General features: G+C 40.3%; 5 protein-coding genes across 6 annotated transcripts in view; 3 read left to right on the top strand and 2 right to left on the bottom strand.

Moving 5' to 3' along the window:
• Positions 1 to 21,644: 21,644 nt before the first annotated feature.
• LOC102294740 (potassium voltage-gated channel subfamily H member 6) lies at positions 21,645 to 32,150 on the bottom strand. The gene is made up of 12 exons (XM_005947430.3): positions 29,852 to 32,150; positions 29,268 to 29,425; positions 27,763 to 28,188; positions 27,207 to 27,600; positions 26,880 to 27,079; positions 26,542 to 26,794; positions 26,259 to 26,452; positions 26,046 to 26,154; positions 25,477 to 25,740; positions 25,161 to 25,341; positions 23,240 to 23,444; positions 21,645 to 23,112 (listed from the first exon to the last, which is right to left on the bottom strand). Exons 2-12 carry the CDS (start codon positions 29,409 to 29,411, stop codon positions 22,816 to 22,818), a joined length of 2,667 nt encoding a protein of 888 aa, XP_005947492.1. The 5' UTR covers positions 29,412 to 29,425; positions 29,852 to 32,150; the 3' UTR covers positions 21,645 to 22,815.
• Positions 32,151 to 32,202: 52 nt separating this feature from the next.
• LOC102294441 (translational activator of cytochrome c oxidase 1) lies at positions 32,203 to 35,277 on the bottom strand. The gene is made up of 6 exons (XM_005947428.2): positions 35,191 to 35,277; positions 34,747 to 35,026; positions 34,546 to 34,652; positions 33,659 to 33,792; positions 32,883 to 33,045; positions 32,203 to 32,563 (listed from the first exon to the last, which is right to left on the bottom strand). Exons 2-6 carry the CDS (start codon positions 35,021 to 35,023, stop codon positions 32,354 to 32,356), a joined length of 891 nt encoding a protein of 296 aa, XP_005947490.1. The 5' UTR covers positions 35,024 to 35,026; positions 35,191 to 35,277; the 3' UTR covers positions 32,203 to 32,353.
• Positions 35,278 to 36,765: 1,488 nt separating this feature from the next.
• Positions 36,766 to 48,709, top strand: pth3r (parathyroid hormone 3 receptor). Of its 2 annotated transcripts, none has more exons than XM_005947459.2 (13): positions 36,766 to 37,081; positions 40,260 to 40,365; positions 41,792 to 41,902; positions 42,076 to 42,200; positions 42,736 to 42,827; positions 42,931 to 43,084; positions 44,752 to 44,905; positions 44,979 to 45,039; positions 45,125 to 45,191; positions 45,284 to 45,378; positions 45,480 to 45,621; positions 45,731 to 45,772; positions 45,870 to 48,709. In XM_005947459.2, the coding sequence occupies exons 1-13, from the start codon at positions 37,016 to 37,018 to the stop codon at positions 46,338 to 46,340; spliced, it is 1,686 nt and encodes a 561-aa protein (XP_005947521.1). In that variant the 5' UTR covers positions 36,766 to 37,015; the 3' UTR covers positions 46,341 to 48,709. The 2 variants fall into 2 exon arrangements, with proteins under 2 accessions (XP_005947521.1, XP_042070155.1); XM_042214221.1 differs by having other exon boundaries at positions 42,733 to 42,827.
• A 486-nt stretch (positions 48,710 to 49,195) lies between these two features.
• rundc3ab (RUN domain containing 3Ab) lies at positions 49,196 to 61,558 on the top strand. The gene is made up of 11 exons (XM_005947427.2): positions 49,196 to 49,580; positions 56,088 to 56,203; positions 56,380 to 56,507; positions 56,636 to 56,721; positions 56,806 to 56,895; positions 56,991 to 57,071; positions 57,180 to 57,345; positions 57,589 to 57,746; positions 57,906 to 58,025; positions 59,381 to 59,481; positions 59,566 to 61,558. Exons 1-11 carry the CDS (start codon positions 49,486 to 49,488, stop codon positions 59,706 to 59,708), a joined length of 1,284 nt encoding a protein of 427 aa, XP_005947489.1. The 5' UTR covers positions 49,196 to 49,485; the 3' UTR covers positions 59,709 to 61,558.
• A 4,272-nt stretch (positions 61,559 to 65,830) lies between these two features.
• Positions 65,831 to 70,883, top strand: part of LOC102293841 (protein FAM117A) — an 11,063-nt gene continuing 6,010 nt past the window's right edge. Inside the window, exons 1-5 of the mRNA XM_005947426.3 lie at positions 65,831 to 66,570; positions 67,403 to 67,548; positions 69,391 to 69,486; positions 69,838 to 69,954; positions 70,646 to 70,774. Of these exons, the coding sequence (XP_005947488.1) occupies positions 66,252 to 66,570; positions 67,403 to 67,548; positions 69,391 to 69,486; positions 69,838 to 69,954; positions 70,646 to 70,774 (807 nt within the window). The 5' untranslated portion in view covers positions 65,831 to 66,251. The remainder of the gene's footprint in view (positions 66,571 to 67,402; positions 67,549 to 69,390; positions 69,487 to 69,837; positions 69,955 to 70,645; positions 70,775 to 70,883) is intronic.

Genomic DNA, 70,883 nt, shown 5'->3' with positions numbered 1-70,883 from the left:
CACTAAAGTCTACCCTGACTGTCTGATCTATACATATGTAATTCTTCCATTTTTATTTGATTTATTTAAAAGTTTCTTGACACTAACTTTTCCTAGATTCTTAGAGCAATCTGGGAAATTGGTGGAAGCTCATTTGGCACACTGGTGATACTGACTGTAAGCTAGTTTTTGGTTCTCGTGCATCAGCAGAGGTGGGACCAAGTCATTGTTTTGCAAGTCTCAAGTAAGTCTCAAGTCTTTATCCTCAAGTCTCAAGTCAAGTCTCAAGTAATGTCAGGCAAGTCAGAGTCGAGTCTCAAGTCACTGGTGTAAAAGTCCGAGTCAAGTCACAAGTCTGAAATTTTGAATTTCAAGTCCTTTCGAGTCTTTAAAAAAAAAACGAAAAAAGCATGTTGCAGTTATATGCTAAATGTAAATATTAGACCATGTAATTTTTAAATCTGTGTTTTTCTCAACACATGACAAAATAGTGAACTTAGAAAATATACACAAATTGTGAAATTGCACCTCTTTAAAATGCAGCTCAATTAAACCTAGCTCCAAGAATAATTTTCACCGACAGTTCTGAGATAAGCTGCATGTTATTCTTGGATGCGGTTGTAGGACCGGCTTTAAAATCGCATGACAAAAATATCATACACATTAAAAAAAACTGCATCACCAACGTAGCCTGGACAACATTTGCTAGTTAGATGAAGTCAGCTATCTCATCGTAGCATATTTATATGCATATTTATAATTATACGGTTCTTGGAGTGAGTGCATACACTCATGAAGTTTAGTAACTTCAGGTCACTGCAACAAGCCCAGGTACAGTTTACCGACGGATGGGTGCAGGACCTTGAAATGCACCGTGTAGAAAGTAAAGACCATCGTACGTATCATAAGTTTACCAGTCTCACAAATCGTCGTCATAAATACGAAGTCCTCTGACTCTAACTAGGGAACCTTAAGATCTGCATAGAGGAGGACAATGGCTGCGCTCTTCTCCACTTAAGATTTCTTCCATTGTTTTCTCAGCTACCATCTTTTCTTCATAGTATGTTCAATTTCTCGTGTCTTCTGGACTCGAGTAGCATCAGTGTTTCCTTATCCTAACCCTAACCTTCCTTCTCAGCTGTTTTGTTCCAAATCCTTCCGCTCCATAGTAATAGATCGGATCACCCGTTTTCTCTAGTTTATTCTCCAGCTCCTATTTTGGATTCAGGAGACAGACACCTTCTCTACTTTTAAGATTAGGCTTAAAATTTTCCTTTTTTCACACACCTAGAGTTTGGATCAGGTGTGTCCTAATCCCAGATCTTACTATATTTTTTTGGACTTGACATTCATAGTTTTGTTTGCTCAAGAAATTTGAAGATCAACAATCTTTAGTTGTTGTTATAATTCAGTCTATAATTTACCCTCTTGTAACTTTGCTTCTACTCTGTAGTGTTATATTAATACAGTACTATATTACCTGTGAACATAATCCAAGAAGTTAATCATTTCTCAGCACAAAGAAACTGGGAAGACGGTCAAGTAATATATAAACCCTAGAAGCATTGTTTTGGCTCAAAGGTAAAAGGGTTTAATGGCAGTAGTTTTATTCTCGTTGTTAAATACATAAAAATAATTTAACCTTATAAGTATAATCAGGAAGCTCTACCTAAAATGTACCATTGAGGTAGAAAGTTAAACGGCTTCGTGGTCCAACCACTTTCTGCAGGTCTTCTACCAACAGGAATCATTAAACATGGAGAAAGTAAAGTCTTTTAAAGAGAGATGTAAACATATAAAAACCTCACTGCTTTTTAAAAATAATATATTATTTCTTGTTAGATTGCCTGCTTATGTTGTACATTTGTTCTTTGTGAAAATGCTTTTAATGCTTTTATTGTGCATCAGCTTTGACTCGTTCACAGAATTATGTTTTAATCTGCTACATCTTTTCTAACTTTGATCACTCGAGAAAAGTTGATTAAGTTTGATCGACATGAGCTGTGACACTGGCACACAACGGCAAAAGTCACTGTATCCATGGACGAATAATGAAGAATAGTTATTTAAAGTAGTCTCCTAGGTAGGTCACACCCCTGACTTCTGACCTTTAACTATACCATGTGAAAGAAAGCTTTTTTTTTAAAGGTAGCCAGAGCATTTACTCTTGTTGCTGGTTAATAAATAGAAAACTCGTTCCTCTGTTAAATCTGCAGGATCTAAGATCAGATGATTAGTCACTTAAAAAAATAATAAATCAGTCCATGCCAAGCTTGAAAAATGATCCTCGCTGTCACTTGCATATTCAAATAAGCATTTTCATAGGAGAAACAAATTATGTGCATCTACACAAAATCATTCCCAATAATAAGAACGCATCGTGAAGGTAAGATGACTTTGAAACTGGAAAAGCAAGTGTCTTCAGATTTTTGTTTCCTCGGGAGAATCTCATTCATTTCTGTTTCATTTCAGGCGCAGACGATCAGTGAGAACCTCTTACTGCTTCAAAATGCTCTCTCAGAATCTAACCTTCAACTCCAGCGAGCCTTTGGAGAGCAAGTGGGGACACTGCGCAGACGTAACACCAGGTATTATAGTCTGGGTGTTTTTCAGCGCTCTCTTCTCTCTGGTTGGATTTCCTGCATGTGCTGCTGTTCTCTGGGAGCTGTTTCAGAGACACAGAGCTGGAACCTCGATCACCCCTAATGATGTTTTCATGATCAACCTCACCGTCATGGACCTGGTCTTCCTATTTTTTGTCCCACTTGGCCTGACTAACTTCCTCCTCTGGCACATCATGTCTTTCCAGAGCTTCATCAGTTTTCTCTATGCTCTAAACCTGGCTGGACGACCTCTTCTAACAGCATGCATCTGTCTAGACTGCTACATGGCTGTGTTCCATCCCATCGCCTACAGCACAAAGAAGAGTCTGACTCCCCGGGTCCTTATGGCTGCTGCTGCGTGGACTGCTACGATGGTTCAAGGGTCCATGTCCATAGTTGATCAAGAGCTAAACCACAGTGCATGGGCCACGTTTGTGTACCTCATTGCGCTCCCCATAATTGTAATCTGTGATGCTTCCATCCTCTGGACCCTGAAGAAGTCCTATCGCAGCGGGGGACACCTCCACCCCAGGAAGAAGAAGGCTCTCCAGATCATCACCAACAGCATGGTCATGACCATCACCTCATATTTCCCCCCAGTGCTGCTGTACGTCTTTGGGCATCTCATTGTCAGAGATGACAGCGAATACGAGTGCGTCTTAACAATACCTGTCTTGATCATCCCGACAGCAGGAAGTGCAATCATGCCTTTGCTGTATTTGGGCAATCTGGGGAGGTTGAATATTATTTGCTGCTAGGAAGGATTTGCATATATAAAGGTGTAGTACAGGTCTGGCACGATAAAAGCAGAACAGATTTATTTTATTTTTAATCATTTTAAAATTATTAAAGCAGAAAATAATGGATTAAAAATAGAAGTTGCTGCAAAAATGGCAGAAGAATGAAGCAGAATAGTAATTCAGCAGATAAGATATAATATGAAATATAATTTTATGCATTTGCAGTTGATTGCACAGACATTAAAAATAACTTGAGTTGTTCCATCTTAGTGCACTCAATGCATGTATCATCCAGACTGTTTCAAAGAACGAGAAAAGTTACTCCTCTCCACTGCTCACAGATGTAAAACACATATATCACATATAGCTTTTGATGCCTCTTGTTAATTTTACATTATTACTTTTCACATTGTTACAACTATATTCCATTTTTTAAAATAAATATCTATGTATGATTATATATAAACATATGGATGTACTTTGTTGTGAACTGGAGAAATGCACCTTTGGTTTCGCTCGTATATTTGAATAATGCAAATATATACAATTTTCACATTACTTAACATGTTATTGTTTCCTACGACTTCTGCACTGAGTTATGAAAACGATGTTTGCTTATACCTGCACGCCTGTGTGAAGATGAGTGTCATGAAAGATGACCTGCCTGCCTTCAACATTTACATTTGTAACGTGATCATTCACCCGATGAAGCCCATGTAAATCAATCATGGAAAATAAGTTCTTGATTTCCCAAAGTTTTCCAGTGGGCTTGTAAATGAGAGGAGGACCTTTTTTCATAGTTCTTTATTGGACTTTTTCATTCAATTTATCAGATTAAAATCTGTCTGAGATTCTAGAGTTTGTTTTTCTCTGATAGTATCTGTATCTAAAAGCTAATAAAGGTTTTATGTCACCAGATTCTCTGCCGTTTTACCACCTACGACTTTGTTCTAAAGTCTTGGGTTATTATTATTATTATTCTAATTAACAATGAATACAGTATATGTGCAGTGTATTAATGGAAACGACATTCAATTAAAAGTTCAGGTTCCCAAAATGTCACTATGTAAAATGTCATTTTTTCAAGTCAAGTCTAAAGTCATAAAATTAATGACTCGAGTCTGACTCGAGTCCAAGTCATGTGACTCGAGTCCACACCTCTGCATCACAGTGTGCTAAGTAGGGTTTGACCTTTGACCTGGAGAGGGATCGATTCTTTGTTGGAGCTGAAGCTTACAGCCCTCTTAACCTTGCTGCACCACGGGGGACTATCATCCATCAGATGTTATTGGTGGTATGTCAGAAGGTACCTCACTGCTCTTTTCTTTTGTGAAAAGGCAAACCCGAGTGGGCACTGTAGATGGAGCTTCTTGCCTTCTCCTTCCTCTTGCATTATGTTCTGAGGGTTCCCTAGTCGCAAGTCCTCTGACTCTAACTAGGGAACCCTTAAGATCTGCATAGAGGAGGACAGTGGCTGCGCTCTTCTCCACTTAAGATTTCTTCCATTGTTTTCTCAGCTACCATCTTTTCTTCATAGTATGTTCAATTTCTCGTGTCTTCTGGACTCGAGTAGCATCAGTGTTTCCTTATCCTAACCCTAACCTTCCTTCTCAGCTGTTTTGTTCCAAATCCTTCCGCTCCATAGTAATAGATCGGATCACCCGTTTTCTCTAGTTTATTCTCCAGCTCCTATTTTGGATTCAGGAGACAGACACCTTCTCTACTTTTAAGATTAGGCTTAAAATTTTCCTTTTTTCACACACCTAGAGTTTGGATCAGGTGTGTCCTAATCCCAGATCTTACTATATTTTTTTGGACTTGACATTCATAGTTTTGTTTGCTCAAGAAATTTGAAGATCAACAATCTTTAGTTGTTGTTATAATTCAGTCTATAATTTACCCTCTTGTAACTTTGCTTCTACTCTGTAGTGTTATATTAATACAGTACTATATTACCTGTGAACATAATCCAAGAAGTTAATCATTTCTCAGCACAAAGAAACTGGGAAGACGGTCAAGTAATATATAAACCCTAGAAGCATTGTTTTGGCTCAAAGGTAAAAGGGTTTAATGGCAGTAGTTTTATTCTCGTTGTTAAATACATAAAAATAATTTAACCTTATAAGTATAATCAGGAAGCTCTACCTAAAATGTACCATTGAGGTAGAAAGTTAAACGGCTTCGTGGTCCAACCACTTTCTGCAGGTCTTCTACCAACAGGAATCATTAAACATGGAGAAAGTAAAGTCTTTTAAAGAGAGATGTAAACATATAAAAACCTCACTGCTTTTTAAAAATAATATATTATTTCTTGTTAGATTGCCTGCTTATGTTGTACATTTGTTCTTTGTGAAAATGCTTTTAATGCTTTTATTGTGCATCAGCTTTGACTCGTTCACAGAATTATGTTTTAATCTGCTACATCTTTTCTAACTTTGATCACTCGAGAAAAGTTGATTAAGTTTGATCGACATGAGCTGTGACACTGGCACACAACGGCAAAAGTCACTGTATCCATGGACGAATAATGAAGAATAGTTATTTAAAGTAGTCTACTAGGTAGGTCACACCCCTGACTTCTGACCTTTAACTATACCATGTGAAAGAAAGCTTTTTTTTTTAAAGGCAGCCAGAGCATTTACTCTTGTTGCTGGTTAATAAATAGAAAACTTGTTCCTCTAATAACTGTTAAATCTGCAGGATCTAAGATCAGATGATTAGTCACTTAAAAAAATAATAAATCAGTCCATGCCAAGCTTGAAAAATGATCCTCGCTGTCACTTGCATATTCAAATAAGCATTTTCATAGGAGAAACAAATTATGTGCATCTACACAAAATCATTCCCAATAATAAGAACGCATCGTGAAGGTAAGATGACTTTGAAACTGGAAAAGCAAGTGTCTTCAGATTTTTGTTTCCTCGGGAGAATCTCATTCATTTCTGTTTCATTTCAGGCGCAGACGATCCGTGAGAACCTCTTACTGCTTCAAAATGCTCTCTCAGAATCTAACCTTCAACTCCAGCGAGCCTTTGGAGAGCAAGTGGGGACACTGCGCAGACGTAACACCAGGTATTATAGTCTGGGTGTTTTTCAGCGCTCTCTTCTCTCTGGTTGGATTTCCTGCATGTGCTGCTGTTCTCTGGGAGCTGTTTCAGAGACACAGAGCTGGAACCTCGATCACCCCTAATGATGTTTTCATGATCAACCTCACCGTCATGGACCTGGTCTTCCTATTTTTTGTCCCACTTGGCCTGACTAACTTCCTCCTCTGGCACATCATGTCTTTCCAGAGCTTCATCAGTTTTCTCTATGCTCTAAACCTGGCTGGACGACCTCTTCTAACAGCATGCATCTGTCTGGACTGCTACATGGCTGTGTTCCATCCCATCGCCTACAGCACAAAGAAGAGTCTGACTCCCCGGGTCCTTATGGCTGCTGCTGCGTGGACTGCTACGATGGTTCAAGGGTCCATGTCCATAGTTGATCAAGAGCTAAACCACAGTGCATGGGCCACGTTTGTGTACCTCATTGCGCTCCCCATAATTGTAATCTGTGATGCTTCCATCCTCTGGACCCTGAAGAAGTCCTATCGCAGCGGGGGACACCTCCACCCCAGGAAGAAGAAGGCTCTCCAGATCATCACCAACAGCATGGTCATGACCATCACCTCATATTTCCCCCCAGTGCTGCTGTATGTCTTTGGGCATCTCATTGTCAGAGATGACAGCGAATACGAGTGCGTCTTAACAATACCTGTCTTGATCATCCCGACAGCAGGAAGTGCAATCATGCCTTTGCTGTATTTGGGCAATCTGGGGAGGTTGAATATTATTTGCTGCTAGGAAGGATTTGCATATATAAAGGTGTAGTACAGGTCTGGCACGATAAAAGCAGAACAGATTTATTTTATTTTTAATCATTTTAAAATTATTAAAGCAGAAAATAATGGATTAAAAATAGAAGTTGCTGCAAAAATGGCAGAAGAATGAAGCAGAATAGTAATTCAGCAGATAATATATAATATGAAATATAATTTTATGCATTTGCAGTTGATTGCACAGACATTAAAAATAACTTGAGTTGTTCCATCTTAGTGCACTCAATGCATGTATCATCCAGACTGTTTCAAAGAACGAGAAAAGTTACTCCTCTCCACTGCTCACAGATGTAAAACACATATATCACATATAGCTTTTGATGCCTCTTGTTAATTTTACATTATTACTTTTCACATTGTTACAACTATATTCCATTTTTTAAAATAAATATCTATGTATGATTATATATAAACATATGGATGTACTTTGTTGTGAACTGGAGAAATGCACCTTTGGTTTTGCTCGTATATTTGAATAATGCAAATATATACAATTTTCACATTACTTAACATGTTATTGTTTCCTACGACTTCTGCACTGAGTTATGAAAACGATGTTTGCTTATACCTGCACGCCTGTGTGAAGATGAGTGTCATGAAAGATGACCTGCCTGCCTTCAACATTTACATTTGTAACGTGATCATTCACCCGATGAAGCCCATGTAAATCAATCATGGAAAATAAGTTCTTGATTTCCCAAAGTTTTCCAGTCTATGGGCTTGTAAATGAGAGGAGGACCTTTTTTCATAGTTCTTTATTGGACTTTTTCATTCAATTTATCAGATTAAAATCTGTCTGAGATTCTAGAGTTTGTTTTTCTCTGATAGTATCTGTATCTAAAAGCTAATAAAGGTTTTATGTCACCAGATTCTCTGCCGTTTTACCACCTACGACTTTGTTCTAAAGTCTTGGGTTATTATTATTATTATTCTAATTAACAATGAATACAGTATATGTGCAGTGTATTAATGGAAACGACATTCAATTAAAAGTTCAGGTTCCCAAAATGTCACTATGTAAAATGTTGTTTAAGATCAGAATGCGATCATTTACAAATCTCATTAAACTCAATTGTATCCACAATGGAACATATGAAACATTTCAAATCTTTAACTGAGAAAATACATTGTTAAAATATCTTTTTAAACAAGCTGGAGAAACATTTTTGAAATTATTTGGTTAACTGGTAACAGGTTGGTAACATGACTGGGTTTAAAAAAGAGCATCTCAGCGAGGCAGAGCTTCTTAAAGCAAAGATGAGTAGTGGTTTGCTAGTCTACTTAAAACTATCTCTACACATTGTGGAACAAATTTGGAATAATGTTACTGAATGTAAAAGTGTGAAACTTTAATTTCTTATTAGTCACATGAGGTAATATCATCAAAAGAATCTGAGAATCTGGAGAAATCTCTGTGCGCAAAGGACAAAGCCCAAACTCTATATTAGCTGTTTGACCCTGGCAGCTGCATTAAAAACAGGCTTGATTCTGTCATTGAAATCACAGCATGGGCTCAGCAACACTTCCAGAAATCACTGGCTGTGAATACGGTTCACTGTGTTATCAGCAAGTGGAGGTTAAAGCTCTGTCATGCAAAGCAAAAGCCACATGTGAACACGATCCAGAAACCCAGCTGTCGTCTCTGAGACAAAGCTCATTTAAAATGAATTGACACAAAGTGGAAAACTCTTCTGTGCTCACACGAAGAGTGTCTGTCTTGCTTTTAGTGCTTTCAATTAATCAAAAGGTTTAAAAGCAAATCTTTCATGTGCCCTGTGTTACATGAGTTGATGCTAAAAATGGCCTCCTGTCCTAAAAATACTTCATTTTCTCAGTTTAAACAGTTGATCTGGTTTCTGTGTTCTAATGTGAATTAAGTGTGGCTTCATAAGATTTGCAAATCGTTCTTATTTACATTTTACACAGTACATCAACTTTTCCAAAAATGGGTTGTATAAGAAGATGAAAGCTTTCTTCATTTGGTTTCCATTGTTGTTTTATTTTATTTTTTACCACATAGAAGAGAAAAAAGTACATATAGACTCACAGAATCACAGAAACCCACCCAATAGAGGTGGCTTGGTCACTTTCTATGATCTAAATGTGCACAAGACAAAAAAACAAACAGTCTGAATAGGGCTTATCTGTAAACTGAGCTGTTTTTAGTTTTGACTGTTTGGGGAAAAAAACGTTTTCTTCTACAGGACTGATTTGACAAGAGAAACGTGCAGAAATGATTAGTATTGTAAATACTGAAGAGCAAACTACTGTATGTTCAATGTTTTGTTATTAACACGCTGCTGTGACTGAAAATAAAATTTATTTAAAAAAAGAAGAAATGATTAAAAGTGGCTTCAATTAGAACTTGCACCGTCCAAGCCTTAAAAAATCGAATTTCCCAATATTATACAGGTAAAGCAGAGGCATGACAGCAGATCCCCAAGAGGATGAAAGGGTAACTAGATAGTCTAAGATACATTGACGAATCGACAGCTTGGTGATCAGGTACCCCTCAACTGAAATAAGAACTACTGGAGGGAGGTAAGAGATGATGACCATGGTCAGGCTGAAGATGATAGTTTGAATGGCCCTTTTTTTCTGGGGATTGATGCTGTTTCTGCCAAAGTCAGACTTTATTAATGTATAGAAAATAAAACCATCACAGATAACAATTATGATAACAGCAATTACATATGTCACAACAGGAAGCATGCTGTTAAATAAATTTGAAGAAAGCGAGTATGCAATCCCAGAGGCGATTGTGAGAGTCCAAACAGTGCCAGCCATCACAACCCTGGGAGCCAGACCTTTCCTCTTGTGATAAGCAACTGGATGAACCACAGCCAGGTAACAGTCGAGACAGGTACAAGCCATCAGGAGCGGTCTCCCACACATATTCAAGGCATAAACACCGCACCAAACTGACATGAAGTCCCACCCCAGCCAAATGAAGTTATTTAGTATTCCAGGTGGAAGGAAGACAAAGAAGATAACATCCATGATCGAGAGGTTAAGTATGAACAACTCATTTGGTGAGAATGGATTTTTTCTCCTGTGTATTTTAAACATCTCCCAGAGGATGGCAACAGTGGAAGGAAAACCAAAAACAAAGCACAGTGCTGAGACAACATCCCAAGCATAAAAGGCCGGTTCAGTGCCATCACAGGATAAGTTAGACCTTTCAACTCCAGCCAGGGCAGAGCTGTTGGAGGGAGGCTTGTATCGAAGATGAAGTCCAAGCAGCATTATTGAACAGTGGCTAAAAGACCTGAAATATACAGTACAACAATTATTTACTATAGTTCAAATAAATAAATACAATAAAGGAAAACTTTTAAATCAGAGTATAAGCTTAAAGTTAAACTTCTCGTTCTATTGACTTCAGATAACTAGCTGAGTGTTAGTGTCGGTGTCACTACTAGTAGTGTGAGGAGATACATGGACCCTACAGAGGTTGCTCAGGTAGTCCAACCCCTCCCTGCAGAAGGTTTGCTGTGTCTCCCAGCATAGTCTCAAGAGCATAAAAAGGCTGTAAGCAAGCAACTTGGATTATAAAAAACAAAAATGTGATGTGAAGTCTTTATATAATCAAACAAATGTGCAAAAGATGCTGAGACTCGGCATCTTTGGTCAGCAAACAACGGAAAATATACATAAAAATAATCATTATTAAACAAAAACGCAAACAAATGAGAACTGTACCTTGTTTTGAGGTTTTATGAAGGTGTTTGTGCTGAGGTCTTACTGTAATGGGCTGCCTGGACGTTTCAAACTCATCTTTAAACTGCTGTCTAAACATGTGTCCTGATTTCCTGACAGTGGAAATTTTGCAAATCATATTAAAAAAAAGTGTGACGACTGAGGTCATGAGCTTTAAAGACCACAGAGAGAGACACAATGTGCCCAGCGGATCAGTGCTGGAGCAAGAGCTGAGATGTTTTTCCTGTAGGTAATGTATTAAGAAGTGAGCCGAAGTTCACACTTCATATGTGGATAGATTATTATTATTATTATATTATTATTATTATTATTATTATTATATAACATATAACATATGTATACATATAATATACATACATACATACATACATACATATAATATAACATCAATGGGCTTACTGAGTGTATCACAGACTACATAACTTTCTGCACCGACTCCATTGTTCCAGCTCAGACTGTTCATTGTTACCCAAATAACAAGCCGTGGGTGTCTAAGGACATCAAAGCCCTCCTCAACAACAAGAAGAGGGCTTTCAGAGGGGGCAACAAAGAGGAGGTGAGGAAGGTCCAGGTGTTACTAAAGGACAAGATCAGAGAGGCTAAGGACAATTACAGGAGGAAGCTGGAGTGGAAACTCCAGCAGAACAGCATGAGAGAGGTGTGGAGGGGCATGAAGACCATCACTGGATTCAGGCCAACCAACGGCAGGGGAGCTGAGGGAGGTGAGAATAGAGCCAACGAGTTGAATCTGTTTTTCAACAGATTCGACACCACAGTGTCTGCTCCCACCCCCACAACCTCACCGGTGGTCAGCCTGGAATCCAGAGCCACACCACTGTGCCAGCCTCTCTCTTCACATGGCGCTGTTGCCTCCTGTGAGATTCCTGACACCCCTCCCCCACCCATCACCTTCACTCAATACCAGGTTGAGATGCAAATGAGGAGACTTCACTCAGGCAAGTCTGCTGGACCAGACGGAGTGATCCCCGCATCCTCAAGACCTGTGCCCCACAGCCGTGTGGAGTCTTTCATAAACTGTTTATGCTGAGTCTGAGTCTGCAGAGGGTACCAGTGATGTGGAAGACATCATGCCTCGTCCCTGTATCAAAGACGCCACGTCCCAGTGGCCCCCAGGATTACAGGCCCGTGGCACTGACCTCCCACATCATGAAGACCCTGAAGAGGTTCATCCTGGACCAGCTGCGGCCCATTGTCAGACCACATCTGGATCCCCTTCATTTTGCTTACCAGCCTCGTCTCGGAGGACGCCATCATCTACCTGCTCATTCGGGTCTACACCCATCTGGACCAGCCGGCGAGCACTGTGAGGGTCATGTTTTTTGACTTTTCTCAGTGCTTTCAACACCATCAGGCCGACCCTCCTGGGTGATAAGTTAGCAGCGATGCAGGTGGATGCTTCTCTGGTGTCCTGGATTGTTGATTACCTGACAGGAAGACCACAATATGTACGTCTCCCACAGTGTGTGTCTGACAAGGTGATCAGCAACACAGGGGCACCACAGGGGACTGTCCTCTCCCCCTTCCTCTTCACCCTCTACACCACAGACTTCAGCCACTGCACAGAGACCTGCCATCTTCAGAAGTTTTCTGATGACTGCGCGGTGGTTGGATGCATCAGCATGGATGATGAGACAGAGTACTGGGCTGTGGTCGACTCCTTTGTCACGTGGTGTGAGCAGAATCATCTGCAGCTCAACGTGGCAAAGACCAAGGAACTGATCGTGGACTTCAGGAAGACCAGGAAACACTTGACCCCTGTTTCAATCCAGGGGGGCAGTGTTGACATTGTGGAGGACTATAAATACCTTGGAGTACACATTGACAATAAACTGGACTGGGCTAAAAACACCACAGCACTTTACAGGAAGGGCCAGAGTCGTCTCTATTTTTTGAGGCAACTGAGATCTTTCAACATCTGCCAGAAAGTGCTCAGGATTTTCTACGAGTCTGTTGTGGCCAGTGCGATCCTCTATGCTGTTGCATGCTGGGGGAGCAGGCTGAGGGTCGCAGATGCCGACAGACTCGATAAACGAATCCGTAAGGCCAGTAATGTTCTGGGGATGGAGCTGGACTCCCTCAAGGTGGTGTCGGAGAGGCGGATGTTGTCCAAAATAAAGACAATGTTGGATAACACCTCCCACCCACTCCATGATATGCTGGTCAGTCACAGGAGCACGTTCAGTGAGAGACTGAGATTACCGAAAAGCACCACTGAACGACACAGGAAATCTTTCCTGCCTTAACACACTGTTTACTGCAACAGCTACACCCTTCTTGCACATGTTCTTACTTTTTCAGCTATTTAATAATAAGTGACTTTAAAACTATTAAGTTTTTAATAGTCTTAAAGTTATTAAACTTTAAGACTATTAAAACACAGCAGCATAGACAGACACACTTGATTTAAAAACTGCTGTTTGCAAATAAAAAATCAGCAAAATTAAATTTCAAAACACCTTCCCTCTGCAGAATAACAGAAGAACATGCCTTGTTATTCTATCTTGTTGGTCTAATGGGAGAAAAACCTCCTGAATTGCTTAATTAGAGTCATTATTGCCCACCTATTCTCTACTGTGGAGGAACACAGCTTAAATACATAATACAGCCATTCTCATTTTATTATTAACATCTGATAAAGCACACAGGTCCCAAACACAAGTCTTAACTGTACATTATTAAATGTATAGGTTTGTTTTCCCATGGTTTTGTTATTCCAACTTTTTTTCCTATTGGCCCAAATAAAATATTAGATCAAACGTGTAACACACATACAGAATTATATAAAAGGGAAGACCTGTAAATATGAAGTTAGAGAATCTTATAAACATTCGACAACAGGAGACAGATACACAGAAATACAGCTAGTAGTTTTGACTGTTTGGGTGGAAATAAATACTGATGCTTAAATTACAACTTGCAGCATCCAACCTTTAAAAAAATCCAATTTCCCAGCATTATAAAGGTAGAGTAGGGGCATAACAACAGATCCCAAAGTGGAGGTAACTGTAATAGGAATACCAATAGTACATATGAACATCTTTTCACTGGGCATCAGAGGTCCCCCGATTAAAAAGAGAAGTATTGGAGGAAGGTAAGAGATGACTACCATGACTAGGCTGAAGATGACAGTTTGAATGGCTCTTTGCTTCTGGGGGTGGATGTTGTTTCTGCCAGGGCCAGACTTTTTCAGTGTATGGATGATGAAACTATCACAGATAACAATTATTATAAAGGCAATTAAAAATACCACAACTGGAAACATGCTGTAGTACAACTTGTAGACAAGAAAGTATGCAATCCCAGATGCGATTGTGAGAGTCCAAACAATGCCAGCCATCACAACCCTGGGAGCCAGACCTTTCCTCTTATGGTAAACGACTGGATGAACCACAGCCAGGTAACAGTCGAGACAGGTACAAGCCATCAGGAGCGGTCTTCCAGATGAATTCAAGGCATAAACACTGTTCCAAACTGCTTCAAAGTCCCAATACATCCAAATAAAATGATTCATTATTCCAGGTGGAATGAAAACCAAGAAGATAGCATCCATGGTGGAGAGGTTAAGTACGAAAAAGTCATTAGGTGATAACGATGTACTTCTCCTGCATATTTTAAACACCTCCCAGAGGACTGCAACAGTGGCAGGAAAACCAAAAACAAAGCACAGCACTGAACAAAAAGCCCAAGCATACACGTTAGATTTAACACCATCACACCAGGAAAAGTCAAACTTTTCCCACACAAATTCAGATGCAGCTGAGCTGTTGGACACACGCTTGTATTGAGGATATATATCTAGCAACATTGCTGAGCCGAGCAGTTGAGAGAAAAGATGAAAGATCAGCGAGATAGAGGTCAGAGAAGTATTTGCAGTGACGTTCTAGTGCTATGTGCTGCCTGGACAAATGCATCAAACGTTTTGGAACTGCTGCATATAAATGCGGCCAAGCATCCATCAAATTAATGATGTGGCGTTAGTGGAGGTTTTGCAAATCATCTTGGAAAAAAAAGCAAAGGTACATCACCCAGGAGATATAGACAGAAAGACAAAAGACATAGTTGGGCTGGCATAATGATTCAACAACAATACCAACAATAGAGTGAAGAATTGCTTGCGGTTTTGTGAATTTGTTGGCCTCTTTGGCACCAAAGTTCACCATGTTCGTTTAGTATAGCATGCTAACATATTACACCTTCCTGGTAGCAATTCATGATACAGTGATTTATGGTGTTTTTTGTTTATTTCATATATATTCACCACGTCGTTCTTTTGATTCAAAAACAGATTATCAGGATCTTTGAATACATACCAGAACAGCTGAGCAATGCCATAACTGGTTGTCTTAAAGGATATGAAAAACAATATACAATTAAGTGTTTTTAACTAGTGAGTACATTTAGACTGTGAGTGACTGGTGACCTATCAAGAGCATACCCCACTTTTCACCCTCTGACAGCCAGTGACTCCAACACAACCTTTACCCTGATAAGATAAGATAAGATAACCTTTATTAGTCCCACCCGTGGGAAATTTATTTTGTTACAACAGAAAGTTGACCGTGCAAAGTTACAGTAGCAAAAATTAAGAAACAATCACTGGAATAGGATAGGATAATAAGAATGAGATCCTGTACACAATAGAATAGAATAAAATACTATATACAACAGAATAAAATACAATGTTGTCAGAAAAAGGGAATCAGACTTAGTGTTATTGCTATTGCACATGTGTGGATGTGTGTGTTTGGTCAGCTGAGAAGTCCTTGTTGTGGAGTCTGACAGCAGTAGGCAGGAAAGACCTCCGTCCCACATCGTGGGTGCCGCAGCCTGCCACTGAAGGAGCTGCTCAGTGCTGTCAGAGTCTCCTGGATGGGGTGGGAGATGTTAAATTGTAAGAATACCTTTTTTCTCACAGCTCCCTTGTCCAAATCACACTGAGTTTTTCTAGTAGTACAAATGTGTATTTAATATACTACTTTCTGTTGTGTAGTGAAAGGTCGGAGAACTGTATGTTCTCTTTCATTGCAACTAATCTAATGACATGGCTAATAACAATTTTTTAAAAAGCCATATTCTATAACAGATGCCGACCAAAGGTTTTAATCAAAACTATAGGTCTACCACAGATCTATGATCAATTCCAGCCAGGAGCTGAGTAAATACTGAATGTCAAATGTATTTGGAAGTGATGCAAATATAATCCGAATTTGCACACAGTGTTTTGTAAACTCTCACAGAAGCATGCATGAGGACTGGGCAAACAAATGTTTCGGGTGTTAGCTGGAAAAAATAGCAATGCTGTCAGTGCTGACAAATAATCCTACGCATACTGTTAAGGGTCCTCCAAGTTCACTTTCAAATGATAAAATAAATTGTTGTGTTCTGGTGAAAATTACTAATGTGTTCGTGGAGGGGTAGAAACATCTGGATCTTTTAGTAGAGTAGGTATCACAACAGCAAATGGGAGATAGCTCCCTCAGGTTCATTCAAGGAACTGCTGTGTTAAGGAATTTCTTTTATTTGGGTTTTATTTGCAGCTGCTCAGGTCTGCAGTGCTACCTTCCATTGCCTCTCGTAAACTTACCACTCTAACGTCAAATAAATATTATAAAACACAAAGTAAGTTAAGAATATATATTTTTTAAGATGGACAAAAGTGGCACTTAAACACCGTAAAAAACCAAAGCAAAGACGTGAGATTGATGATTCATTTACATTTTATTACCAACTCAACTATTTTTCAGTAATGTAATGTAACACATAGTTAACAGCACTACCTGTTTAAATCGCACGAGAAGCAAAGCTTTCTTTTCTGAAACACTCCTTTCTGAGTCCTTTTGTTCTTTCCTGCAGTAATTGCAAATACCCCTGTTGGTCCTTGAAAGCAGCACTAGCCGCCGATGAGCATGACGCATGCTGGCGTCATGCTCATCATCATACTATTTTTGTCCTCCGGTTGCCGCCATTGCTGCCGTATTATGAACTAGTGATGGGATTTCCAGCTCTTTTTAGAGAACCGGCTCTTTCGGCTCCAAACCGGCTCTTCGGGTTGTTTTGTTGCTTTAATTAATTTATTATTAACAATAATATAAAATATAAAATTATGCACAAAAGGAATTACTAATGTAAAAAAAAAGGGGTTTTATTTATATATGTTTATATATAAATATATGCGGTTGCCCCTAGAGACAAAGCACGTACAAATTCCAAAACACATTTCTAGCGTTAACTTAACTTCCAAAACAGAGCTCCTTAGATCACTTAAATTACACAATTGAAAGCATATGTGTATTGTTTTTGTATTTATACACAAGCACTCATATATATTCAAATGATAAAAAAAAAATGTTCATTTACCTGTTACTACCACACATCAAATACGGTCGTTGGTACTTACTGGCTTGTGTAGCCACTAGGTAACAAAAGCTCAACACTGCGCCCAGCATCCTGGAGCACTTCTGTTGTGTTTTGTACGTGTTTTGGAGCTTTTACGTGTTTTGGAGTTTTTACGTGTTTTGAAGTTTGTACATGCTTTGTCTCTAGGGGCCACAGTAAATATACTTTTATTTATTCACTCCACATAAAATGTAATAAATAAATCATATAATACAAAAACCAACTATTCACATTTCAATATTTAAATTTTCAGCTTTTTCCTTTTAAACAAATTTAAATTGAAACAACACAAAACACTGCAAACCACAACACAATTAAATATAAATTATAATATGAAAACTAAAAGAACATGCATATTCTCTGTCATATGGACCTGCATGAATAAACTTTCTGAATCCTTTATAATCTGCAACTGAAAATAGTTGTGGATGATTACTATACCTTTCTAATGTGACGTTGTTGTCCCGGCTCTCTTTCTCTGTCTCTCCCTCCTGCTCTGTTCCTGTGCTACTGAGTGTAACTACCGCCCCTCCCCCTTTTGCCCAGCGCAAAGCACAAGGCTGCGTGCGGAGTGAAGCGGAAAAAAAGTGCGAGAGAGAGGGTGAGAGAAAGAAAAAAAAACAACCCACGGCTCGCGATAAGGAGTCGGTTCGCGTCATTCACTTCAAAGATCCGGCTCTAAGAGCCATTTCGTTCGCGACCGACACATCACTACTACAGAGGCATTATGTTTCTTATAATCTATTCAGTAATCATTACTAAGAAATTCCAGCATGACCTGAAATGAGTGTTTGAGACCATAAACTCATGGGCCGCTGCGGCCAACGTGGTTCAAAAGGCATAGTTGTTACTTTGTAGGTTTCTGATTTGGGTCGCACTTTCCACTACATCTGGGAGAGTGTGTAGGTTTTCAGTCATCCAGGTTATAGGATGACTTGAGAACCTACACCTAGTCTTAAGTGCTTAAGAAGAAGTCCAGTCGCTATTTTATCAAGCTCTTGAGACTACTGGGAGTTCGCAGAGAAGTCAGCATCTTACATGCAAATTACCATGGCAGTCTGCTGTGACAAAAGCAACTGCAAGGAGGTTTTTATCAACCAGTTGGGAAATACACATTTTTCCTAGGGATTGATTTTCCATTGACTGCCAACAACCACTTGCCAACTGGTTGGGAAATAGATATTTTTACTCACAACCAGTGGTTGCAAGTTAGTTCTAGACCAGTCTCTAGAGATGTGTGACTTGTTGTGACCCTTATTCACTTGACCATACATTGTCACACATCCAAAATGACAGATCTGAATACAACCAGAAGTTTGTTTGCACACCCACAGGTATCGCCCCCTGCTGGCCATAAAAAAGCAATGCAACTTTAAGCCCTTTCGCTTTGGCTAGACTTTTCAGACCTGGAAGCTAAGTTCATCTTTTATACTGTCTATGGTATTAGAACATGAAGTTAAATTTAGACAATGATGTTTTGTCGATTGGCAGGTGAGTGATACAGAGACCCGTCTGGAGTGTCTGCTCAACAACAACAAGAATTCAGATTTCTGTGCACCGCTCACATCCTTTGACTGGAACGAGGTGGACCCAAACTTGTTAGGTAAAAACCTCAGGGCATTTAATCGATAAACCCAAATTACAATGTTTGAAACTGAAAATAAAAAATGTTGTGAATGTAAGTTGTTGTTTTTTTCTGTGCAGGTACTTCCAGTATAGATACCACCTGTACAATCTGGGGGCTGGAGACTGGACAGGTGCTGGGGAGGGTCAACTTGGTGACGGGTCACGTCAAGACACAGCTCATAGCTCATGACAAAGAGGTAAAAGTTATGAGATGATCCATCAAACTTTATTGAAGCGCTGTCCTTTAAAACAAACATGTTAGAGTGACAGACTCATGTGGGCCACTGTCTGCTTGTATCGCAGGTGTATGACATCTCGTTTAGCCGAGCAGGCGGGGGCAGGGATATGTTTGCCTGTGTGGGTGCGGATGGCTCGGTCCGCATGTTTGACCTCCGACACCTCGAACACAGCACAATCATCTAAGAGGGCCCACAGCATCACCCATTGCTCCGACTCTGCTGGAACAAGCAGGACCCCAACTACTTAGCTACCATGGCGATGGACAGCTTGGAGGTTAGTGCTGCTCCATTTAAAGGGCTCATGCTCAGATCATCAAACTGCACAGTGGAAATGTCAATCTAACCATTTTTTCCTTTTCTTTTGTATTGAAAAGTCAATTTAAGAGAAGCTCTAAAAATGTAAAGCGTCGCTGTGTATCCTCAGGTGGTGATTTTAGACGTGCGTGTACCCTGTACTCCGGTAGCCAGACCCAACAACTGAACGGAATCGCCTGGGCGCCACATTCCTCCTGTCACATCTGTACTGCAGGTAGGCAGCTGTAGCAAAACACTTGATTGTAGTTTTTAGAGCACTGCATAAAAAATAAGGCAGCTGTAGTAGCCTTGTAGGGGATATTGTTATTTAAAGGAAACCTAGGCCTCTGGTACATTTGATTGGCCCTCCTAAGGTCAATGGGAAATTAAGATTTAGATGTAAATAATTATAAAACATGCAGTCTGTCCTACTTTAGCCACCAAACGCTCTTTGATAAACTCCCCATCAGATAATGCTTTACAGTTTTTTGCAATTTTTTTGTGGAAAATCACAATACAACTGTGTTACTTTTTATTTTGAAGGGGGTTCTTCTTTTATAAAAAATTTATTGTTAAACTTGTGTTATTTATTATGCAGCTTCACTGCAAATGAATTTTTTATATCAGCAACACAGCCCAGTTACTCACCTTTGTAGGGGGTCTAACACAAGAGTTCGAGATTACAGAGGAGCTGGCAACAATGCACTCAGTGAAAGGGACTAGAGTTACTGCACTGTTCAGATCTGACGGGAAATTGTCTGACTTTTGAAATGAAAGCAAGATAAAGTGACTAAAATGAATTCTGAAATTGGTACTTTTGCATTGTATTACAACTCAGGTGTTGTGTAAGTGAGTGCTAAAAATTAACAATGTTGCTAAAATAGTTAACTTCATCAGGGCAAGAGCACTGAATCAGAGTTTGTTGGACTTTGACTTGCAGAGCACTTCAGTCAGTATCACTGCTGGATTTTCTTTTCTTCTTTCAAACAGTCCACTATCCTTTGTCTTCAGAAAACTTAAAGATATCCAGTTGTCTTCTTTTCAAGCTTTTCATGATCCAGATGAGTGAAAACCTACACAGACATATTGATTAAATAGTGATACTGTGTTGGCCCATTTCACATTTTCATTTACTTTGACCAGTAGTTCAGCTTATTGGCGCGCCCCTCCACAATGGCCCTAGTTTCCCCTTAGCCCCTTGAAAAAAATTAATTGCCCGCCCCTGATCTGAAATGTGAATGTCACTGCAGTAACTGAGATTCAACACAAGAGGGAGCCCTTTAAGAACGAGCTGAGCAGCAAAAGTCTCAGATTTTGTATTTTATGTGAAAACATCTTCTGAATCAGAGGTTGGATTTGAGATAATGACTTTGCAGAGTGTGTGATACTTTGGGAAGAAGAAACAGATTAGTGAAGGTTTCCATCTCATTGACTAATTTCTTGTTGGAAAGAATCAAGTAAAGTCATACTGTTTTCTGGGGCAGATTTTTTTTTCCATCTTTCCTCCTGCCAAAAAAGGAAAGCCTGGTTGCAGATATTACCAGACTCAGAACAGGAATATGTTGTGTTTACTCGCATTATTTTCTCCCAGACTAAATAAGATAAATTGATTGAAATCTCATCTCCTCGTCCTCTGTGTAGCGGATGACCCCATACTGGCCTACACACCCGAGGGACAGATCAATAATGTCCAGTGGGCTTCCACTCAGCCTGACTGGATCGCTATCTTGCTACAACAAATTTTACTAGTTAATTGAAAATTAACTAATATTTTTCACTAAGTGCTAGCAACACATTTGGAAACAGCTGGGACAAGGCCATGTTTACTACTGTGTGTCATCCTGTTTGCTTTCGGCAACAGGTAACAAGAGGAAAATGGAGAGGCAGAGTTTCAGTAATCTGCAAAAACGGTATACATTTTGGAACAGTGTCCTCTATGTAAAACTCCCACTTTCAAATCACATCGTCTACAGTACAATATATCTCTAAAAGACACTGCATTAAAAACAGGTAAAAACAGGGCTCAGGAACACTTCCAGTAATCACCGCTGGTGCCATCCAAGACCCTACAATAATACCAAGAAAATCAACACCTAGTCTTTCTTACAGGGAAGTTACTGGTACAAGATCAAAGATGCTAGCTATGTCGGTAACTGCTGTTTAATTCAGCTTATCTCTATTCCCTCTTCATTATTTTCTATTGTTGCTGACATAAAATTAAAATTACTTAACACAACTTTGCGGGTTTATGCAATGCAGTGCATTATATTAAAGATACTTTATGTGAACTAAATTATCAGCCACCTCTTAATCTTTGAATTTGGATATTTTTTCAGTCTGATTGCTACAGGTGTATAAAACCAAGCCTAACCTGATTAATCTTGGCCAACATAATTCTCTAAATATTTACATTAAACATAGTGGACTCAAAGTGTCAGTATTGGGTCAGGCTAGAGTAAATGGGTCTGCAGGGAAATTCTTTAGAATTTAAAAAGATCATTATCCATACATGAACAGGATACATGAACTCACTAAGGTTGCTGAGGTGACATTTCTGGATTAGCAGTTATCTATATAAAATATAACAACCTTTCTGTTAGTTGTTCATTCAAAAGAATTAAGTGTTTTCAAGTTTATTTCTTTAGGCAAGTGTGAAGGAAGTACACCGCCCAGCCAAAGAACAAGTCACATGCTAATATTTCATTGGGCTGGCTTTAGCTTTGATGATGGCACACTTTCCCCATGGTTTTAAGAAGTGATAATTATTATTCATTTCCATCCAGAATTGCATTAATCTTTCACCAAAAAATTGTATTGATGATTGGTGATGGGGGAGTCAGACTGCTAAAGTCTTCTCCAGCACACACAAAGATTCCCACTGGGGTTAAGGTCTTGCCTCTGTGGTAGCCAATCTATCCTCCATGTTCTCTGAACCGCTCATTTTAAACCTGGTGAATCCTGGCATTGTCAGATTGGTATATTCCCGTGCCATCATCAGAGAAAAAAAATCATTCTGTATATTCAGGTAGTCAGCTGACCTCATTTTTTGGGCACATAACATTGGTGAACCTAGACCCCGAATCCAGTGGGAGGGTCTTTCGTATTTGGTTAGGTAAATCCACATGGTGACTGCTGTTTTTTGGCTGGGCAGTGTGTACAATCCTTGTTTGCAAGCACTGTCTGTGTTCAACACTGTCCAATGTCCAAAGTAATAGTAAAGTAAAAAGTGTAATTATAAATAATTCTTCAATGACAAACGGATGGACTGGTCACAGAGCTCCTTCTAAATGTCTTTAAGAAGTAGGTGACACTGACTGTCAGACGATGGGGAGGACAGGATCCGAGAGGTGTTTCTGGATCTCTGCCAATCGTGATTGTATGTCCAGGCTCTCTGGTAGTGAGGGGTAGTGGAGGTTACCACACAGCCTGGAACTGTCCATGAGGGAGGATTTGACTGATGGCTGGGGTAGCTGAGGAGTTAGCCCAGTATGTGTGTCAGTTTCAGGGGTGATAGCCATGAACATGGTGTCATCAGATGCCGCAGTCACGTGGATCCCACTGGACAGTGAGTCCTGGGATTTGCTGGTCTGCTTAAGGTCTGTCTCAGCCGAGGTCTTAGTAAATAAGCACAAAATGTTGAGATGAAAGAAGATGAAATGCGTTTCAGATATATAACAGTGTTTTTCAGATATTTGGCCTAACTGATGAATTGTCATGGTTTTTTTTGGTTTGATACCATACCTGTGTCGGTGCTAGGGTGTCCATTTGTATGGGGGAAATGGGATACATGTTATGCAGCACTGGAGTTCCAGCCCCATACAGACCAGGGGAATCAGCATGGAGAGTACTAGATGATACAGTGCTGTAAGCTGGAGGTACAGGGGCCATCTGTCTCTGGAGAAGCTGCAGAATAACACTGATGTCAGTTGTCATGCGAGTCTCCAGTCTGAGGAAATAAGAGGTACTAATTAAAAGATGGTGGAAGTATGAGAAGAATGAAGCAAAGTGATAATAAATTGCATGTCCAGACCCAAATGTTACATGCTTAAATTTACACCAGAAATAATGTCATGTTTACGTCCTGCTGATTTTGCTTGTTGACGTGTTGGTTTTAAACTTTATTCCAAATGAAAGTTTGCATAATTAGAGGCATGCCACAGACTGACAGGTGGTTGCCAATGCAGGCTGCAATAGCCTACTGGATATTCTTAAAATATGAATATACCAAAGTTACAATCCGCCCCCGTTGAATGTGTTTGTAGTGCTGATGCCTTTTAGAGCATGTAATATGGCTAGCTGTGTAGATAGTTAATGTAATTAATAACTTAACAGATCCATGATGTCTGATTCTTGTTTTGGTGAGTTCAATTTGATTATTTTCTCTATATTTTACTTAGCATTAATTTAACATATAGTCTCAAAGCTGCAATCTACTAGAGATTGCTAGCATAAACTGATAACTTAGGGCTCAAAATGTTTGTGCAAATATGATAAATTTTGACTCCAACGTAATGTAATGTAACTTATCGTACTATGAAAACTCACTGCAGGGAAAAATTATTGCCTGTGCAATATGTAACAGAAAAGCTAACAAAATGATGTTATCTGTCCAAAATGCTATGTTGCTATGCTATGCTGGCTATGTTTCAGGAAGATTTTAGCACCTTATTTTCAGTTAGCTGTAGAAAAGTTAACTACATATAGCAAGCTAGTACTGAGGTTTTGGAAACATGTAACCACTAAACATGTGACATTAACTTTTCACCATTTTGCACATGCAGTGATCAATACAGTAGAATCAAATGATTAAGATTTCAATGACACCTAGGACTAGAAACTGGTCTGCAACCATTTAGTAACCACCAGTTGTGAGAGAAAATATGTAATCCTCCACTGGTTGGCAATTGGTTGCTGGAGGCTGGTAGCAGTTGCTGGGAAATCGATTGCTAATGGCCTAGTCATATGGGCTTACAGACCAGTCCACAACCATGTGGTAACCACCTGTCACAAGGGGAAAATGTATACTCATTAACCAGTTGTTTGATTTTTGGGGGTAACAAACAAAGAGTAAGGAGGGACTTTTACATAATACAAAGTCGTTGGAGAGCCATGAATATTTTCCTCTCTGCTGTTGATTTCAATTGAGTTCTGTGCTGAACACAAGACATGAAAACTGGAATTTAATTTAACTTTTTGCATAAAGTCAGATTTCGACAAAGAAAAATTCAAAAAGTGCTCAAAGTCTTAGATGGAACTAAAAAAAGTATGGCTTGGAGTGATGCTCATATGGAAATGAATATAGTATAGATCGTTTTTGAATTTTTTGCTTGTTAAAGAAACCCTCTACAGATATGTTAATTGTTCAGGTGTAGAAATGTAATGCTCAGGGTTACGTCAGGATTCCTTCGCTAAGCCATTGGTTCTATGACTTACAGCAAGGCTCGTCACGTTGCTGATGTATACATGCAAAATGAATTTGTGCAAATTTTCAAGATTCTTGGGTGATGTAAATGTTAACTCATCACCCATTTTAAGATAAGACAGAAAATTCATTGACTGAGGGAATTTAGGCAATGCAACATTTGAGCCAAAGTCACTGTCACTCCTCGTATCTTTTTCTCAGAAGTAGCAAAGATCAAAAGGTGAACGGTAGCAAATGCACCTGTTGAGCTGTGAATGCAAAATTTCAAGGCGTGTCTCAAGTTCACTGGGCCTTTCTTCTGTGAATGGTGGTGGGTGGCATGAGTTGCGGACAGAAGGTGATCGCCAGGCTTGACTGGAAAACTGCTGTGATTGTCTGTCTGACCAGTATTGATACATCCCTGGCACATTCAGAGATGAGGCTGAGGAAAATATCAAGACAGTGTTTCAAAGTGACACATTTAAAACAACCAAAACCTTTCAAACAGGGTAACAATCAAGACTGCAGTTAAATTTATATCTTGCAATTGCATGACAAAATCAAGACTGCCATCTACCTTGGGGACCCCGGTCAAACACTGCATCCTTCCCCACTGATGTGCCACTTTGGGGGTGCAGTTGTAGTGCAGATGAAGAGTAATCCTGCCTGTCAGCTTCTGCAGAGTAATGCTCTGTTTTGGCACCATGGGCAAGAGGTTTTTCAAAGTCCTCACTTGCCTGCGAACATGGCGATCCACAGCTACAACGGTCCTCCCAGCAGGCATGAGAAAATGACTGATGGCAGGCCTGAAGGGGATACGAGTCTTCATGATCAATTCCATCTGTTCAAAGAAAAGCATTTCAGTCCTTCAGTTACAGTTTTCCCACGCATGACACCCACAGTTTGGGGTGTCAGGCAGCCAGAGATGGCTCAATTACAAGTCAAGTTGAAACACAGGTGGTGGTGGTGGTGGTGTAACACTTTTCAAATCTGTAAGGCCTGTTTTACAGGCATGTCTAAAGCATCTTTGGATTCCATGGATAATCTCAGTATGATTCCATGTCCATCCATTTAAGTCAGGATTTGAAATGGCTTTTCACATTGTTTGCTTTGTTTGCACGACTTTCTATGCATTTCATATCTCACCTGGCCTATTTCTGCAGTCCAGTGAGTGTATTTTGCATCTTGGTTTGTGGTGGTATTCACAGTCATCACCAGAATCATCATCTATTATTACTGGTGGCTCTTGATCAGCCTAAAGACGACAGAAAAAAATATTTATTATCTCACCAAAGTGACAGTATAAAATATCTGTTTTTAGCATTAGGTGAAGTGTGTTACAATAAACTGTCAATGTACATCTCTCAGGTCAAAGGTTATCTCCAGGTTCCTCCAGAAGTTGTCTGCAAAGCTTGGGTACATATCCAGGACCTCAAGAAGGTCATCCCTAAGGATGCGGTGCAGTTCACAGTAGGTGATGGTGTGTAGGTCTGAACTTGATTTCCCTGGCTCATCATAAAGGTGGATATGCTCACCAAAGATGTCATTCTTCTCTGTAAGAGGACAAAGATTTATTTGATTTGAGAAGGTCATTTTTGAGAGGACTTAAGGAGTAAAATAATGTATGGTTATATAGCTTTACCTAATATGGCCACCACTACATCATCTCTGGTGACCTGGATGGAACCATGTGAGATGAAAAAGAGAGAGTCGAGGATGTCTCCATAGTGAATCAGAGTATCTCCAGGAGGTGCATGGACTGTCTTGAATCTCACAGATAAGAGACGGAGACATGCTTGGCTGCCTCCTTGGAAAGCCTTGCAGTTCTGTAGCAGAGAGCGGTGCAAGTGCAAACAGATGTCTGCCTGCAGAGACTCTGGAAATCCCTTTAACACCTGAACAAAGAAATACGGTCAGAAGATACGTAACAATAAGAGAGATAAAGAACATCAAAGGAGCATTACCATTTTGTTTACTTACAGCATTCATGTCTATTCCGTTTGTGTATGTCCATGCATGCTGGAAATACTCCTCTAGTCGTTGGCGCAGACTACCTGGAATCTGATGGAAGCGGATAAACTCTTTGACTCTCAGCATCTGGGTGTGGTACCGGGTTGTACCAGTGTACAGCCGCTGGATTATGGCAGATACATTGCCAAATATGCTGGCATACATGAGAGCTGATACAGAAGAGAAAGAGGACAAGAAGACAAACAGGATTGGGTCATTTCAGATGTAATAATGATAAAGTTGTACCAGTACCCAACTAAAGACTTACATACAATGACCATTGGTTATTCAACTTACATCCAATGACCATGACACAGATGGAGAACATCTTCTCTGAGTTTGTGTTTGGAGACACATTACCGAACCCCACACTCGTCAAACTGCTCAGGGTGAAGTACAGAGCTGTGACGTACTTGTCTTTGACTGAAGGACCAGAGCTGGAGTCGGTTTCATTGTACGCCTTTCCAAGTTGCTCAGCCAGGTTGTCCAGCCAACCAGTCTCGGTGTACGGCCTCTCCACAAAGCCAATGGCATACCACATGCACGCTAGCCAGTGGGCGATGAGTACAAAGGTGCACATGAGCAAGAAGAGGACAGCAGCACCATATTCAGAATATCGGTCAAGCTTTCTTGCCACACGGACCAATCGCAATAGCCGAGCTGTTTTCAGGAGGCTTGTTAAGGTTGCCATCTTTGGTATCCATGAACAAGAGGGAACATGTAAGACAGGGATGGGCAGATAAAAGGTCAAACAGCTTCAATAACTTTTGAAACTCAATAGGGAACAACTTTTAAAGTTTAGACACTTAAGGATAAAAACATTTGAAGCTTTACAAAGAATCAGAATTCTTACCTCGTCCGAGCTTGATCTGAAAATGAGAAGGTCAAACGGGATTGCTGCAAACAAATCAATAGGGAACCAGCCTTTGATGTAATGCTTTGCTATCTGGCTCGGCTGCGTGACTACTTCGTCATTTTGGTCCACATAGGTCGTCCGAAGGTTGATGATTATATCCACAATAAACAGCACGTCCACCATAAGATCTGCCACATTTAGAGGGTTACATGTGTAGCCACAACTCCTTTGGCGTAAATCCCCATTTTCAGCCAACAGGAAGGCAGCTGAGTAAGGAGTAATAACAGCTGTGTAGAGGACCAGAAGGAGAATAATCCAGTCCCAAAATGCCTTAAAGGGGCTGTAGTGAAGCAAGATCCACCATGTCGTTTCTGGTACCTGGAGTTTGTATTCAGGCAGCACATCAGACTCCAAAGAGAGAACCTAAGCATATAAAGAATTCATCAGTATGCTTCTTTACCTATTTCACAGGGAAATCAAAATATTTAACGAGTGCTGTTTTAATTGATTTTGAGGAATATACTTCTTCTCCCAGAAGGTGAATAAATATCCATCATGTACCCAAATCCCTTCTTTCTTTGATGAAAAGAACACCTAATCTTTTGCATGCAAAGGAAAACAGTAAACCTAGATTTCTACAAAACAAATATTAGTGTTTCTATAAAATCTCTCTCATAAACTAACCAACAGACCTTGTTAGAGCATGTACTGTTTTGACCAGGTTCTCGTTGGAGGCTGCGTGCTTTAGTTTTGCAACCTTGTAGGTCCAACAAATCCTTGACCATCCTGTCATTAGTGACTTTCAGCAGACACAAGACTTGCAGAAAAGTTAGATCCAGATAAGGGAACCATATTCAAAATTTCACAAAACCTTAAAGATAGATAAAATAACAACATCCTGTTTATGAACAGTCTAAGAACTGAACGCAGGATGTTGGTTTGCTGGAAGGCAATAATGATGAGTTGGTCATGTGCTTTCACTGTCATTGAGTTCTGCCTATACCCTCAATATGTTATTATTTAATCTCACCAACTTTGCAAATAACTCTATGAAAAAGACAGATAAATTAGATTATTGACAGTCAGAGAGACAGGGATTACCGGGTACCCCCATGGAAGTTCACATGCCCCTTCCATTTGTTTTGAATCCATCTCACATGATCCCACAGAGCAGTGATGCAGGTCACTGAGCTTTAGGGGTCCAGCAGTGTTAACAGTAGGTGTTAATTTAACTGTGGCTCAGTTTTAGGTTCTACTTCACACCCAATGATGAATACAACCAGTCACCTGATCACCAACTGATTTTAAAAGGTTAATTAACAGAAGTCTTCCAGTGTGGAAACTTTCTAGAGCCCATCTTGTTAAACATGATTACTTTCACATCCAGTGATGGACTGAACCAGGTCAGCAGTGAATGTGATCATTAATGGCAATACATTTCAGTCATTTGGATCTCATAAATGGGACCTGCAGAGCCCATGTGAGGTTCTCAGCTGCCATACCTGTGTGACCTTCTCTGTGACATTGGGCGAGCGCTCCCCCACTTTGAAGGAGCCGCGGAACTCCATTCGAGGAGTCGGAGATGAACGGCATTCAGGGCTCCTGATGGCCGGTCCCCCACCCTTCATGAGGTCTGAGTCAGACATTGAGCTTTGCTGTCCTGTGTATGATTAGAGAAACACTCCTTTATATTTAGACTAAAGAGATCACATCCAAGCTAGTTTCAAAAATATTTTTTTGATCATTTTCTATAAAGAATTTTGACTTTTTCATAATATTACAATAGTTAGTGTATTAAGATTAGCATTATTGTAAGCCTGATGTAATTTACTTTATTGTTTATATAAAGACACTTATTGAAAACTTCTTGATACAGCTCTGTTTCCTAATACAAACTCCTCTGTACTCTAAATTTCCCAGAATGCAAGTCTAGCTGTGCCCCTCCCAAAATACTATGCCCTCACATAGTGCAAGGAGTCAATACTTTAATCCCTGCATGGCAAAGGCAGGATTTACATAGCTGAACAATCTTTCAATAGTCGATCAAATCTTCAGTCAAACATCACTAAAAGTGAACAGGACATACCTGATTTGAAACTTCAAAGTAAGATGTTCCTTTACCATATATACGCATCCAAAATATCCATCATTTCAAACACTTTTTGGACAAGTGTCTTCGAAAACATTCAGTCTCCTCTTTCATATTTGAGTAAAACAAAAGTACTCTGTGTTTCTGTTGTGGCTGCAGATGTCAGTATTGAAGCCTTCACTCTGGCACGCAGCGGAGGACTGTCCTGCTGCTCGCATGTGACTGTGCAACTTTCCCCGACACTGGAAACCAATCAATGCCACGCTATAGCTGAGAAGAACCGACTGGAAAATCGATGACGAGCATTGATAACAGAACAAATGGGATCAGAGCCATTACACTAGATCTCCTTGTTGACATCAAACTATCATTTCAGCTTTCTAATTCGGTTTAAATTAAAATTAGATTATATTTTGAGTATAGTTCAGGCTGCATGATGTCAAGTTGAAAAATTCAAACCAAAGTTGGGAATGGTGTTCACTCCATATGTTCCATTCAAACTGCTGAAGTGCAAGCTTATTGATTAAAATGTTGACACTACAGTTAATACAAGGGAGAAATGACCCATTATGACATTGTCCTTCAGCTGTAACCTTTAACATCTGTATTTCTTTTATTTGGTTCTTAAAAACGTTATATCATATTTTCCTCTTTTAAAACATTTTTGATGACAAAGGAAAATATTTAACAGTAGACAAGCGATGTATCACGCCTATACTTTACATGCCCTAACTGAAAAACTGCCAAATGTTTTCAGAGGTCAACCTAATCGATGACCCGATGGCCCAGGGCCAAGAAAAAAGTACATCAGGAAAGTTCATTGGTCAGATGAGGGTCTGTTTTGGCCAGTGATGGGGTTTCTGGCCTTTGAGGTCCCTTATGATGCAAACAGATACAATAGCTTGCAGAACCAACTTTAGCAGAAATACTAGTTATTCATTTTCTTTTTTGACTTTATCAGTCTGTCACATCATTCTTGAGAAACTTTTCTCCAGCTCTTCTTTACAGCATTGCTTCAGTTCATTGAGTTTTGCAAGTATTTGTTTTGCACAGCTCTCTTAAAGTTCCTCCACAACATTTCACTCAGACCGAGGTCTGGGCTTTGACTGGACCATTGCAGCACCTTCATTCTTTTATTTTTCAACCATTCTGTTGTAGATTTGCTGATGTGCTTTGGATCATTTTAAAGTGTGCGTGTTAGTCGTCATAGGGAAATAGTTCCTCTAATCTAACTGCCTGTTTTGGACACTTTAAAGGAAAGAGACGCTACCATCACCGGCCCTGCTGGTTTGTTTACCACAGCCTTTGTTTTTCGCAGTGAGCTGAGCTGAGTCTAAATTTATTTTAAATCTTTAGTTACTAGTTATTTTGCAGATTTGGACTAATAATTGGTTGTGATCTGTCCTAAATGCAGCTGCGTGTCTTTTAATATTTCCAGAAAGAGATCTCATATCCCCTAACTTTAATATATCTTCACTGACTCCCTGTTGACTTTCGAGTCAGTTTTAAAATGTAAATGGCAATGCACCCCGGCACATGTTAAAACTTTTACTGACCCACTCTTTCAACCCGTAGGACTTTGGAACAGACTGCTGGTGGTGTCTCATTTTAAAATGAGTGGAAACCAGGCCTTTGGGGTGGGGTGGCATGAGTTGCACTTATCTCTTTGTTTTACTGATTCAGAAGAGGCTTTTAAAAAAGGCTAGACATTCCTACTCAGACAGGCATTTGAGTAATTATATGTAAGACTTTGTGTTGTTCATGTATCTGATATACTGTATTTAATTTTTTTTCATTTGTTGCCAGGCACGTTCTGACGTTGGCCTTGAAAGATGCTTTACAAACACATTTCTCTTAATGACGAGGTATTATGGATGAAGCAGGGACTATAGGAAGCCAATCAATTAGATTTTTTTGTGGGCCAGTTAAAGTGTGACCTTCTGACCTGGAGGCCCAGAGGATAAAAACATGTTATGTCCTGTTGTTTGCATTTTTTCCACTTTTTTCAGCATGTCTATTGTGCATGTTTCTACTGTGACTATTATAGAAAACAGATTTTAGACAAAAGCATTACTCAAAGCTGTCTCTCATGTCTGGATGAGGGCTGAAGTTTTATTTTAAACTGATCCGTGCTAATCCACAAACACTTGTTCCTTCTATAAGTTCAAAGGTTAACTTTGAGGTCATGTTTGATCAAAAAGGACTCATTAAAACACCTCTTCTAATAACTTTTACAAACCTACATGAGGAATTCTTTCGTCAGTATGGAGATGCAGTTCACTTCCCACAGCACAGTGTATTTCAGGATGGCTTCCCCCCCCCCCACATACAGACCACATCCATAAGGCTAATACAGTCACACTTTCAGACTCAATTTTAATTTCAAGACTCTGTTCTTATTGATAACATGCAGTATCGGCACCCATGAGGTGTCAGCTGGCAAATCCTTTGTCTCCAATATTCCACAGTTAGTGTCCACCTAGTGTCCAGAGACTGTCCTCAGCTGTGAGCCTGGATGTTGTCCCACACTCTGACTACATCTGGACAGTCATTGAGGGCTTCTATTAGAATTGAAGCAGCATCGAGGTGATCCTCGTCCAGGGGTGCGTGTGTGCGGGGAACAAACTCCAGCCCAGAGGACAAAACCTCTATTCCTAGCTCCTTTAACAAGGCCCTCACCTTATTCAGGTCAGCCACATCACAGAGAAACTAAAGACAAAGAGGTAGATCAAGCTGTTAAATAAAATTTGTACCTATTATTATAATATTGTAATTATTTTTATTTTTTTTTAGATTTCTACATTTCAGAGACCTTGAGTATTTCTTTTTTCATTTTGTATTGAATGCACAAACTGAACTGTATTTAACCTGAGGACAGATCTGAAGGTTGTGTGTTCTACTGTACTGTATGGAAAACTGAAAAAAAAACATCTGTTTGTCGGTATCTTGAAGAATTAAATCATTCCAATCAGTTATTTAAAGGCACATATCAAAACTGAAATCATTTTCCTGGAGGTTGATGTCTGACCTGCAGCAGGGGCTTCTCCTCCTCATCCTCCGTCTCTTGGACGTCTTCGGCTCCAGCCTTGATGGCCAGCTCCAGTGCTCTCTCCGTGGTGATGTTCTGACCTGGCACGACCACCACTCCCCTCCTCTGGAAGTTATGCCGGGCTCCGTCTGACAGCATCCCCCTGAGGATGGAAGCAGAATTAAATTTTTTTATTTTTTTATTCCGAAGGCTTACAAACAGATACGTTTACTTCTTCAATAAAAGAATAAAAACAATAAGAACATGTTAGTAGTAAACAAGCAAGCTTAAATACATCTCCCTGCTGTTTTTTCATCACTTATACCAGCAATACAATCTTTAATAAAGACATACATTACAACATACTATTAAGCTTTCATCACTGCTGTTTCCTGCAACTAGAGGGACATCTACTGGCTACTTTACAACAAATCTTTTGTATAGTGTGTGTAGAAACCTGAAATTTCCTATAACAATCTGATATTCTCTGTCCATGTTCTTTGTTTTTTTTTTCCTAATCTTTAAAAATTAAAACACTGCTCCTCTGGCATGTTTTGAATATTTTATCAAGGTATTCTCAGGTAATCTCTTAAGATTTGTTAACACTGATTTTGCATACAGCTGGGATTTGTTTTGTGTGAGAGAAAATTGATGCATCTGTTAACCTTAAGTACATGTCGAGCAGGTTAACACTAAAACCATCGGCGATGGTGTGAAAACGCTCGTAAACCTGACACAGTTACAGAAAGGTGAGACTACAGGAAGCCGGGCCTGACCCATTCTTGTTAAGCAGGCGTTTGATTTCCTGGTGGGTGCGTGAGTTGTTGTCGGTTAGGACTTCGACAAGCAGCAGACACCCGCCGGGTCCCCGAGCCTCAAACATGTGCTGAGATGCTGGCTTGGCCTTTTCCTGCAGAGACAGGACACAAGACGAGAAGATGACTGCAGCACAGTATCACAAAAAATAACACATACAGTTATGTTCTTAAGTATTTGGACAATTACACTTTTTGATATTTTTGTACACCACCACATTAGATTTTCACTGACTCTTGTATTTACAGCAGGCTTTAAGATTTCTGTGCTGGGCAAACTGCGAATTAATAGTACAACACATTTAAAACAACTGTTACTGGAATCAAACTAAAAACCAGGGAAAACAGGTGAGTTCTGAGTAAGAACTCAAAGGTCTATAATGATGTTCTGGGGTAGGTGGTTCCACAGGGAAGAGCCTAAAGCTGAAAATGCCAGATGCCCGTTATTTTTTAGCCCTGTGATAAGAGCACCCAGAATCATCTGATTAGAAGACCTTAGTGCTGTAATGGAGTGTGGATGGTTAAAAGCTTAGATAAATAAGGGGGCAGGACAATTCAAACAATTAAAAACAAGCAAGAAAATCTTAAAAATTAAATCTAAAAGAGTGGATAAAACGGGGACTGTGTGTTCTCCATTGACTTGTTCTTAACTGTGTCACATTTTATTGATATATTTATAGATTTTTAATGACCCTCACCTAAGACTGCTACCCGGCTAAACAATGCATAAAAACTATTGGATGCAGGTAACCTGCAAACATGCTCTGTGCTCACACTGCGGAGGATCTGTTTGAAGTGGCACCACAGATGCTTTCTGTATCTCTGTGCCAGTAAGGTTATCAACCTACCGCACTCTTGACTGCAGCATCTATGGATGCTTTGGGCATGTTCTTGCTCCTGCACTGCTCCAGTATGTGGGCCAAATTTAGATTCAGCTCTGGGTTAGATCCACCTTCTGAGGATGACAACCAGAAGTGAAATTTTATCCAATCAGAAACCGTAAAGCAGTGAAGCTCCAATTAAACAAAACAAAACCCATTCTCACGTACCTTTGACAGCTATTCTTATCATCATACCAAACTTCATAAACATCCTCCCCCTCGCCTCATCTTTTGGTCCCTTGACGTGCTTCACCTTTGACCACTTGTTATGTCCGGCACACAAAGCGGGGCACAGCTGCAGTGTCCGGGCAGGAGGAGTCCTCCACCCTGAGGACACCACACATGAAGACGGCGGGAGAACTGGCTCCAGAGATGGGAACCTGCTGGAAGCCGCGGACACAGGGGGGCGGAGAGCTCTCAACAGCAGCAGCACCGGAGCCGCCATGCCCTTCACACACACAGACACACAACTACATGAACGCTCCTGCTGCACATGTGGAGCAAAGACTACGTTTAATGAGTGAGCTGAAAGTCTCCGTCTGAGGGAGAGAGCTCCAAACTTTGCTGTAACCACAGTAAATAATAAAAACTGTCTGAAGTTTTCCAACTTACGAGCTGACAAGTCAAGAGAGCACGCAGCTGCTTCTGCCCTTGTTGTCAGACCGGTACTTCCGGGTTGAGATGACGTCGGAATCGGACCTGTCAAAATAAAGGCTGTTAAATTATTTTAAATCATGACATTTGTGATACAGTAAATTAGTAATAGTGTGCATTACTATACATATATTTTTAAATAACTGACCACAGGAGTTACGGAAATGTTAATAGAACATTTAATGAATTAATAACTACATTCTCACTTACCAATTTTGTCTTTAGTAGTTGTAAAATGAATTAAAAAAATATTTTTATTTATTAAACGCCAAATGACAACAACAGTCGTCTCAAGGCGCTTTATGTTTTAAGGTAAAGATCCTACAATAATACAAAGAAAACCCGAACAACCAACAATAGTCAGGAAAACAAAAAGAAAGGATTACAAAACACACACAACAAACACAGAAAATATTCATTTCCATTCAGTTTTATTTATATAATCCCGAATCACAAATGTTGTCTCAAAGTACTTTATATTGTGGAGTTAAGATCCTAGAATAACATGACGCACTTTAAGCAAGAAGTTGGCAACAGGAAGAAACCTCTGGTAGAACTAGGCTCAGGGAGGAGCAGGCACCTGCAGCGACTGGTTTGGGATGAGAATAAATAAGAAATAAAAATAAGAAACAAACTGAACAAACTTCATCATTCAGACAGTTGGAAAATGTGGGCGAGCTTCTCATCACATAAACAACTCAAGTGCAGCACATATGATAAAGTCTGACATCACAAAGTGAACATCTGACATCATCATCAGGTCGCAGCACCCCCAAAACAAGATGGTACTACCTCACTAGAACAACTTCAAACCAGTAAAAAAAAAAGTAGAAAATAAAAGATGACAGAGACACCTTTATTGGAAAGTCAGAGGTATTGTTTATCTAATGCAGACTCATCTTCACTCTCCTATTTATTTATTTATTTATTTATTTATTTATTTATTTATTTATTTATTTATTTATTTATTTATCTGTTGCTTTATTGCTTTTTAAATGCACGGAACCAGGAAAACATATGATAGAGTAAAACCATGGCAATCTAAAGTGTCTCTGGGTTTTCTGATTGTGGCTGAGGACCACTGAGTACAGCAGACTATCACCATGCATACAAATATAAGTTCTTCAAAAATGCATGTCAAAACAATGCTTGTCATATAATTTGTGCATTTGTCATTCATGCATATCAGAATATATATTATGTAATATATATTACTTTAACTGGTGTGGTAAGTAGTTCTATGAGTCTGGTTTGTATCACTGCTTTCTAAAGTCTCCCAGTGCGGGATACTCATGCTGTAAACCAAGTATTAAATTATGTTACTAGTAAAAACTAAGAGTCCTATTAGTGGGAATAGAAAAGAGCAGGTTAAGGCAGACAAACAAGCCAAATGTCAAGCACAGAGAGATAATGACAGCAGAGGAGAGCAAAGAGTTAAGTGAATGGAAGCCACAGCATATCAAGGCCAACCCATCTCATCCCAACAGTCCTAAGAGCAGCGAAGGAGGTTTCCTCCTCAGTGCTCCTCTCTTCCCCAAAGAGAGATCATCCAACCACAGACAGCCCCTCAAAACTCATTAGTAATGTCAGCTGAGCTTCATGCAGAAAACTCTGGACCTCAAGAGACTCCAAAACACAGTTCCTGTTGACTAATAAAGGAGCACAGATGGGACACGAGAGAAGAACATTAACTTTAGGACAAAGTTCCTTCAGCACAACCTGAAGAGGATAAAATGATCTGAGAGTGAAAGGTGTGCTGTTCTGTTTCAGCTGGAGAGACGTCATGTTGTCTGCACAAGGAATTATTGTTTTTTACTTTTTCCACGGTGTAATAACAGCCTCAGCGCTGGTAAGTTGACTACATTCATAATATTTAAATTGTTTAATTATTGAACAGTTATTCACTGATGGGGTTTGTCAGGGGAAAATATTTTACTCCTGGTTTGCTGCTATTTCTCTGCTGCTTTACTGTTAACATAAATGAGGTCAAATAAGTGCAATTTAAACCCAGATATTGAATTTTCTTGATGATTTCTACTAATGTAAGCTTTTTCAAAGCAAACTTTACTTAAAAGGGCTAATAATGATCTTAAACGGATTGGAGCAGTAGATAAATTCTTAGTCTCACTTGCGTCTTGTGTCCTAAATTTAAACTTTTCACACAGCAGCAGCATATCTTACACTTTATTATGACCCTGAGTCAGACATGACACAGCCGCACTGCTGCAGTTTGGGCCAAAGTTAGAAAATGTCATGTATCTGTGACCCGCTTTGATGCTTTGAATTAGATTTATTTAATGCTTCAGGAAACATGCCAGACATTCAGCAGCAAGACTGAGATGACAGTGTCTTCTTAGTTAACTGATGAGGTGATAAGGAATAAGTTTTCCAGCAGTCCTGCTGAGGAAAATAAAAAGTATTCTAACCCACCTCCATTCCTCTATTTTGAGTGAATCTCGCATCAAACCACGAGACAACTGAGACAAATTATAAAAAAGCTCATAAGAAATTTCATTGAGTAGAAAAATGCTTAATTTCATATAAAAAGTGGATATATTAATATAGTTCTTCTCAAGGCTGAGAAAAAAAACTTCACATCACAGCAGCACAAGAACCATCCCTCTCCTTTATCAGAAGTCACCTGTGGTCTGCTTTACCTCACAAACCATAATCAGCTTTGACCCTTTTAACCTTTCGCTGACTGAAGCATGCTAACAGTGACCGTAAGTGCCCTTCTTCATCTCTGGATCTCCCCCGTGTCCGTCCTGAGTGTTGATCTCGGACAGGATAACAGGATCATGGAGGTGGGAGGCTAAGGCTAAAAAACAGTTTGTGTCGGGAGAAAAACAAAAAAGCTCCCCTTCTGTATTAAGAGGCCCAGATAACTTCTCTGTGAGATCCAATCCACTCAACAGTGAAGGGTTTGAACTACACAGGATGCCTGGATATGCTAAACCAGGGGTCTCAAACCTACAGCTCCCAGAGCCACACGCGGCCCTTTTATCAATCTCCAGTGGCTCCCTGTGACATAAAAACTAAATGAATATTTAAACATATAATATGTATTTTAAATATTTTAATTATTTATTTATCAAGTTTCTTCCCATTAAATGTGTTGCTTATAAGATTAACACATTTTAAAAGCCCCCTATAGTCTGTGTTGCCACCTGGTGCCTTAGCTTCTTAATGTTGCTGTTTCTTAATTTCAGTTATGTGGTTCAGAACCAAGCACTGATGAGGACACATAAGCAGCTAGTCTTGAGTTCTCCAATGCAAAAAATTAAACATAATCTTGAAAATAGAGCGATTCACAGCGTGTCAGTGCTACCGGCTCACCTGTGCGCTCGATCAGGAGCAAAAAGGCAAGAAATGAAAGTGCAGTGAAATTGTGGAAAGATATTTCTAGAAGAAGCCGGATGTTGTTGCATTTACAGGTCTGAGGGTTGATTGACTTGTGTAGCTGAACCTTTGAAATTCATTTGCACAACTACAGCTATTACCAACAATGGTATTCATAACTTTATAGTCTTTGTTTCAAAGTTGGTCCATACATGATATGATAGACCGTTTTTCCTCCACTTTACATTGTTCTGCTTAGTCATTATATTGCAAAAGTAACATCTAATAAAGTTTTATAAATCAATTTTTCTTTTTTTCCAGATCTATCATTTCCTAAAATCACTGAAATAAAATTAAAAAAACAAGTTAAAGTACCAAATCCTCAGAGTTGCACGTTGTTAAAGATTTTAATTATTTACCATTAGTATTACTTCTGTTTACCAATTATTATCTATTAGCAATGTTGATAACAGGATTTCTCACCTTTATTATAAAGCAGACATATGTTTTGCATCTTTATACACTCAAAAAATATTTATGCCCAAAATGGTAACTTTAAGTAATTAATCTTGTTACATAAGCACAATGTTTAAATGATTATTTATCTGAATAAATAAACCTCCGATTTTCTATATTTACTCAAAGGGTTGCTTGACAGTAAACATTAATCGAACCTCTACAGCGAATGATCGCTGCTCAGCGTCCAGCGTTACTAGAAACAAACATTTAGCCAGCTGCAGTTTATTTCACTGTAACGTTGTATTCATTTACCTACATGGTAATTTATAAATCAACTAAATCGTTTTCTTTAGCATGTGAGAGTCAGTACTCACCTCTTTTATTCAAGCCAAAGTCCACTGAATGACAGTAGAAATTACTTATATGTTTTTTTGTTTTTTATTTTGTAATTTCTATACTAGATTTCTTTTCTTATTTATTTTGTTTTTCAATGTTTCATTTTATTATTTTGTACTTCTTGCTGACCCCTGTGCTGCTGTAATTACGGGATTGATACAGTCTGTCCGTCTATATGACTTCCAGGCCATTTGATTCACTACAAGGCCCTTAAAGCATCAATTAAAAAAACTGAATTTTAAAGGAGAAAAAAGGACTTTCCATAATTTGAAGAGGTGGCAGTTTGCTTTGTTTGTTTCTCTTCCTTTGCAAATCTTCCGTCTGCTCCGCTCCTCCCCTCTGCCAAACCATTCTCATGCTCTGCTAGTTTTGATGCTCAGTCGTGAAATGCACCCGGGAACACAAAGCTGCTTGTGCTGACCGGCTCACACAAGCATGGCCCCCGAGGATGAGATCCCCGTGTGGCCAGCGGCAGCCCGGCTGCTGTGAATAAAGGGCCTGGCGGGCCATCATCACATACCGCACTCTCACACAACTATTTCACAACACCTGGAGGCAGCACATCAGATCTTTGGGAGAGGTTGTGGTTGATGAATCACTTCAGAGAGAGTTTCATGAGGATCATCTCAGAACGATGCATAGATGGGTTATATGGCCCTTCAGTATAAATAAATGACATGATTTATGCTGATCATTATGTATTAATCTTGTTTTCTATTGTTTACCATTGAAATGACGTATATGCAATAATGTATCTATACGTAGTATTACTGAGAACTTGGTGGGCGTGTCTTCATAATTCATGTGATGCTTTTTTGTTCCTTTTCTTACAGATTGACTCTGATGATGTCATCACACGGGATGAGCAGATCTACCTTCTGATTGGTGCTCATGCCAGATGTGAAAGGAGCATCAAGGCACAAATGCCCCTCATTAAAGGTTTGGGGATTTCTTTTTAAACACTATACAGAGTGCCTCTTCATGGAACTGGTTTCCCCCCGGTTTTGAATACTTTCTATGACTTTGTGAGCCTCCAGTTAGAAATAAAAAGCAGTCAACACTGGAAGTATGTCTGACTTTTAATATTTCAAAGAAGGTCCTGTCAAATAAGAGCCTTTTTTTAACAGGCGGTCAGTGAGTGCACGTCCAAACACACAATTAGATCAACTATTTATTGCATCACTTGTTTATTTAGGATCAGATGCAACACCCAGTCCAATATCCTGCTTTCCAATATCTCTTTTATTACACAGCGAGGCATTTTTAATTTGGAAATGCGATGGAGAAGCTGATGCTTGATAAGCTGATTCAATGCGGTATTATTAAATATTACAAATCTTCTCAGGAAATGTGACTCAAGCTTTAAGTGTTACATTTTTATTGATTTACCAATCTTGAGGAAGCATTGGAAGCAAGTATGTTTATGCATCAGCTCATTTACAATTTTAGCTCCAATATTGAAGGAAATCTATATATGGAGTGCTAAAAGTGTCATAAAAAGACAATAATAATCTTATATGACGTATTATTACAGGTAAAAGCAGCCAAATGTGATTTAAAGAAGTTTAAATTAGCTAAACTTTGTCTGGTAGCAGCATTAAAATCCTATTTAGTATTTCGGTAACTTAATGATGTAACATTATGGTCATGTAAAAAAGATTAATAGGCATATGGGTATACTTTTGTGTTTATATGTATTTTTTCTGTTTATGTTTGTTTCAAATGCACCAGTTATACTCCCCTTAACTGTGTATCACATATATACCCTTACAGTGGTATTAAATAGGGGTGGGGTGAAAAATCGACACAGCATAGTATTGTAATCTTTTGTGTGAAAATACTGCAGAGCTGTATTGAATTGTTTCACATAAAAGGGAGCTTTCCTTCCCACTGTCGCCAAGTGCTTGCTTGTAGAAGTCATGTGATTGTTGTGGTTTTCTCTGGCTTTACGTTACAATATAACGCACCTTGAGGTGACTAACTTTGAGGAAATAATTAACAGTTTAAAAAAAAAAAGGTGATGAATTGGAATATAATATATTGCAGTATATTGCAAAAAAATACAAATTGCAATACACTCATGTTGTGGGTTGTTCTGCGATTTTCACCTCTGATATTAAACATGGAGAGGTTTTAGATAATGATGGCAGCTTATGTATAAGTTATCCTTGTGAGTCAAGGAGGGGCCTGTTTCAGATAAAATATGAACTGAAGTTTAAATCACTGAGGATCACTTTAAGTTTTGAATCATGCAAAGCTACTCAAGAGCAGTCTACGAATAAAAGTACAGCGTTAGCTGGCACAATGTGTGAACTATACACAGATCTGTCAGCTTGCTAACACTTTTTTCACACCATTGTTGAAGATGGCGACTGCACCCCAGAGTGGGATGGGATCATCTGCTGGCCACAGAGCACAGCAGGTCAGCTGGTCTCAGTTCAGTGCCCGGAGTACATCTATGACTTCAACCACAGAGGTAGCAGAGCTCCAGAGATACTAGCATCTGATCATCTACACAGTATAAAAAGCATCCTTCAACCTCAATAACCAGGAAGCAGTAGTTTTGAGAAAAATGCAACTGAAAAGTATAAAATCAAAGATTTCCTTATTCAAAAAATGAATCATTATGTCCTGCCCTCCCATGGACAGGGCGAGCCTACCGTCAGTGTGATGTGTCAGGCAACTGGGAGCAGGTGGCAAGCATCAACCGCACTTGGGCAAACTACAGCGAATGCACCAGATACCTGACCTTCAATCACAGAAGCCACGAGGAGGTGTGTGCATTTGATCCAGTGCTGGGTTGAATTAATCTGTTTGTGCACGTTTATCTAACAGCAGAAAAGAGACAGAACTTCTTTAGAAGACAGTACAACAACGGCCATATTCTTTTTTTGTTTTGTTTTGTTTTTTTAGCTCTTTCAGTATTGCAACTTTATTACGCCCAGGTTACAAATGATCTTTTACAAGGTTTTATGTTACAATACATCGTATTTTTAGATTCGAAATTTTCTCTATAAGGGATAGCCACACTCCCCCTATGCTAGTCTTTGTGTCAAATCTCTATGTTTATAGCTTTGATGGTTCACTAAAGATTCTTGTGGTAATGTGTAAGTGTGCATTTGCATCTTTACATGACAGAATATGTGTAAACCGGCCATATTCTTACAAAATACTCTAGGCCTGTCTTCAAAAGACCTTTTCCCTCCAGTGTGCTAATTGTGCTGAAGATACAAAATTACCAATGTGTTCAAATCTGTTCAGTCACTTCTGTTTCCAGATATGAAAAGATGCTTTGCTGTGTTTCAGAAGGTGTTTGAGCGACTCCATCTCATGTACACCATCGGCTACTCCATTTCTCTCGCATCCCTGCTGGTGGCAGTCTTCATTCTCTGCTACTTCAAGTAAGAAGAAAACAGCTTACGAGCTTTGATCCATAAACCTGTAACCGAACAGCATCTCCGCACTTCAGTCTGTTGCATCCAAAGACGCCTTCCTCTCTTTCAGGCGTCTCCACTGCACACGCAATTACATCCACGTTCACCTCTTCGCCTCCTTCATCTGTCGAGCGGTCAGCATCTTTGTGAAGGACGCTGTGCTTTACTCCATATCTGATGGCAGTGAAGCTGAGCCCAACTTTACAGGACAGAAGCCCCATATGGTAAATTGTAACGTCGCATTATTTCTTATCACCAGTTATTCAGTTTTGTTCATTTTTTAAATACTTCATTGTGATCAAGACTATCGGCTGTATGGCAGTCAGCACGGTAGCGGTAGTTCACAATGGCATGGCCTGTTTGCAAAGCTAAACAAACCATATTTGCACATAAGCACTCAAAACACCTCATTCATATAAGAACTTTTTTTCTACACTTATCTAACATTCATACTCCGATGGATGCATCAGAGAGCACCGTGGGCTTAGTATCTTGCCTAAGCATGCTGGGTCTCTGACAGAGTGTTTTGACTTTGTTTTGGTCTTGGGATTCTTTCTTTTGGAATGAAGAGATTTTCATTAGTTTTCTGCATTAGTTACTTTTGAGTTCAGTTTTCCTAGTGCCTCTGAGTTTTTAGTATTTATACTTCCAGTTTCTTGTTTTTATCATGTGAATGCCTCTTTCCTGTCCAGTCTGTCCTAGTCTCATCTCTCATCTCTGTTTTCTTACTCTTACTCTTTCTTTCCGGTTATGTCACCGTGTTCGTCTGGTCTCTCTGTGTTTTGTCTTCATGGCTGTCTACAGTTTTTGTCTTGTCTATTTAATAACTTTGTAATCCTGTCTCTGTGTGCTCTCCATTTGTCTACCCAGCCTGTCATGTCTCCTTTTGAGTTTATCCCGAGTCCCAGTGTCAAGTTCACATGCCTTAGTCTGAGTCTCAGTGTGTGTGTGTGTGTGTGTGTGTGTGTGTGTGCGTGTTACTTCCTGTTTTATTTTGATAGTCCTCTGTCTCATATGTGTTATGTTGAGTTATGACGTCCTTGTCTTGTTAGTTATGATTCTGTTCCCATGCGTCTCCACATCCCTTAATCACACTCGTGTGTATTATTTGTCTGCATCTTCTTCTGTTCTTCATCACGTTCTCCTTCACTTTATGTGTGATCTCAATCAGTCACTTTTATCAGTTTCTACTCTGCCTAGTCATTGTTTGGCTTTTGTTTCCTCCACCTTAATAAAGTTGACATTTTGAGTTTAAATCCATCTGATCAGTCCTGCATCTGGGTCCACTCCCTGTTCGCCACACACTCATTACATGACAGTTACAGCACATTTCTCATTTCTTCATCCACAACAGGAATCCACCACCCACACCTGCTGCAATGGACTGAGATCTGGTGATTTGTGCCAAATTCTGACCCTACCACCACCTGCCCTACTTTTGTAGCAGCAGAAACCGAGACTAATCAGACCACACAACGTTTCAGCCTCAGTTTCATGTTCTTAGCTGACAGAAGTGCGGTGATCTTTTCTGGTGCCGTAGCCCAAGGTTCAACACGTGCCTTAAGAGATGCTCTTCTGCATACTTTAGTTCCCAGAGAACTGACCCTCAGTAGAAACTCAGAGATGGTAGTGTGGGAAATTCCCAGTAGATCAGCAGTTTCTGAAAAACTCAAACCAGCCTGTCTGGGACCAACAACCATGCCACATTCAGCTGCTCAATTTGAACTTCAGCAGGTCGCCTTGACCATGTCTACATCGTGCACTGAGTTCTCTCGTGAGATTGTCTGATTAGATTTTCGCATTAACAAGCAGGTGAACAGGTATACCTAACAAAGTGATCAGTGAATGTATTATCACAAGTTTTACTCATATTTTCTGTTTTTGTCATTAGGCTGGCTGTAAAGCAGCTGTTACTCTCTTCCTGTACTTCCTGGCAACAAATCATTACTGGATCCTGGTGGAGGGGTTGTACCTCCATAGTCTCATCTTCATGGCCTTCCTGTCTGACAAGAACTACCTGTGGGCCCTCACCATCACTGGCTGGGGTAAGTGACACTGGGGCAGGTGACACTTTGGACTAATGCCAGTTTTTCTAATAGTCCCATGTGCTCGTCATAGGTGTTCCAGCTGTGTTTGTGTCCATTTGGGTCAGTGCACGAGCTTCACTGGCAGACACTCAGTGAGTCATGTGATCCATTTATCTTATGTTTACGTTACACTCCTACAACAAATGCTCCCTGTAATAGATTCATTGCTCTTTCCAGATGCTGGGATCTCAGTGCCGGAAACTTGAAATGGATCTATCAGGTCCCTATTCTGGCTGCGATTGTTGTAAGAAAAGGGGATTTAAATCAGAAGAGCATTAAATACTGATATTCTGAGTATATTATTTTAAATCTGGATTTCGGTTTCTTTCCCTGCAGGTGAATTTTCTCTTGTTCATTAACATCATTCGTGTACTGGCCTCTAAACTGTGGGAAACCAACACGGGCAAACTGGACCCCCGACAGCAGTACAGGTAACCCTCCAAGGAAAATAGTGGATGTTTTTAATCTCTGGACTTTAAGCTCCCATCTGTTTGACAAGAAACATCAATGAAATAAACTCTTTGTTCTGCAGGAAGCTACTCAAGTCCACATTAGTCCTCATGCCTTTGTTTGGAGTTCACTACATGGTGTTCATGGCTCTTCCCTACACTGAGGTCACTGGGCTGCTGTGGCAGGTGCAGATGCATTACGAGATGTTCTTCAACTCTTCCCAGGTCAGGACACATTTATAAAAACAAGCTTTGCATGCAATTATATGCTGTAAGCTCAACTGCAATGATAATGAAAGCTGATTCTTTTGAATAAAATCTCATATCTTTGCAGGGGTTTTTTGTGGCGTTTATCTACTGTTTCTGCAATGGTGAGGTAATAAAGCTACAATACAGAATCGACTCATATTTATATATTTTTTTTATCTGGTATCAAAATAAAGTAACTAAAATTAAATAAATCTTGTTCCCAGGTGCAAGCCGAGGTAAAGAAGGCTTGGTTAAGACGTAGCCTGGTGCTAGACCTCAAGCAGAAAGCGAGGATCACCAGCAGCGGCGGAGGCAGCTGTTACTACGGCGGCATGATGTCACATACCACCACCCACAGCGTGTGCCTGTCTGCTGCCAATCCCAGAGCTCTGTCCTTTGCTGGAGGGGTGGTTGGCTCAGGTGGAGCCTCTGGTTCTGGGGTCAGACCCCCACTGCTACGTCAAGTTTCCACAACTCCCCCCCACCATCATACCAACCTACGTATTTACACTTCGACTGACAGCGAGGCCTCAGGCCCCCAGCAGGAGCTGGGTGTGTGGAAACCAGAAGGTGCTGAGTCAGGAGGTTTTGCCAGAAAAGCCAAAGCCAACAAAGGAGATGATGACCACAAAAGCCACAGAGAAGAAGATCTAATCAGCTCCTTATCTCCCAAAGAGCTGGAGACCATCTTGTGATTGCTGCTACTTTGAAATATCACGGCAAGCTACATGTTTTCTCATTAAGAGCACTGCTTTATGTTTTGTTATGTGTGTTTAGATGAGGATTTTGAGAAATAGGGGAATCCAAAGGCATCTTAATTTGGTGAAAGGGTGCTGAAAGACTTTAGTTACTATAGAAAAGCAAATCTGAGGACTAAGGCTGGGAAGTTTTTAATGGCTCAGAGCCACATAGAAAGAAATGCATGCATCCAATCCAATTCTGGCTTGTAATATGGCTAATCAGAGTTTGCTTGTTATATTTATAGTGGTAAGTGTCATGGTTGTGTGATAAAAAATAATGATAATAATACAATACTGGTCTCGATTTCAGGGATGCAACATCATAGTATCACATAAGCTGTCATGGTACAGTCGAGCATCCTTTCATAGGCTACCATTAGTAACTGGACCACAATTTAAGAACTCTAAATCTAAATTCTCATGTCATAAAGACAGATGTTTTTGTGTGTGGATGTGTTGTGGATTTTTCAAGCTGATGTGAACGGAGAAATCCTAAGCTAAAGAATTCAGAGAAGTCAAAGGACAGACCTGGATGTATAAATAGGGAGAATTTTTTCTCCCTCTTCTCGTCTTTCCTGTGTTGCATTTTTCACACTGACCTCCTTGTTCAAACTGCACTTCCTACAGCCCTTCCCTGCCTAAATGTACACCTCCACATATCAGCCACACATTAATGAGGGTGTGAACGCTTTTTACAATCCAAATGTCACAATGAGATTAGATTTAAAGGCACCTAGACAGCATGTCTGGACTTATTTTCATGTTTGTTGCTGTCCAGGTTTGCAGACCTATTTATCAGTCTGACAGGACCCTGAAGGCTGATGCGTGAACCTCTCGCCCCATGCAGGCAAAACTCCAACTCCTTCTTTCGTGTAACCTCTGCCCTGAACGCCCTCACAACACTGTCCAGAATTTCACACACTCCCCTCAATCTTTGACTCACAGACAGAGGCACCTGAGCCATTTGGAGACATGGAGCAGGAGTGACAAACCTCTAAGCCACAATCCACCGGCATTCGCAGAGAAACAGACAGAAAACCATACCTGTACATATTTTAGATGCCCATTAAAAGAGAATCATGTTCTGTGTTTATGATGTGTAAATTTAACACTTGTATTTTAAGAAATGTTTTGGTCTAGTTCGTTTACATAATGCCAAATCACAAATGTTGCCTCAAGATGCTTTACATTGTAGGGTTAAGACCCCCTACAATGAGATAACTCCGTTTCACCAAGCACTTGGCAACAGAGGGAAGGAAAAGCTCCCTTTTAACAGGAAGAAACTTCCAGCACAAAAATGCTGAGGGAGAGGAAGCTATCTGCCACGAGCAATTGGGGGTGAGGGGAGGGAGAGAAGACAAAAGACAAGCTGTGGTTGAAATATCTGATATGATAATAAAGCGATTATGGAGGATACTAGAATAAAGTCTCTGCTGAAAAGGTGATTTTGGGACACTGAGGGGAGTGGACAGCATGAAAAGAACATCCGACTCATTTAAGACATAAGAAATGTGCTTATTGTTTACAGTGAAACATAGCCTGCCATAGCCTTCAAGTACATTATTTCCAATATTATAAAGCTCTATTGTGTCATAAATATATATAATCCCAGTCAGTGGCATGTCCAAGATTTTTATTCCTCTGCCATACAATTTTATGGATTTAGACTTTTTACTTCAGTAAAAGTTATAAAGTCACATAGATTTATTCTGCACAAGTTGTATAATCAAAAATATATTCAGAGTAAGAGAAAATTTTCTCATGATGAACGGCATTTTTAGAATCATTATATACATGCTGCATCATTCATTTAGGCTATGCTTATGATTTTATTCATAACTAATGAATTTTAAATGAACTTTTTCACACATTTTGTGTTGTCAGACATGTGGAGCAGACACAGATCTGTGTCTTAGTCCAAGACCAAAACCTCCCAACCCCCACCCACCAACCAACCTGTGGTTGCTACCAGCTGTCGTTTCATTCGAGCAGATAGGTTTGGGGCCAACGTGTCTGCACCACTGCTGTGCTGACACTAAATCAGCTGAAAACACGAGCACTTTCCTCTAATAGCAAGAGCAGGGAAATGACGGGAGGATGTTGATTGGAAATTACGAGAGGAGGAAGTGAGCCAGCACGGTGACCGCAGTGGTGGTGATGATATCAGGTTTATTGTGCTACAAAGCTTTTACCAGGAACAGTTATTAAACAAGAAAAGAAAGAAATTTCAGTCTCAAATACATCCAAAACAATCTTTAAATAATGCAATATATAAAAGGTCCTAGCACATCTCTTATTCTATATCTATTTATAATAATATAGAAAATTATCATTTATTATTGATGCATAAATTAAACATACAGAAAAAATGAAATAAACTTTCAACGTGTATAAAATGTGTTATATGTTCAAAATACAAATTGATAAATTTAATGATTGTATTACTTTCCATACACAGTCTTAACAAATAATTATAATATTATTAATAATAATAAAAAATTTGCATTTCAATCACTATAGCAAATGAAATTTCCAAAATTGAGATAGAGCATTTGCTATCTTAAAGAGATAAAAATGATGAGGATTTTGAACAATAGGCTACATATATTGCAAATATAAATATTAAATATTAAATGTCTATTTTAGGGTTTTTTTGTAAAATATAAATTTGTAAGCACAAAACCAAACAAACAAACAAATAAATAATCCCTGGTCTTTATATATTATATTAAGCTCTCAAAGAAACTGCGTGTCGCTGGAGCCGGTGACGTAATTCGGTCCGCACGACACGAAACGATCGATTGACGGCATGATGAAGTCAGAAAAGTGGGCGGAGACAGAAAGAGGGGGCTCGAGCAGACACAATTCAGTCCCGTGAGCAGGTCACAGAAGTAAACATAAAAACAAAGCCCACGCTCCGCGCGCTCTGGTGTGTCTAATGTGTCGAGCAGTTTCCTCCGTCGTCTCACAAAGTGCCGCCGCTGTCTGTCAGCGGCTTTGACGCGGGCCGCCAGCATCCTCTCCGGCATCCACAAGTGAATGAGGAGGGCCGGTGGCCCACAGGGAGGGGTCGTTTGCTTCCAGGGCTGCCTCCTCCTGGATGGAGCAGGCAGCGATGGCCATGGGAGATGTCTCGAAAAAAGCATCGACTCGGAACCTCGCGGTGGAGAGGAAAAACCTCCTCACGGTCTGCAGGTGAGTGCATTATCCAACACGCCTTATGTTGTATATGGTAATGGACATTTTTAATGCCCTCAGTGCTGCATCAGACAGTGGCATCTCTATGTGACTTTTATCTTTGTCAGTGCAATTTTTATCCCAGTGCTGATGGTGTGGTCGCTATGACGACACCCTTCCTGGAGCAAGGACTAGCTGGCACCCTAGGGACTTAAGGCAGGATGGCAGTATAAGATCTTTACATAAAGTCCTGCTTGGATTTTGTGATTTTGGATAGAGATTTGTTCTTCAGTAGGCTTAAACACTGACCTGACGGTGCAGGCACATAATGATCTCTAACGATTATGCTTATGTAAAAGGACAGAGCATTTAGCCTGTAAGTCAGCAGGCATGCTTCCACTTCATCCAGCAGTAGTTGTGCTATCATTCAGCTCAGTCATGCATCAGCTTCAACGTAGATAGACATCCACAGCCCACAGCACATTTAAAGCTGCTGTGACTTAAATTTGGATTTTCCCAATGCATAAAATATTTTATATAATCTAAAAGGGGTCAGTTGCCACGGTGGACATAGGAGTGTTAGCTCACTTCAGCTCCACTGCATATTGCAGCTTCTTATATGTAAATTGAGAGCATTAAAGTCAGTAAAAAAAGGTTTAAAAAAAAAAAAAGTAAGCAGGACCTCTGTGAGCCAGTGACAGGTGAATCTAGGTCAGGTCCCCGCCCTGCTGTTTGTAATACACAGGAAATGCAGGGATTGTGCTCGTTTTGAGGATAGTCAGCCATTTATTATCCAGTTGATGCAGCTGAATGAAGCATTGTTGCCTTTGGAACAATGGGGAGTGAAATCACTTGCCTCAGTGGCTTGTGATAAGATAAGCATTGTTTATAGATGTGAACGTGGCCAGTAAAACATAAAGATGGTGACTCTGCAAAACATGACCAGTATTTAGCCATAATATTTTCTCTCTGTTTACAGGAGATGGTTAATTTCCTTCTCACGGCTCACTGCATATCTTACCGTCACTGGACAAATAGTATTTGACAGGTGTTCTTGTAGAAAATAGTCCTGCTGAATTATTTAGTGTCCAGGAAAACATTTAGTGGTCACTGCTGAAGAAATAATGGTGCTTAAAATAAACTGAAAATTCTTTGCCTGTGAACTTTTATATCATTTGTGGGTGTATATTGCTGAAAATATACACCCACAAATGCACAGTGCTGGGAAAAATATTTCACTACTTCCTGATTTCTTTTCTCTTTTTTTTTAATATTAGACAAAGATAACTTAAAAAATACAAAGTGAAATTCTGAATGATGATTTCCTTTTATTAAGGGAAAAAAATGCTGTCAATTTTCAGGACATAGCTTAGCCCTATGTGAAAGTGTAATTGTGAAGCTGGTTAAATCATGCATTTACTGTGATTATCCACATTTTTTGGAAAGCTGAGTTCAGTTTCGCTCACCATTGCAAGGTCTGATTACTGCATGACATGGTGAATCAAGAAATAACCTAAATATAAACATAAACCTGTCTGACAAATGGAAGCAGGCCAAAAGACGTCAAAAAGCAATCTTGCCACAATCTAAAGAAACTCATGAACAGATCAGAAACAAAGTCAATGTCAGGTCACAAAAGAACCCAGAACAACAGCTAAAGAACTTCAGGTCTCACTTGCTCCAGTTTAGGTCAGAGTTTATGATTCAACAATAAAAGAGCGACAGGGCAAACATGGCATCCATGGGAGAGTTCAATGAGAAACCAAAACTAAGGCTCGTCTCACAAAACATCTTGATGATCCCCAAGACTTTTGTGGAAACATTCTGTGAGATACAAGTTTAACTTTTTGGAAGGTTTGGGTCCTGTTACATCTGCTGTGAAACTAACATAGCCTTTCATGAAAAGAGTACATCGTAACAAGAGCCAAGCATGGTGGTGGTAGCGTGATGGTCTGGGGCTGCTTTGCTGCTTCAGGCTTGCTGTAATTGATGGAACCATGAATTCTGCTCTCTACCAGAAAATCCTGAAAGAGAATGTCTGAATGACTCAAAAACAAAACAAAACAAAACAAGAAGAAAAAAAGGAGGTTTTTGGAGTGGTCTAAAATAATCCAGACTTAAATTTGAGATGCTTTGGCATGACCTTAAACAGACCTTTGATGCTGGAAATACGTCCACAGCGATGTGAAATACTCATTTCCTGGTATCACAAACTTATGCTGTTTGTGTCATGGTCCGGAGTCTGTGGACTCCTTGTTTATGTTTAAATTTATTAATATTCTGTGGTTTTGTTTATTTTGGGTTGTTTGTGATTATCCCTAGTGTTGTGTGTCCTCTGTGCTCTCCTGTTCCATGTTTCAAGTTCCTATGTTCTGTCTCCTAGTCTGTTAGGTTTGCCTGTTTAGAGATTTATCGGTGTCTTTCCTGTTTTATTGTGAAGGTCCATGTCTCTTCTCAGTGTTTCTAGTTTCGCTTCCCCTTGTCTTGTTATGTCTAATTAATCCCAGCTGTGTCTCCCTCCTGTCTCCCATTCCCTGATTGCCCTGTGTGTATTTAAGCCCTGTGTTTTCTCGTGTGCGTTGCTGGATCGTCTGTGTATTGAAGGCCGATTACGTCACAGCCAGGCGATGAGGGCTGTCCCAATTCAAGGGCCGCTCCAAATGAGGCCCCGAAATCCGTCCTTCATTTTCCTGGATATGAAGGATGGGTCAGGTGTATCCTTCGTGGCCCAACCTATCCCAGAATTCATAGCGCAGCCCAGCCAATTCTAGTTTCCAACAATGGCGGCTTAGTTTTAATATTACTCTTTCTGGGTCACAAAATAAACTTTTAAGATATTTTCAGGCAAGAATGTAGCTGTGTAAACTTCAAATATCTGCTCGGTTTATCAAGACATCACATATTTGCAAAAGGGCTCTGACGTTTTCACAGATGTCTGTTACCCACTAGAGCCGTCGAGAACACCGAACTCCCGCCACATTTTCAGACCCTGCGTGGTCTTTCGCTACTCAGGTTAAACATATAAGTCACTTAGATAATGTAAAAATACTATTGTTTGGCTTTTTTCAGTGTTTTATTTGTTCCTTAGTAAATCGTTTTGGCTGAGATTAAAGTTATACTTTTCATGCAGCTGAATAAACGTCAAACAGAAAACTGATTAAACAGAAACGTGAGATGGTTGAGAATTTACTCCAATGTTCTGTTATATTTGAGGGAGCAAGGAGCAGACAGCTGAGTTTATTCAACTCCACCGAGACAGCTGGTGACGCAAATCCGTCCCATTTCACAGCCTCGCACTCAGACTTCGAAGGACCCGGCCCACGTAGACCATGATGGCCGGGTTCTTTGAAGGCTGTGGCCTAGGAGTTGGGACACAGCTACTGTTATGCTAATGCTAGTTGATGTTATTAATATTGTTAATGCTAATTAGCATTAGCAACAAAAAGCAGCTTGCTAATATCTGTAATATCTTGTTCCCTTGAGTTTTAATAACCCTCTATTTTCTCCAAAGTCTTTGTTTTTACAGTGTAATGAAATAAGAAACAAGCTCAATGTACAAGAATCAAAATTAAAACAGGATAATAGGGTAAAGTGGATTAAAGTAGTTGCATGCCATGGAGACTAGATGACGCGGATAAGTGACCAGTGACTCAGCTAAAAGTTTTCCCCATACGTCACCACAGTTATCAAGATTTACAGCCAAAATTTAAAAGTATGATATTTATGAAATTATGGATAAAATCTTGCCAAATGATTTATGATTATTATCATTATTGAGTTATGTCTCTCTGAACTAATTTTATTTGTACAAATCTTCAACACACACAAAAGTTAAAGGGTTTTCACAGGAAGATCCTGGAAGTCAGGAATGTATTACGGGAGACTTATGTCATCAGCTGAAATTATCTAGTACAAAGGAAGTTGTTGGAGTTTCCTGAAAGTGCTCGATGAACATATTCCTCACAGTAAAAGGATGACATCAGACTGAAGTGTAGAAATGAGACTCTGCAGGAAATGGAAGGTACATTGTCAGAGATCACATAATTACATCCACACTCAAATGGGATGGAGATACGCTTGTACAATTTCAAATAGTTGAACTCTGTGCTCTAACCCTGATTATAATTATGGGAAATCAGATTAGTAATGGTTGATTGATTGATGACGCAGTCCTGATACTATAACCTAAGGAATATTGCGGGAATTCGATCAATATTGAGTTTTAGTGACACTCTGACTATTTTGCTTTTTATGCTTTTATTTCCTCTTTGTTAGACTACTGTACTGGTCTTTTAACAGATATCAATCAGAAAGCATGAAATAGACTTCAGACTATGCAAAATCAGCTGCCAGATTGTTACCAGAACCTTGAAAACTGAACACATCTTACCCCAGTGTTGATGACTCTACACTGGCTGTGCATTTCTCTAGGAATTGATTTTAAGATTTTACTTATTACATTTAAAGTCCTTCATTGCCCAGCATCAAAATATACAGTCAAACTGCAGTTCTTCTACCAACCAGTGCTCAGCTGAGATCCTTGGTCTGAAACCCATTAACAGTTCCCACCTCACATGTAAAGACACAAGTCGATTGAGCGTTTGAATGTTTGCTGTTGGGGCTCCTCGATTGTGGAATGACCTGCCTGAGAGAATTCAGCTCACCTCATTAGTGTCTTCTTTTAAGATTCACCTTATTTTATTTTGATGTTACATTTAAGTCTTGTGTTTTAATTGATATGTAAATTCCATCCATCGATCTATCCATTTTCTTCCACTTATCCGGGGCCGGGTTGCAGGGCCAGCAAATTAAGCAGAGAAGCCTGGACCTCCCTCTTCCCGGCCACCTCCTCTAGCTTGTCTAGTAGAACACCAAGGCGTTCCCAGGCCAGCCAAGAGATGTAATCTCTCTAGCATATCTACCCCAGGGTCTCCTCCTGGTGGGACATGCCCAGAACACCTCACCTTGGAGGCACCCAGGAAGCATCCTTGTCAGATGCCTACACCTACACTGGCTCCTTTTGATGTGGAGGAGTAGCAGGTTTACCCGTCCCAGATGGCTAAACTTCTCACCCTATCTCTAAGGAAGAGGGCAACCACCCTTCAGTGAAAGCTCATTTCCACAACTTTTATCTGTGATCTCATTCTTTCGGTCACTACCCAGAGGTCATGACCAGGTGAGGGTGGGGACATAGGTCGACCAGTAAATCGAGAGCTTCTTTTTTACGCTCAGCTCTCTTTTCACCACTACGGACCAGTACAGTGTCCGCTGATATGTTCATTGTTTTGTATAATCTCCTCCTTGTTTGTTCTGTTATTCTGTGTTTCTGGGAAGTACTCTGTAACTCTAGTTTTGATAAGTGCTGTAAAAATAAACTATTATTAAGCTGTATCATACATAATTACTTTATGCCCTGCCCTAACAAGCTAACACCACCCAGATATTTTGCTTTTATGAGTTTCATTGACCTTTGTTAATTGTACAGTACAGATTACAGCATGAGTTTTGAACAAGGAAACCTAGGATATTTATGGAGACAAGTTATCTCTCTTATCTGCCATGGTCACAGAATACATTTAGACCCTTGTGTACAAAACCTAACTTGTACATTAGCTTGTGGTATATCTGAAAGATTACGTGTTGACAGAATAGGACAACGTGGAGTATTTTGTTCAGTAAGGTCAGTCTGACACCGAGATCAGAGTCTTAAAATGTTCCCATTGTTGCCATTTTACCATTCACTGATCACACAAGTACATCACATTTATGACACCGGATCCAAAAATTCACATAACAACATATATATTTAACCATTTTTCTTCAAATATAGAAAGTAACTTTCTTACACATTAAATTGTTATCATACAGAGACAAGAGTTCAGCTTCCTATAAAAACAGCACAGAGCTCTGTAGTCTGGGGAGAATTGTGTGATTTTTCAGTGCTTACTATTTACTCTATATTCTGCCAAATTAAGCAAGCAATTTGGCAGAAGATAGAGCGATTCCACAGTCTTATCATCTCCTGTTTTCTCTACACTGATCCAAGGATCCATCCCGTGTCATCTGGAACAGCCATCACAAATTTTTGAACACAGAAAAATAAACGTAGAGCGCAATACTGTACATAATCTGCTCATGTACATTCTTTAAATCTGTGCATATTCCTGTAATTTGTGTTTTTATGATATTAGAAATCATGTAAGAAAATGAATAGTCTTTCTAATTGTACTCATTAAAAAATGTTCAGTCTGTTTTTTAGGGTTAAACCTAAGAGCTAACTAAATGTATCACAGTGGCAGAACACTGTGTTCTTTCGCGACTGCATCCTTAAACAGACTTGTGTGGTTTATCAAGTGTGATTCACAAATGTTTAGCAATAGTTTGATGTACGACATGTTCTGCCTACTGTAAACTGAAACGAAGACAGCGGTAACCCATCAGCGTTTTTCCTGACTAATCTTTTCCCTCTATGCTTGAATAAGTGCTCGAATAAGTGCTCTCCTCGCTCCTCTCCACCACACACAGGTTTTCAGTTAAGACCCTGCTGGAGAAATACACGGCCGAGCCCATCGATGATTCATCAGAAGAGTTTGTCAATTTCGCCGCCATCCTTGAACACATCCTCAGCCACCGTTTCAAAGGTACTAAACTGAGGAGATAACATACTGGGGCTTAACGTCCTGTTGAATCAAGGCTCTTACAGTGTTTACTGAAACTTTTCTGTCCTGTTTAGCAGCTTCGGCAAGCAGAACCATGTTGTTTTATTATTCGCAGTAATATATGTGTAGTGTAACACTTCACATGCTTGTTGTGTCAGGCTCTAGTAGCTGGTTCGATGGTCAGAGGAGTTACTGGGACTATATCCGCCTGGCTTGTGCTAAAGTCCCCAACAGCTGCATTAGCAGCATTGAGAGCATGGAAAACATCAGCACCTCACGAGCCAAGGCAAGACCAGCATACGATGACAAAAAAAATTACAAATAAATAAGAATATGTAGATTTATTGGGACTAATTTAGAAGTCATTTTTGTGACTCTCCAGACTAATTTCTTTAGCTTTGGTGTTCCTTTCAGGGCCGAGCCTGGATGAGAGTAGCTCTGATGGAGAAGAGGCTATCTGAATACATCGCCACTGCTCTGAGGGACAGCAGGACAACCAAGTTAGCACCTCTCTATATAATAAAAATCACTTGATCCTCGTACAAACATGTTCCCACCTAACTGCACTTGTCTTTGTGCTTTAGGAGGTTCTATGCAGAGGGAGCCATCATGTTAAGAGAAGAAGCTACAGTGCTAACAGGGATGCTAATAGGTCTTGGAGCTATAGACTTTAGGTGGGGCGTCCTGACTTTTAGATATCAGACTGATACTTTTAAAATCCTTATGCATGTATAAAGTTTCTAATTTCTGATTGGTTTGTCTCCCTCAGCTTCTGTTTAAAAGGGGAGGCCCTGGATGGGAAATCTCCTGCAGTGATTGACTATACTCCATACTTGAAATTTACACAAAGGTACACCAACCTTCATGTATTTCAGAGACACTTTGAAAGTTACAGAAACACCATTGCACAGCCCATTCAAAGTCAATAAGATACTGATACTGGCTGCTTGTGTCACAGCTATGATTACCTGAGCGATGACGATGATCGGCAGAGTGTTGACAGCAGCGCGAGTGACGACAGCGTCCCTGAACATCCTTACATCCCCCTGGTCACAGACGAGGAGAGCTGGAGCACAAAGTGTCGCAAGATGGAGCAGAGGTTCAAGATTGTCAATGCACAAAAGGTGGGCGGACAGACATGATGTGTTTCTATCGCTGTTGTTTGATCTAAATCTAAGGTTAATAAATGCAGATAAATACGTTCATCGTTTCATGACTCTATTAATCTGTCAGTTAATAACAAAGATTATACTGCGGAATCGTTTCTACATTACTATGACCGTTCACAGATGGTTGATGTCTAATATGAGTATCCGAGGGTGAATGTGTTTTTTAAATTTTGGCTCAGTCTGAATGTGTGTTGTCAGGGTTACCTGGAGGAGCTTGTGCGTCTGCGTGAGTCACAGCTGAAGAACACAGAGATGGAGAACAAGAGGCTAAAGGCCCGGCTGGAGGAGCTGCAGACCCAGAGCCAACAGGAGAAAAGGGAACTAGAGGCCATTGTCTTGGAGCTTCAGGAGCAACTGTGAGTGAAACTCACAGATGGCTAGCATGTTTAAGCAAATAGCTTTAACACAATGCCAGCTTAACTGATGAACACTCTTCACTGCAGAGTACAGTGGACTGTGTTTGCTTTTCAGTGGTTCTATTGTTGGGACTTATGTTTTACCCTCACATGTCTCAGGACAAGCTTGATTCCGTGTGACTCCAACCACTTGGCGAAAAACCTCTCAATCCCACTCGTCAACCAGTGGCCAACGCTCGAGCCGTTCGACAGCCAAGAGGACTTGAAGCTGTTTCGCAGGTTTGCTACAGGCAGCATGGTTACTTTGTCTCGTTGTTGCAATTTGACAATATGCACAAACGCTGTAATAACAATAATATACACCAGCCAGTCGCATTTTTAAGTTACACCTTGCTAGTACTGGCTGGGACTTCCTTTTGTCTTCAGAACTGCTTCAGTTCTTCACAGCATGGAATCAAAAAGTCCATCTGCTTCAAGGTTAGACACGTTGTTCACTTTTTCAGACCATTCTCCTAAACTCTACAGATGAGGAAAGACATCAGAGGACGATATTCAAACGTCTATCGTTCCATGTTATAGGCTATCGTTTATTTGTTTTAATTGACGGTTTGCAATAGTCACCATGGCAACACAGAAGGACTAACCAAAACAAATCGAGGAGCTCATTCCTAAACAGGCAGCTACTTTTGTAGCTGCAACAACAGATACGTGGACGAGCCGAACAACATTCCTGTATGCGCTTAACGGTGCGCTTCCTCCGAGACTGGACACTCTGCAGTAGATGTTTGCAGACAGGCTGGTTTCCATACAGGAACAGCAGTGATACCCGGTGGCCTCAGGGAAGCTCTTGCGTGACTCTGAGGTCATCTAGTTAGTATCGCTATTGGATAACACTGCGTACGGCCCATATTTATTTCATTTTTAATTATTTGATTTAAATGTGAAAAATAAATAGTACTCTTGATGGACAGATTATATAAACTATTCACTAAATTTACAGAAAATGCACTATATTGTGGTATATATCATCAGTTGTGTGGGGAAATCCCAGCAGATCAGCAGTTTCTGAAATACTCTGGCATCAGGTGTGCCACGTTCAAAGTTTGACCTCCCAGCCCATTGTTCCCTTAGTGGGCTGGTTTCAGTCATTATGCAAATGTACTCTTTATAAGATTGGGGAAACCTGCAGTCAGCTGAGACTGAAGAAGTCACTTTATGAGTGACGAAACGTTTCTCCCACTGAAAACGCTACGTCCAGATGAACAGAATCAACCTCTGGAGACGTTCAAAGTAATTTAAATCACCTTTCTTCCTCATTCTTATTCTCAGTTTGAACTTCAGCACATTGTTTTGATCATGTGTACATGCTTAATTGCACTCACTTGCTGCCATTTGACTGGTTTATAAAATAATTGTGTTGATTAGCAGTGCACCTAATGAAGTGGCTGGTGGGTGTATAATATTGTTCAATCAAAGATCAGACAGCACTTAGCAGTTTGTGTAAATCACAAGCAAAAATCAAATGGCGTAGTTATGTCCATGTAAACCTGTATAGAAAACATTTTAATTTTTTAATTCAAAATTTGAACCTGGTTTGAGCCATATATAAATATTTGCCTTGTTTTCTCTTTCAGGAGGAGTTTTCCAAGCACAGAGCTGCTGTCAGTGGAGGTCAGCCTGGATTCTGACTCTCAGAGGACTCATGAGAAACAGAATGGGAGGGCCTGGTGCACAGGTGACAACTCAGACACACAAGCGATTAAACATGTGTGTACAGTTAAACTGACCCTCCCGTTATATGTTTGTCCCACCCTCCCAGAAAAGGACTACACCCCCTCCATGATGGGCCTGTGTGGGTCCTTGGCGTCCTTCCCAAGCTGCAAATCTCTGACTAGCCTGAAGTCCAGCGAGTGCCTGGTCAACATCAGCACAGAGAACAGTCCTGCCCTCTCTCCCAGCTAGGGGGCACCAAAGAAACACTGCCAAGAAACATTAAGACGCTCCGGCGTGAAAATAAAACGACTGTTCTCGGTGGGCGGACAGATGCTTGACAGACTTGAGTCCCTTTACTTTTAAAACCCAGCACTCTCTCAGCTTACACCTGTTGTGGAAGAGCAGCCTGCACGCTCTCTGGGCTTGTGCAGCCAAGATACAGGAGCAAGCTGCCGCACTGCCTCATGGCCTCCTACAGCGTCATTGCCTTTCATTGTCGTGACATCATTAAGCCTCCTGCACTGTAAAGCAGCTGGTTTAAGTCTGACCCTCCTTCACTTACAGTCACCCATCTGAACCGGTCACCTTCATCGAAGCTCGCTGTAGGGTCGTTCTGTGTGTCGCTGTCCTTTTGTCTGTGTCTTATCGATCTGTCAGCCTATCTTACTCTGCCTGTTGAATAACACTCACAAGATGGGTGAGCTGCTATATCCTTATGGAGAAACAGCCCTATTATATACTGTTACAGGAGCATGAAAAGATTTTAGAACAGAAGCTTTTAATGTGGCGAGTCAGATGGTTTATGATGAAGATTATTTAAAAAAATAAATAACAGAAGCTACTTTATGATATTAAAATCAATGACAGTTTAGACCTTATTCAATCATACGCTAGGTTAGACACACAGGCTACAGAGATGCCACAGTGTGAACATTAAAAAAAAACAGAAATCTGTTGCATACAAACGCAGAGTTTATTGTGACTATGCAGAATGAGTGTTGTCCTTGTCTTTTTCTACAAACCTAGCTTGATAGAATAGTTTGAGCAGGAGAGAAATAGTGAATGTGCAACATGCGTATGCCATTTTTTTTCTTTCTGTGAGCTTTCCTTTTCTGTTACAGTTACGTCCACGACATACTCACCTGTGTCAGTCACACATGTGTAAATTGCTTTTTAATGCGGCGTTTTTGAGAGTTGGGAAACGTTTAAAACTGCAATAAAACTGCCTTTTTTTGAAACATTAAATGTGCTTATGTATTTAATGGATATACCATCAGCATATCTACCGCTTCGATCCAGGCTGAAATCGCTCAGTTCCTATCCTATGAGAATAGTTCCTCTAAGCACTACAGCTAATCCTCAGGGATGCTTTCTGTTGCGCCACCAGCAGGTCAGAGTTTTAAATGGCGAGTGAAGAATCTATAATCTATTAGATGGACTGTCATAGCATTTTGTACAGACATTAATCAAGGTGCTGGGATTATCTACCACACTGTTGTACATTATCCCCTGATTTATATAATTACTAAGTACTTTTGCATGAATTGTTCTTTTAGCTTCTGAGTTCTCCCAAATATTTTGTAGCACCATAAGGTTGACAAATCTGATCTCTGATAAAATTTGGACATCATGATATCGTGTTACCTAGACTTTCCTGCACATATTGTCCATGATCTGACTGCACTTAGACTACACCTATCCAGTGACATGTTGATTTTGGCATAATGGGTTGTTTTAATACTCAGACACAAATGGGGGAAAAGAACGTACATATCATAAAAAAGAATCTGGTCCTTAGCAGGTCTTAAAATTGGGTATATACAACCTCATGTTAAACCCACAGCAGGTTACTAGCAATAACAAAAAACTTTTTTCAATGAAAATTAAGAAAAACAAATCTTTTTTTCACAGTCAGTCGCTCCCCAATCTCAACAACAGACCAATGACCATTTCACTGCAACCAATCAAAAGCACACTAAGTGATCAGACACCATCAATGAGTTCCACACCTAATTAGTTTTACTGTAGCCCATGAAAAACAGAGACCAGGCTGAATAAAATCAATAGGATTTGTAACGAGGAAGCAAGCATATATTCAAGAAATGGACAGACAAACAAAAACAAGAAAAAGAAAAAGAACAAAAAAATGCCCGGTCCATCCCAAAGGAAGCAACCATTGTCCATACAGGCTCACTTGCCAGGATGGACCAAACAAACAAAAAAAAAACAACAAATAACAATACCCCATGGTTGGAACAGCTAGTGGATCACTGCTGCTCTGGTAAATCAATCTACGCCCTTGGCACCTTCACTTCCAAAGGTGCACAGGTTAGTGTTCCTCCACCTGCACACCTGATCCCGACTCACAAAACACATCTGTAACCCCCTGTAGTTGCTTGTATATATGCACAAAACTTCTAATTAAGGCACCTCCTCTGTTTTCCTTCAATACCAGCTGTCACACACAGGTAAACAACTGAAATGCAAAATCAATGTGAAAAACTGAATACACCCTCATGAGTTACCTGCTTTCCACAGGAATTAAGAGGGTAGGTGGCTGCTAATTAATTGCACTTCACTAACTCATCAGCAGCAAGTATGAGCACCTCTACTGCAATTTGCTGGTCATGAGCATTCAGGCTGTGGACGTGCCGACAAATTCACCTCTTGGTCAGAGAAACTGGAAAAAACCACAGAGCTACATACACTCTACTGTCCTCAGTTTGTATGATAAATGTTAAAGTTCTTTACAGTTAAATTAGAAAAAGACTGAACAAATATGGCTTGTTTGGAAGGATTTCCGGGAGAAAGCTTCTTTTTTCTATAAAGGACAGAGAATAGTCATTTTCTCCTGGTTTGCAGAGTTGAACAAACCACAAGTCTTCTAGAACAATTTCCTTTTAACAGATGAGACCAAAGTGGAGATGTTTGACCATAATGCACATTGGCACGTTTAGTGAAAACCAAACACAGCATATCAGTACAAACACCTTATGCCAACTGTTAAACACAGTGGTGGAGGGGTGATGATCTGGGCTTGTTTTGATTTAAAATTGGAAAAATTGGTGTACTTTCATTTTCACACTCCCTCCACATAAGCTGATATCACAGCTGATTATTTTACTAAAGGTCTAAGAAGCCTCCCTGTCATCACCCTCGTCCCCCTTTGGCCTGGGTCACGCTTTGTTCTCATGTTTTCCCCTTGAGACCTGACTTTGTGAAGCATGACATCGCCTCTCTTTAAATTAGTTTGAGATAGCTCACATGAGGTCAGAGGTTAGGCTCATTTATTCATTAACACAGACAAATACACAGAGCTGAGCAAACAGGAGCTGGAAGTCCTTTGGTAAATGTTGGAAAAGCATTACGTGGAAGACGCATTCCAGGTCGACATACTGTCCAATTAACTCCCAGGCTGTAAATGAATGGATGCCTGTGGGGTGGTGCTACGCTGTGTTTAGTTATTTGTCTTTGTCTTTGGTGGTTTTGTGAGAGTGACATTAATTGCTGGAATTTATACTAGACAGATGAGCATGCTGTAAACACATGGTTTAACGCTTCATCTTTCTGTGATAAAGCCCTCTTAGTCCCATTCTGGTGTCCCGGCAAGCAAATGTGTTATCTAAGCACAGGGACAGGGTCCCGTGTAAGACACGCATGTTTCAGGACAGTTAGCTTTTGCAGAGGGCGCCGGATGGTGAGTCTTACACTGCTCTGGCTTCTAAAAGTGGCATTTTGTTATCTCAGCCCTCTTCTTCTGTCCCACCATCGGCACTCCCTTTTTACACAGTCAGGATATTTATCTTCCACAATGCACACTGTCTCATATACGCACACACATACGCACCCACACCACCCATAACCACTTCACAGTCCACCCAGATGGTGCACACACACCCAGCTGGGCCTCAGGATTGCATGAAGGGGAAATTAGTCTACAAATAAACAAATGTATGAAGTTGATGATGAAATATTTAGATGACCGCTCCGGGGGGAGTTTGCATGTTCTAGCTCATTTAGTGCAGATAACATGGACTTTATACCAGAGAGAGCTCTGCGAACCATGTCACACTGTTGGAATTTGTTTGTATTTCTCCTACGTTTATTCATCCATTGGTGTTGGTGCATTTCTTTTTTTTTTACATTGTGTGTATTTAAAAACAATCTCTTGAAAGTTTTCTTTAATTAGCCAAGTCTTGCTTTTTTGGTCAAATAACATTATTGGTAAAGGCTAATGCAGCGTAGACCCCAGAGAAGTGCTGCTGTAAGAAAGAAACTAGCAAATTCGCATGAGGTTTATGATTTTTACATATGATAAATTAAGGAAATCAAGGATGTTACAGCAATATTATTTTATTGTTGTACTGCAATGAAGCAAACCAGTGGAGGAGAACACAAATATGTCAAAATAACATGAAAATCAGAGCTTCAGGGAACAGAAACAATGACTCTAATGTATGTGCATAATGACCGATCAAATAACAGCATGATCTTAGACAGGCTCTCCTGACCTACAGTTTCTCTCAGCTAAATACCGGCCATTTTTTCTTCCAGTAGAGCGAACGGTGGTGATTGTCGCTGCTGTCTGCATTCCACCTGATCCCAGGGTTTAGCAGGAATTCCTGCAAAACAGACTGCAGCTTCACCCTGATGGCATCAGACAACCCTCAGCTCAGTACTTCTTGGATTCATTTACATGTGTACTGCCTGATTAGGGCAGAAAATACATTTGATCATGTTTATTCAAATATCACTAGCTGCCCGATGCGCCGCCCAGCGTAGGAGGAACTAAGTGTGTAATTCAAATATCAAGCATTCATATAAAGCCATACCCCTCCCCCAGTAAGACCAGTCAGACCACGTCTCTCTTCACCTCTGCTTGCAACGCCCTCTCAGGCAAATGCCCCCCCCCCCCCCCCCCAAAAAAAACCAACAACAACAAAACAAAAACAAAGCCACAACTGAAGACTATTGAAGACTATCAAGCCTGACTTCAGAAAGCCCTCTCATAATTACCGGACTGTTTTGAACACACTGTTTGGGACATATTTGAACATCAGCTGAACACACGGAGTCGGTTCTGTTCTGCATCAAGTACTGTGCTAATAATACCGCTGCCAGAAAACCTGGATGACAGGGAAGCTCAGGACTGTCTTCAGAGACCGCAGCTCTGACTGTTAGATCAGGTTGCAGAGCTCTGTACAATCCTGCTAGAGCTGAGCTGGAGAGCGGGATAAAAGAGGAAGGTGGAAGATCACCTCATCCACTTGCTACAGGGGCTTTGAGGCCTCACACAGCACTCAGTGTCAGCCTCTCAGTCTCCCCAGACTCCAGAGCCCAGGCAGTCACCTTACAGCAACATCAAGTGAGGCTGGGGCACAGGTCAGTGAACACAAGGAAGGCCTCTGATCCTGACTGGATTCCTGGGAAGGTGCAAACAAGCATGTGCAGATCAGCCATCACAAGCGCTCATCCCAACCTGTGTGAAGTCTGCAACAGTCGTTCCTGTACCCAAACTAATCAGCCACTGACTGTCTCAGTGCTTACCACCCAATAGCACTTACAGCTTTGTCTTTAGTAGTTTTAATATATATTACTTTTTTATATTTACAGTGTAAATGACTACATGTTTGCGCTTCATTTCTCTTTGCATCTGAAGGTGGAGCTGCTCTGCAGTGACATTATTCAAGGTATAATGAAAACTACAATAAAATTTACATAATTTGGAGGAGTGAGAAGCAACTATGTACATTTCAGTGGCCCTCCCATAGGCGTACTTTACATTATTATTTCCATTTTGTGTTATTTTATACTTCTACTTCACTTGGAGCCAATTTCTTTCATTAATGAGCTACTTTTATTTTTTGGGAGTTGTAGATATAGTAGTGCTGCAATGACTCTAAGTACTTCAACGCATTTTCTTTTCAGCTTTTATGCCATTTGAATCAATGGCCTTATTTTTACAACAGCAGGTGTAATAACAAACGAATGTTGCTCTTAATTAAGAGAGTGCTCTGTAGATCTTTCTACACAAGTAATGTTTACTTGCTAGGCCAGAAAAGCCACTAGCATGGCCCTTTAATACATGTAAACTACTGCAGCAGCTTTAAAGTATGCTGATTCATGTGTCAAGGTATAGCTACAATAGTCGGTTTTCTCCTTTAAAAAGGTTTAAATTTGTTTTTAAAACACGAATTTAACATTAAAAAATAAGCTAACCTCAGATATGAATTTGGGGGCGGGGACACCAAACTTTATGGGCCTAAATATGAGGGATTGATGGCGCACTGACAAATAGGATTGAAATCTGAGGCTTCCCGACCAATCAGAAAGTGAGATCTGGGAGCAGGGTCCGCCCACACACGTAATTAAATCCACACCAGCGTGGTGCTGGAACTGTTTGGAGTTTGCGTTGAAACAAGAACGCAGAGGGCTAGGGAGCTGTGCTCAGCCTCGCATCCTTCACGGCCACCTTTAAAAAGGAGAGAGAAAACAAACACGCTCCAGCCCGGCAAGTTGTAATGAAACACACTTTAAAGTTGGCTCGGAAGCCGTGGGAGTTGACGTAAAAGTGACTTTTTGAAACTGGAGCTGCTTCCTCCTTCGACAACGGGGTGAAATATCTCAACATCCTCACAAAGAAACTTTGCTTGCTAGGCTGCTAACTCGCCACACAAGCCAGCAGCAAGGAGACCAAAAAAAGTATGCTCAGCGGCGAAGACGAGAACACAAGCTCGTATTGACGTTTTACTGGTCGAGTTATAGTGGTATGTGCTCGGACATGGCCTCTGAATGACTCGCCTTCAGTTTTCTAACGGTTTTTCTTCGAGTAGTCATCACCAGCACCAGAGGAGAAAGAGCCGCAGCTGGTTAACTTTAGCCAGCCACCACCATCACCAGAGCGCCCCCACATCTCTACCAGGCAGGACAGCCACAGCTAATAACAGTCATTTAGAGTTAAGTGGACCCAGATTTGACACTGTAAAGATGTCCGGTCGAAGTGGAGCTGGACACACGAGGGGTGCTGCTTTGGGTCCACAGCCGCTGAAGGCAACTGTCCCATATCAGCTGGCCAGCAAACCGAGACCCAACAGGATAGATGGGAAGCCAGGTATGAGCTCAACACCTTTTTCCACCTTGTCCTTTCAAGTTTAAGACCTCACGTAGTGTCACGATAGGTGTAGAAAGCTGGGTACGAGTTTCTGCAGTCCTGCGCAGTTGCAGAGCAGCTTTATCTGCTAGTTGCCCAGTAGGGCATTTGCAGACTTTAGATAAGATGTTCAAACTTGTGATAGCAAATTCTCAGTAAAAGAGGGCAAGTTGGTAGCCGGATCCAAGCATAATATAAACTGTCTTAATCAGTAACACGAGCTATAAAATATGTTTTTATTGTGTGTGTGTGTGTGTGTGTGTGTGTGTGTGTGTGTGTGTGTGTGTGTTTTAAGGGAAACTTTGCTACTTCTATATTAAAGTATTCAAAATCTGTAGTTATAATTCTGAAATTTAAAAAATGATCAAATATATTTTATAATTTCTCCTTGTCAATCAAACTGACTATTTGGTGTTTATAGGGTAATATCCAGATATTGGTAGCCCCAAATATAAAACTATTTAAGTATTTTTAGCGTCTTAAAGAGCATTTTTGTCCATTTTTAAGAGACCCTACTGTCTTTTTTGTATCATGTGTAGATGGCTGTGACATGAAGTCTCTTGATGCTTACTGTCAGTACGTTAAAACCTTTAAAATAGATTTAAAGGCCAGTGTGTGTGAAAAGTAGCATTACATGTGTGGCTTTCTGATGTGAAGGTGAAAATGATGCAATGCGTTTAAAATAAGTGTCTGCCACTACAATGCTGCAAGTTTCCTGAGGAAAAACCGATTAGTGTGGATTATTTTTAAGCTTTTTATAAATAATAAGAAAATATCTCTGCGAAACTGACAGCTAGAAAGGCCAGATCCCACCAGCTGAGCCCGGGCATGAGGCGGACGATGTCTCTGGACGCCATCATCGGGCCGTACCTGCAAGGACACTGGCCCAAAGAACCAGAAGGCCCGAGCTGTGTACCCCGCCAGGACAAATCCACCCAGGTCAGCGCCACAGGGAATAATGCTTTCAAGTGTGGGAATTATGAGTGTCAGAAAAATGAATGGAATGGCATTTATCAATGATGCTTCCTCAATTTAGAGCTTTTTTTTTTTTCTTTTTTTTTTATGTTTCTCAGTTTTGTTTTTGGGGTTTTTTTTGGGGGGGGGGGAATAGAGGTTAGGTCACATCACAAGATTAGCTTGCACTTTTTGTAGCGAAATAAGTTGCTCTGAGGTTGAGGGAGGGTGGGGGTAGGGGGGTGTCCGGTGCTTGCACAGCGATTACAGAGTGAGAACTACAGCCGCGACAACAGTCCCCGAAGTCAGCTGACGAGGCCTTTTTGGCTGCACCCATCCTCTCTGCTCCGTGCAGGCACTCGCCACTGCACTTTGGTTGCCCACATCCTCCCTCCCTCCCTCCCTCAGTCTTTGTTTTTCAGTTTCTCCTGCTCTTTAGCTCGTCTGCAAGTTTGACAAGTCTGTGGGTGTGGATGGTGCGATGTGGCTGCACGTTGGCCTTTTAAGCATGAGACGTTGATCTGTACTAAGTGTGAAACCAATGATTAAAATATGTGAAGTGTTGCTGTAATATTTCATGTTAAACGTGACCTGTTTAACGTGAAATATTACAGCATGATTTATGCAATTGCTGTTGGCTTGTGTGGTGCTTTGGCTCTACTGAGGAGATGTGAGAAGTAAAATCATGAAAGAGAGCTCCACGTTGCTAGCCACATGTTTTTGATGGTGCCTTCAGGTGACATCAGACCATATGTGGACTTGGGATGGCAAAGCTGCACACTTCCATTGTGCAACCCTGGCTGCTGCTTAAAGCAGAATCTGCTGCGTTTTAGGTCATTTGCTACACAGAGAGAAGGATTATGGGTATGCACTTGATGCAGATGCGCTCTTGCAGTCCTACAAAAAAGCAATCTCCTGTAGACTGTCAGGAAAGGTGCTGTAAATTGCCTAAGAAGTGAGCTTAGACAGAAAGGGACAGACGGTGAAGTTTATCAGATGGGAAGGAGTAAAAAAAAAAAACTAACCAGTGACCAAAAAAGCCAACTGTGGCTGCAGTGGACAGTTTTCACTTCAATACAAAACATTTCTTCCTGTGTTACGAGTTCGATCTACTCCGCAGCAGGGGCTAAGCTAAGTAACAGCAGAACCCAGAAGAGTAGCCCCCCCCCCCCAAACAAGTTATTCCGTATAATTCTGACACTGCCCCCTGGTGTCAGTACACAGTTAAAACATGAAAGCAGGTCTGCAGCTTGAGGTGCAAGTTTTCATCCAGCTAAGTACACAGTATCACAGATCGTAGTTGGTCCGCCCTCTTGCACTATGCCATTTAAGTGCAGCTAATGATTTGTGCAATGATGCAAAAATAACAGCGAATTACCACTGAAGAAGCAGAAGCTGTGTGATGTCTGCGCTGCCTGCTTTTACAGTTCTGGGTTGCTGGAATTTATTATCTTGTGCTGTGAATACTGTGTGAAATATTTTCTCATGAGATGTTTTATCACACTTGTGACGTGCATCTGGAAACAAATGGCATATGTAATGGTCTCTAATTGTGTCTGGCTTGCACTGAAGGCAAAGAAACCACGAAGTATTATAAGAAATGCAAATTTTGAAAATGGCCTCAATCTGTAATTAATTGAGTCATTATTGCTTTAAGTACATAAAGAAACTGTACACAAGGCTCTATAGCTTTCCCTTCATTTTGCATATATGATCATATGACAGCTTTAGACCAAACCCTAAAAATACTTAATAAAATGCATATTAAAGACATGTGATTGCATATGAAGAACATCAGTTCTCATGGCTGCTTTCTTCCCACCGCAGACCCCAGACTCATGGTCCGATAGATCCCACAGCCGGCGAGGAAGCAGCAGCCACAAGCGATCAGCATCATGGGGCAGTGCTGAGCATCTGCGAGAGGTCAGTTCAACTTTTGATTGCGCAACATGCATTTGTAATGCCTGGATTTGCTAAACTTGATGCTTTTTTTTTTTTTTTTTTTTTTTTAAATTAAAAAGGGCAAGTTCTTGAAAAAGTCTTGACTTTTATTGACATTGTTGAGCAACAGGAGACTGAGGTCATCTGCAACGTTCCCCTTTTTATACTTTTTAACGAAGCCTCACTTCTCATGATCTCACTGAACATTGAGCCAACATAAAAAACATAATAATAAAATCCTTGTTTGTTGATACTAAGCGTTTGACATGTGGGATTAAAGGACTTCCTTTGTGTGTTTGCACGTAGAGGTTGATTAACATGTGTTTGTTTCAGATCGCTAAACTAAAACAACAACTGCAGCAGTGCAGCAAACCTGCAGTCTCGGGGGCACATGACAAAGACCGTCAGCGGGGCTATCCTCAGGGGGGCCGTAGCCTTGGAGCTGCTCAGGTACCTTAGCATCAGCAGACACAAGCACACTGAATGAGTTGAGGTTTTAGTGCAGATGTCTCTAGAAATAAATTTAGGTGTATTTGTTTTTTCTTCTGTACCGTGTATGGACACCTGTCACTGATTTACATTCACAAGAGCGCATTACTAAGCTATGCAGGTCTCTGCAGGAAGTGAATGAAATAAAACACTGAGGAAACGGGAAGATCACTACATCATGCTAGCTTCTGCTTTTCAGATTGTAATGCACGGTTCTGCTTTTCAGCACAGCTGGTGTGTGGTCCCACACTCCACTGGGCTGTGGTGATTTTTTTTTTTTCTCTCCTCAAATAAACCAAAGTGGTGATGAGACAGCCCCATGCAGTTTATGAAAACACTTGTTAGTTTGATTATCAGCATTGAGCTTGCTGGATTTTTGAGATGTCTGAAGCAAATGACTTTTTGAATGCCTGTGTGCTCTCAAAAAGTAAGAAAGTTTCAGTTTTCTTTGTTGCTTTTTTGTTGTTGTATTTTTAATGGTAACAATTAAAAAAAAAAAAAAGTACATTTAGCCTGATGTTTTTGGAAAATATGGAAATAAAAGAATTTTTAGCTTTTAAAAAAAAAAAAAAAAAAAAAAAAAAAAAACGTCCTGGTGTTTGGCTCTTAGGTGTAGTGCAATAAAATTGTGTTCACTTGTTTATGTGCTCAGACTCAGCCTATTCCCATCCCCCCTGCTCCCCTGTCTACACTGGTCCCTCCCCTGCGCTGCAGCGTGGAGGGCCTCAACCAGGAGCTGGAAGGCATGTTCATCAGCCAGTCACTACATCCATTACAGAGGGTAATTATCACCTACAGAGCCCACACATGCTTGTTTACACAACATGGACATGTGAAGATGTTTAGGCATTGTTTTATTTGCAAAGAAAGGCGGGTTTCAGAGGTGGCAC

The sequence above is a fragment of the Haplochromis burtoni genome, unplaced genomic scaffold (genome assembly GCF_018398535.1).
Source record: "Haplochromis burtoni strain Fernald_Lab_line unplaced genomic scaffold, NCSU_Asbu1 Contig_531, whole genome shotgun sequence".
In the NCBI taxonomy this organism is placed as follows: domain Eukaryota; kingdom Metazoa; phylum Chordata; class Actinopteri; order Cichliformes; family Cichlidae; genus Haplochromis; species Haplochromis burtoni.
Note: the sequence above shows the minus strand (reverse complement) of the source record. Positions and strands in the feature narration are given on the sequence as shown.

Bases quoted from the DNA above. Each gene is read 5' to 3' on its own strand.
- rundc3ab (XM_005947427.2), top strand. From the start codon at position 49,486: ATGGAGCAGGCAGCGATGGCCATGGGAGATGTCTCGAAAAAAGCATCG. The intron at 56,722-56,805 runs GTTAGCACCTCT...TTTGTGCTTTAG, and splicing joins AGGGACAGCAGGACAACCAA to GAGGTTCTATGCAGAGGGAG. The intron at 57,346-57,588 runs GTGGGCGGACAG...GTGTGTTGTCAG, and splicing joins AGATTGTCAATGCACAAAAG to GGTTACCTGGAGGAGCTTGT.
- LOC102294441 (XM_005947428.2), bottom strand. From the start codon at position 35,023: ATGGCGGCTCCGGTGCTGCTGCTGTTGAGAGCTCTCCGCCCCCCTGTG. The intron at 34,653-34,746 runs GTACGTGAGAAT...TGTCATCCTCAG, and splicing joins GATAAGAATAGCTGTCAAAG to AAGGTGGATCTAACCCAGAG. The intron at 33,046-33,658 runs GTCAGGCCCGGC...TTCCATCCTCAG, and splicing joins CGCCTGCTTAACAAGAATGG to GGGGATGCTGTCAGACGGAG.
- LOC102294740 (XM_005947430.3), bottom strand. From the start codon at position 29,411: ATGTCTGACTCAGACCTCATGAAGGGTGGGGGACCGGCCATCAGGAGC. The intron at 26,795-26,879 runs GTAAGTAAACAA...TTCTTTGTTCAG, and splicing joins ACGGAATAGACATGAATGCT to GTGTTAAAGGGATTTCCAGA. The intron at 25,342-25,476 runs GTAGATGGCAGT...TATTTTCCTCAG, and splicing joins GTTTGACCGGGGTCCCCAAG to CCTCATCTCTGAATGTGCCA.
- pth3r (XM_042214221.1), top strand. From the start codon at position 37,016: ATGTTGTCTGCACAAGGAATTATTGTTTTTTACTTTTTCCACGGTGTA. The intron at 41,903-42,075 runs GTAGCAGAGCTC...TCCCATGGACAG, and splicing joins CTATGACTTCAACCACAGAG to GGCGAGCCTACCGTCAGTGT. The intron at 43,085-44,751 runs GTAAATTGTAAC...TTTTGTCATTAG, and splicing joins CAGGACAGAAGCCCCATATG to GCTGGCTGTAAAGCAGCTGT.